Source organism: Coptis chinensis, chromosome 7 (assembly GCF_015680905.1).
Source record: "Coptis chinensis isolate HL-2020 chromosome 7, ASM1568090v1, whole genome shotgun sequence".
Taxonomy (NCBI): Eukaryota; Viridiplantae; Streptophyta; class Magnoliopsida; order Ranunculales; family Ranunculaceae; genus Coptis; species Coptis chinensis.
In genome coordinates this window covers 92,515,399-92,587,487 of record NC_141462.1, presented here as the reverse complement: position 1 = coordinate 92,587,487, position 72,089 = coordinate 92,515,399, and the positions used below count along the sequence as shown (strand labels likewise).

The 72,089-nt window shown below is 36.9% G+C and overlaps 3 protein-coding genes and 1 pseudogene across 4 annotated transcripts; 3 read left to right on the top strand and 1 right to left on the bottom strand.

Moving 5' to 3' along the window:
- Nucleotides 1-10,237: 10,237 nt before the first annotated feature.
- LOC147490023 (uncharacterized) lies at nt 10,238-19,858 on the top strand. 2 transcript variants are annotated; one of them, XM_086573381.1, is made up of 12 exons: nt 10,238-10,320; nt 10,874-11,076; nt 11,952-12,133; nt 12,238-12,890; nt 13,104-13,233; nt 13,391-13,468; nt 14,560-14,899; nt 15,048-15,184; nt 16,808-16,884; nt 18,535-18,636; nt 19,190-19,376; nt 19,494-19,858. In XM_086573381.1, the coding sequence occupies exons 2-12, from the start codon at nt 10,875-10,877 to the stop codon at nt 19,581-19,583; spliced, it is 2,178 nt and encodes a 725-aa protein (XP_086429507.1). In that variant the 5' UTR covers nt 10,238-10,320; nt 10,874; the 3' UTR covers nt 19,584-19,858. The 2 variants fall into 2 exon arrangements, with proteins under 2 accessions (XP_086429507.1, XP_086429506.1); XM_086573380.1 differs by having other exon boundaries at nt 14,985-15,184.
- Nucleotides 19,859-49,196: 29,338 nt separating this feature from the next.
- On the bottom strand, nt 49,197-50,777 carry LOC147490022 (uncharacterized). The gene is made up of 2 exons (XM_086574785.1): nt 50,584-50,777; nt 49,197-50,070 (listed from the first exon to the last, which is right to left on the bottom strand). Exons 1-2 carry the CDS (start codon nt 50,775-50,777, stop codon nt 49,197-49,199), a joined length of 1,068 nt encoding a protein of 355 aa, XP_086430911.1.
- Nucleotides 50,778-51,023: 246 nt separating this feature from the next.
- LOC147490021 (pyruvate kinase, cytosolic isozyme-like) lies at nt 51,024-53,509 on the top strand (annotated as a pseudogene).
- Nucleotides 53,510-67,853: 14,344 nt separating this feature from the next.
- Nucleotides 67,854-71,253, top strand: LOC147490020 (uncharacterized). Its single transcript, XM_086574784.1, has 9 exons — nt 67,854-67,901; nt 68,153-68,344; nt 68,402-68,646; nt 68,912-69,066; nt 69,192-69,921; nt 70,012-70,072; nt 70,223-70,347; nt 70,466-70,793; nt 71,134-71,253. The coding sequence occupies exons 1-9, from the start codon at nt 67,854-67,856 to the stop codon at nt 71,251-71,253; spliced, it is 2,004 nt and encodes a 667-aa protein (XP_086430910.1).
- The last annotated feature ends 836 nt before the right edge of the window (nt 71,254-72,089 follow it).

The following is a 72,089-nucleotide window of genomic DNA, read 5'->3' as shown; positions in this document are numbered from 1 at the left end:
TTAATTAATTAAATAGATAAAAACGTATTTTAAAAATACGGGCGTTACAATAGTCGTCTTGATAACAGTATTTATCATTGTGATACTGCTAATCATGCATAACATCCTTTAGAATATCTAAATCTATGTAACCTCTATCTCTCTTTCCCTTTGTCGTTGTGTATACTACTATGGTGTGTTAAATAATTCTCAAACCATTTGTACGGTTTACATATTAAATAGAGAAGTCCCCTATTTAATATTTTTGTGTATTAATTATATTTTTACTTTATCATAAACATAAAAAAATTATCAAATCCATAACAAAGAAGCAGAATCAATAACTCATGAAAATAATTCAATCTCAACTCATTGTGTTCATAAAATATCATGCACGCTATATGGTACACCTCAACAATTTGCGCGCACGCAGCTCGATTATTCTATCCATCTTCCATTATTGAGGTATGATCATCAATTTTGAAATTACGTGTAGGTCTAACTGCCATGTGAAACCTTCCTCCGTATTTTCTATCATTTTAATACCTCATTAATTGTTTTTGGGAATCTGACATGAAAAGACCTACTATGGATACCCATAGTTGATGTTACAACAACACATGGTTCATTTGTATTTTCACATATTAATTTTGTATCTAAGTGCAAGTGGCATTCTGAATCATACAGACTCATATATTGACTATAAATCTCTTCTTTTCAGCCATTTTCATTTCACAAATTCTCCACTATCCTTCCCTCACTTATACTTTCAAATGGATCAACCACGGAAGATAGTGCCTGAGAAAAAAAATTTGAATTTTTTTGATGAATTCTCCACTATCCATCCCTCACTTATACTTTCAAATGGATCAACCACGAAAGATAGTGCCTGAGAAAAAACAATTGAATTTTTTTGATGACGACCTGTTTTCTCCATATTTTGACACCGAAATTGTACGTCGAGGATGGATGTCTATTCTATATCATTCAGAAGCTGCTTATTCCAGTGAATTGGTTTTGATGTTCTACCAATTTAGCAGACATGAACATGGTAAATTCTATTTTCATGCCCATGGACAACGATTTGAATTGACTAGGGAAATTATCTCCGACATACTTCAAATTCCAATGAATAACCCGGAGTTCCATATTCAAGAGTCACCATTTGATACTGCCAAACAAATACTACAGGCCACTGTATCTCGTGGCGAAATCGGACACAGACATCACGTTGTTCTTCAACGCTCCTTGAAACAATCAACGCGCTGTGGCTCCACCGGTTAGGACACAATGTGGCAGGTACATCATCATCAACTGAAGTGACAAAACCTCAACTCCACCTACTTTGGATTATGCAGAATCATAGGGATGACTTTTGCATAATTCAATATCTCTGGAACTCGATTACCAGGCCTAAAAAAAGGTTAGCACCTCTGCCTATTTTAGTCACAAAAATTATGATGCGTTGGGGTTATCCACCTCTTTATCCAGAAATACCTCTTCAAAAAGTGGGCCTTACTATAATTCACACAAAATGCGCCATTGGTTTCTGGACTCCAAATACTCTGACAGATTAACAAGAGGACCAAAGCTCATACTCTGAACATTTCTCTGATGAAAGTGTCATGCAGAACATTTTTAATCCAATGGATGACATTTATTTTCTTCACCAAGGCATGCGGGCACTACACGCACGTCAGGAAATCATCATAAAAAATCTTATGAATTTCCAAGAACATCAAGCAATGCACAATGCTCACCAGGAGGCAATCTTGGAAACTCACTCTCAATCCTTGGAAAATCACACTCTCCTAATAGAGAATCAAACTATCGTGATCTATGATTTTCTTCCTTAAAAAAAAGTCGGTTTGTATTTACAAAACTCAACTTCCCCAAAACAAAACAAAATAAAATAAAATAATTATTATTAATTAAGTTTTTCGGCGTGGAATCTATCTTCTTCCATACTCTGTCATCCATCTAGTCAAACTTTATTGGACACTTTCTTCATACACATCTTTATCCATTAAGCATGGGCGACATACTTGATTTCCTTCCGATAGGACTCTCACGTTGTTATTCGCAACGTGGCTACTTCTTTTTGGACATTTTCTCAGTATACTGATTGATACTCTGTCAGGAATCTTTGCATCACACATGGCTTCTTCATCACACGTAGCATCTTCATCAAGTATGGCATCTCCGAAAACCATTCTTGAGCAATCCTTTCAGGCTATGATAGATTCCAATGCTTATGGCCTTCATTTCCATGATTACATCACTAACATCAGGTGGTTTTCCCTTGTTCTTCACCCTGACCAAACTTATTCTCCAAGTTTGGCGGCCTACTTTTATGCCAATATGGGAGAAACACCAGCATTCAACACTGCTCACGGTTTTTTCTTAGACGGATTCACAATCCAAGTTGGTGGCACACACCATATCTTTTATGAGCCAACGTTTGCCCTAATTTTGGACCTTCCATATCACGAGCCATCAGCAACATGGCCATACATTTTTTACAACTCTACTCGTTCCTTTTCATGGCCTGCTTTTCGCGCAGCATACGGTGATGGTCTTGCAATTAAAGAAGAAGGAGATGAACTTGGCAGATGGCCAGACACCACCATTCTCTTAGCCAGCATGACCATGAATGTGTGGAATGCGATGTTGTTTGTCCTTCTGAACATCATGGGAGATTGACATTTTTCGACCGCCAATGATGTTGTCTGTGTAGTCTTCAATGCGCTTGCTCAAGGTCATACATTCTTTGATATCTTCAACTGTGTTATCTCCAATCTAAAATGAGCTCACACTATTCAGGATCAGTATATACTTTTATCTGTAACCGCTTGCCGAATCATGAAGACACATTTCCCACAGTTTTCTACTACTTTTCATGACTGGGTCAAGATAGATTATATGTGCCCAGCAAACAAAATCATTCGTTCATTAAGGTTTAGGCAATGGAGATGTCCTGCACGGTACTTGAGACATGTTTGTTGTTATCCGGACGATGATAAGATGTTGAAACATTTGAACGAATCCGGTGAACAAGAATGGGCCACCATTTGGCAAAACATTATCTTTTGGCGCGATGCTAAGGAAATGCATTTCACTAAAGAAGACGCTAGAACATCACCACATCCTGGATGGTAAACTTAAGTAGGAAATTGTACATATATCTAATTGTATATAGTTGTATATAATGTGCTATTGTTTTTCCTTGTTTATTTCTGTATAATATATTATGTTACAACAACTTTCTGTTCCAGCAGTCCAGCCCTAATTTTGCTCACGGTTCTCAAGTAATTCCTTTCTTTATCTATTTTACTTCGAGGACTAAGCTTCATTCAGTTTGGGGGTACTTTAAACCTATAGCAAAAATTATGCAACTTGTAAGTTGTACATAATTTCTATTTTCTTGTTAGTAAATGCACTTAGTGACAAAGTCTTGTTTCTTTTTCAATAATGAAAATTGTCTAGAAGTTTCACATTAGCATTCAAATTAAGATTCATTTTTAAGAAACTTAAGATAATACGTATACAATAGTTTTTACATCTTTTCATTAATATTTATGCACTGAGTATCATCGATTGTACATAATAGTAAGTTTCTGGAACCCACGGTTAGTCTACTTAAACTATCAATCCTGTAAGAATCTAACCAAAAAGCCTCGATATGAGTGATTTATGAGTGATGACACAGAGGAGTAGTTTTTTCGAATAGAGAAAATCACGCGTCTTATTTGATCACCATCCGAACCCTAGGCGAGAATTTAGGCCTTCTTTGGATCGACATAGCTAAAAATTCTTACCTGTTACAAATTTTACCGCTAGTAACTCCACTGGACCTTTCATCAAACCTTTCACTTTTACCAAAAATTCATTACCCATCTATTAACCCCAAATAAAGAACCTACCTAAATGATGAGTATGAGAAATAAGATGAAATGTAGAAAAATAAAGAGAAAGATTTGTCCTAAATAAAAGTTAGTTACTTGCTTCAGGAAAGAAAAATAAAATCATGTTTCTTAAGCCTTAAAAAAATAATAATAAAATAATAATAAAAAATGAAATAAGTACAAAGGCTTAAGAGCAAAGTAGGAAAACTCAGGTAGAAGTAGGAAAAAAAAACAAGGATTTCTCAAGTGTAAATATCTTAAAGACCTTATTCTCTCATACTTATCATTTTTTATCTTCCACTTTCATTTTCTTCTTTACTACCACCTAAGCCCTATAATACCTAATAAAGACATCTAGCTCAATTAGGAGTAGGATGGTGTGATAATAAGTAAAAGATGTGATTGATCGACCTCGGCTCCTCTGACTGTCATCGAGTATGTGAGGAAATGTATGCCCACTACACACTCAAGTTAGCAAAACTTGAGTGAAAAATATGAGAGAATTTGTGTTTTGACACATACCTGTGAGAACCTACTTAAGGACGCTCTCCGAAGGATCCAGAAATGGCCTTGCTTGTGCTTTCAATGTAAAAGTTCACTGTATGCATGTTCATATGTAGATGTTTTAATTATTGTATGCATATTAACTTGAATTTCAAAGGAATTAATCCTCGTTCCCCGCTCAAGAGATGTATAGATATCTTAGATTAATTTAGGAAACAAGCCTTTGTTACCGAATCATTGTAGTATAGATGAAGTTTGTGAGTATTTTCTCTGGAAAACTCTCACGAGGCTATAACTCGTCTACTAGGGAATTCCTAGTGGTTTAAGGCCTTGTTACATACAGTCAATGCAACCGTACTCTGCAAAACGAGATTTAGATTAGGACTACATATTTTTGGCCACTTATCTATTTTAATGTCTCTTCTTTGCTTGAGGACAAGCAAAGTGCTGTTTGGGGGTAGTGTGATAAGCACCCAAAATTGTAATATTAAACCCTATTGAGACATCAATTTGGTAAATTATATGTTTAATAATCATGAAATAATTATATTTTCGTACTTTTACAGGTTTTTGTAGTAGACATGAAAATATTGGTTAAAACTGCGATAAAGCACGAGAACGGTGTATATCTGAAGTCTTCCAAATCAGCCGTGGGAAGCTCAATGAAAACGGGGAAGAAACGCATCAACTTTTGGAGCTCATATCTCTTGAACCTGGACTTCGGTTTCGGCAAGTAAGCTGTCCAGATGATCAGCACGACTAGCTTTATCTCAGGCCAGAAATTTCAAAAATTGAAATCTAGGCCCATAAATGGACATAGCAAATGGACCCACCTTCTGGGCCCATAAGAAAAGATGAGTCATCAATCATGGAGCATGTCAAGACAAAAGTGCGAAATTATTGGCACAAATGGACACCTTGTATGTGGTTAAATGATGTTTATCCAAAATAGTGAAATTTTGGCATGATTTGGTTTTTTAGATAGGTTTGTAATAAGTGAGGGGAAGTGATTTCACATGGGAGGAGAGGAGAGAAAGGTTAAGTGGGCTGATTTTGGGAAAAAGTCATTAGTCACATTTGGGAGCATTAACTCCACTTGACTCCTTTTTCATTTTCCTTGTCTTGTAATTTAGTTTTTAGTTTGAATTGGAGGTAAAAAAGCTTGTAATAGTTTTAATGGTAGCAACTCTTGTTTCTCTAAATAAAATCTCAATTTCTTAAGGCAAGTTAGTTCTTCTATTATTCTTCTTCTTTTTCCTCTTTCTCATTAGTATACATAACACATGATCATTGTAATCTTATGATCATGAGCTAAATCTTCCCTTTGTGGAGGGTTAATGATACTCATGTGAGGGACCACTTTTGTATGGATTTTCTAGTAAGTTGTTTAGGAAAAACAAACTAGACTTTACATCCTACCCCAAAATGATAGTTGGTGTAGAGTCTAGTTAGGAATCAAGGTGATGACTTAGAGATAGGTCATTGCTTTTGTTCTACATGCTAATAATATAATGTCAGAGATGAATTATATTGTTAGGGATCAAAAATATGATCTTTGTTAGGATTTGTATATAAATTCTAGGAAGATTAAGAGACAATAAACTAGAGTCAAACAATAGAAATTTGTTTTCACATGAGGAGAATTAACTTTCCACACCTTTCTATAAATCAATTTTTACTTTGTTTTAGTATGCATGATTACGTAACCTTAAGAATATAAAAAATAGCTAAGTAATTTTAGTATAACTAATCATAAAATAAAAACTTACTCACTAGTTTCCTAAAGAGCATAATAACAAGGTTGTAAGTTGTCCTAGACTTTAGGTTGGTTCGAATTTCTACTCGATCTAAACACATGAAGATACGTGAGTAAGGACTTGAGTCTACACTGAACGGAGTAGAGAATCCAAATCTTTAGACTGCAAAGTGTGAATATCAGGCTGCATTGGAAGCCCATTTTTGTATTGGTCTCTCAAATTTAAAGATAGAGTAGATGGGCTTATAAAGGCCCCATTGGTGATGCCCTTATAGACCAAAACTTCCCGTTAGAGGCGATTTGATTTCGCACTGCACACCCCTCTTCTATTAACTAAAACAAGTATGCAAACCGTGTTATGCATCGATTTTTTTTTCTAACATCTTGAAACATGTCTTTCGAGATCGATAGTTAGGATGGTTTCTTTAGATTCTAATTATAATTGGTAATTGTATAGTAATTATATAGGGGACGCTCCTCTAATCTAACTACCTTAAAGAGAATTGTTCAGTGAACAATGACCTTTCCCCATTATACCCCTCTGCAGTTTCAATTATTACAAACATAGTTAAAAGGGAGAGTATGTAATAACATATGTGAGAGAAGGGTAAATTGGCATTTGACCAATAAAATTCAAACGACTCTCTTTTGATTTAGCACATTATCCCTATATTACCAATGAATTATGAAACTGCCATCTAACTACTTTAAATTACGGAACAACTCTTATGCTTTACGTAAATTACAAAACAGTACGTCCCTAATCTTTATATTAATTACTGAACAATCCCTATACTTTACGATAAATTATATAGCAGTTCCTATATTATATCTAAATTACAAAATAGTCCTTATACTTTGTATTAAATTAAGAAATTGCCCCTATATTGTAAATTACGAAACTGTCCCTATTTTATTTTATGTTTTTTCAATACAATGAGCACCAAATAAGAGTGTAACCGAAGCGCCGTGCCGAGATGCTAGTTTTTTTTTTTTTTTTTTTTTTTAAATGGGGATAATTATATATTTTTTTTAAGTGACATTAGAGAGTTTTTTCTAAATTTTACTAATAAAAGAGAGCTTACTCTAATTTCAGTGGGGAAAATGGGGGATTATTTTATACTTTAAGTGACATTAAGAAAGAGGTTTGTCTAAATTATTAAACAAATAAATTATTAAACAAAGAGGGGGGGGGATTGAACAAATAAGGAGATCACAAATTGCCTACTCGATAGTTGAGAGGGGATTCTTGAAAACCTGACTATCATATAGTGTGGAGAAGAAAAATTATGCATGTTTTTCCCACTTCACATAAGGCCCCATTTTAGGTTTCCGCCTTGCATATGTTGGTTCGACTAGGTGCGGAGTGGCAGCCCCGAGGCAAAGCCACACAAGCAACTGCTTTGGGTCCTAGATAGCTTTTTTGTCAAACTTTGAGACCACCACTTAAGTCCACCATATGATAATTTGTCATCCATACGTAAAATGATTGATATGCTTAATAAGAGATGTATGGGTTTGAGGTTTATGTGGCTTATCTATCTAATAAAAAGGCTTGGTGTGGGCCCGCAAGGCCCCATCCAGTGGCTACAAAATCTATATAACAAAGAAGGGTGGTGCTGGACATCCAACACCACCCCCTAACCTTTGGATCTAGCTTATGAGGTGGCAAATCCTAGGACTTATGAGGTGTGGGTTGTTTAATAGTGTGGAACAAGAGTGTTGTATCATTCTTGAAGTCAACAAATGCTGCTGGACTTTTAGTGGACTTCGGTTGGACTTTTTTGTCGGGCTTCTACTGGACTTCGATTGGAGTTTTTTTAGTCGGGCTTCTAATAGGCTTCAATTGGAGTTTTTTTAGTCGGGCTTCGGTTGGAGTTTTTTTTAGTACGGGGCGATGCTTGGCGTCGGCGCCGGGATTCATCTATATATCGGGGGCGGATGTGCATTGGGGGTGCCGAAGTCCCCTTCGACGCGTATCATGTGTCATCATCACGAGGCGATCGCGCCATCGGCACCGAAAGGTGCGCAGATCTCAGTACAAGAAAGCGGATGCGCATTGAGGGCACCAAAGGTGCGCTACAGATCCGTCGTCACGGGGACAGATCTTGCCGGCGGCGCTTAAAGGCGACGATCCGTAATCGCACGAGGGCGGATGCGCGTCGGGGCGACGAAGGCACACATATCTGTGTCGTACGACGAGCAAATACTAGTATTCTCACAAATTATGACATGGCAGATCCAAAGTCTTATAGAATATATGTGGTTGAAAGTGTTAATTTGAAATAATACTTGATCATTGTTGATTTGGTCAACAATGACTTCTTTGTGGGCTGGCTTTTATCATTTGGTTGGTTGGAGTTCTTTTGGGCCTAATTTGAAACAGTAACGTGGATACGAGCTATATACTAGTGTCTAAATTATGGGCTTTTTAAAAAGCAAAAGATGATCAAACAATGTTCCTCATAACACAATAATATGATCTAATCAACAAAACAAATCTTTTCATCAGACAACCCCCCTTACTAACTATAACTACCCATTCATTTCATAGTTCCTAGTTCCCCTAATAACTGGAATTTTAAAACCCACTACTAATTGACTAATTAGTGCTGATTGTGGGGTTAATCACCCACTATCAATAATTTTTGTTCTTTTTTCAATTAATCACAAAATTACAAATTAGTTGGATTAAATTGCTGACTATTTTTTTTTTTCTTTTTATCATAGAACAAATGTTAAAATGTCTCACAAAATTAAATTACAGTACATTGTAGTATTACCTCAAAAAGTCAAAATCAAAAGAAATTTTAGTATATGAAGAGCCACAATGTAATATTTGGCTTTCGGCCACCAAAAACTCAAGGCCCGGCGCCGGGTAGGCGTGGGTGGCTAACCCTACCTTTTGTGCTAGCTCAAGACACAAGTGTCCATGTTCCAGACTTCCAGCACACCCCGTTTAGATTTCCAATAAGCAAGCTGTTGTTAGGGACTTAGGGCAGTTGTTCAATTTTGCCGACAAAGATTGAATCATGATAAATGGATTTAGTTGTAAAATTATAATTAGAAGTTGCTTACGTGGGAGATCATTTCTGTCAAATGTGTTAAACAAATTAAAATGATCCAACAATTATTAAAGTACAAAAGACAATAGAAATGCATAACCGCACATCAAATTGTAAAGTGAATAATGGAGCTTGTAAGGAACTCTGATTCTGGAGCTGCCTCTTCAAATGTTCATGCTTTAAAGTTTAAACAGTTGATCACACGCCATCTTAAGGACCAATCGACAATGATGATGAAACCCATCACAGCTCAAAATTGAGGTGTGCCGTATGCCTGATACTATTTGGTCCGGTCAACCGTTTGCAGAGTTTGTTTCTGCCTTTTGAAGTACAGAAACAGAAAGGAATCTCACGCTGATTGATTGTTTGTTGATAATACTTGATATCGGACTATCTAATACTTCCGAAAGTATCGTTTTAAGTTCTAAATATGCACAGTAGATATTTTGGTGGGAATTCTGAATAATAAATGAAGTAGAAAAATATCTACTGCAAAAGCTGATCATCAATCACGTCCATGTCCAGAAACTGCCACCAATGACGTGTCATTACACGTAGTAGTCCTTCCTTTTAAATTAAAAAAACTGTACGGTAAGGTTCAACTTTTCGCGCTCCATCACTCCATCTTTTCCACTTCTGTTAATGAGCAGCAAGTACTACTCTCTTCAACCCATCAAAACTCACCGCGTGTCTCTCTAAAATTTTCCCATTTCCCATCCATTCCCCATATAAAAAACAAAAACAAAAATCGTTTTATATAAGTAAGTAGCTCACAAGTTCAGAACAACCCACACAACTAAAAATCCATCTTCTCTCTCTTCACTCTTCACACACATTCTTTTTCCAACCTCTTGTTTTCAACAAAACATTTTACTGCTACTAGAAAACCACAGTTTTAATGAAATTTGAGCTAGAAATAACGTTTGTTATTTTGTTTTTCATCTTTTTGTTTTTCTATTTTCTTTTTCTAACACATTTTCACTCACAAAAGAAACGTAGATCCTTTCGCAAAGATCTATTTGTTTGAGTTTTTTTTTTTTCTACTACGTTACTACTACTACTACTACTACATTGTGTTTTGAAACAAGTTTGACCGGTTCATCTTCTTCAAGTAAGTTCTCTTTTACTGTTTTTATTTGTACTATTTATTTGATTTTGTTGTTATGATAAGTTTATTATTTAGGTTAACTTTAACAGATTTTAAGTTTCATACTAGTTCAATGCATGTTTAGTTATTTAGATTGATATTACTGATTTGTTTGTGTGCGTGACTGGACTGGACTTGACTTGACTTGACTTATTTGTGTGTGTGCAAAGTAGGGGTAGATATTATAATGGTTGATGTTTTAATCTATTGTGATATTAATTTGTGCTTCCTCATTTGTCGTTTATACATTGAATGTACTTTGGCTGATGTTCATGTTTGTTTGTTATACTGCAAAACGTATTAATGCTAGTTCGTGGTTTTTGTTATATCAATTATGAAGGGTTTTTTTAGGTTGTTGTTATACTGCGTATGTATGAGATTTTGGAAAAACATTTCCTCGGAATGTTAATGCTTCGATTATGTTATGCTTCACTTTGTATGGTTGTCGGGGTTTTTGTTATCTCAACTGCTAAGGTGTTTTTTTTTTTTTATTTTTGGTGAATCTGTGGCGCAACAGAATGGGACGTGGACGGAAAAAAGAATCACAAATGAAGAAAAAGAAAAATGAAAGGCATACCTTGGCTGATAATAGAATACCACATGCCCGTGGTGTTAATTCCAGTGCACCTGCATTTCATTATACCAAAGAGCAGCTTGGTGGGGTGATATTTGCTTGTAAAACGGAGACAATGGAGGAGTGCCTTACAAACCTGCTTTTTGGTTAGTATGTTAGTTTTAAAAGCTACTTACAGCATGTCATTTGGTCTCTAGACTCAAAATTGGGATTTGGTGGTTTGAACAATTCCAAGCAGACTCTGTTTATGCAATCATGAGTAGTATCAGAATTAGGTGACATATAGAACTGTATTAGGACAAATCGACATTTATACGGGATAGCATTAGAAGGGCCACAGTATCCTAGAGATGAACCATTCAATGCTTACATGTTCCATTATGCATATTCACTGAGGGTGTCAGTGATTGAGGGGATTTGCACCTTTAGAGACAACAAACCTTAACTTTTTATTGGAAAGGTTTTGCTGGTGAAAAAAAGCTTAGGGAGAATATTCAAGTCCTCTAAAGTTAGACTTACTTAATAGATGCAGGACCAAAGTCGTATATTCTCTTACTTTATTTAAATCTACGTTTTTATGGCACATTGCTTTGGAAGAATATCTTAAACCTTCTGGTTATTTTTGTATATAAACCTCATTGAGTGAAGATTAAGTATAACTGTGATGTTGTAAATGTTCAGGTTTCTTGTAATTTATTAAGTGTTTGTTGTTGGCTCTTATATTAACATCCCAAATATCGCTGTCATCAAGTCATGCACTTATTGACATTATCAGATACACTTTAGTGCTCCCTTTCCTGGCGCCCCAGTATAAGACATAGGAGCATAGCTATTGTCAGTATTATCAGATACGAGTGTGTTTGTTTATAACCCCATATTTTGCTTTTATTAGTTTAAGAAAAGAATAACTTTTTGGTAGTTTCTTAACATACCTAATTTTCTTGTTGATTTACTATTATTTCGGACTTACACTGTGTTTTTCTTCAAAAGTTTTATTATATCTGTAATAACTGTTGTGCAGGTTTACCAAAACAACATTACTCGTATGTCAAAAATATTGTGCCAGGGCTGCCAATATTCTTATTCAATTGCAACGGTAGGAATTTATATGGGATCTTCGAGGCAGCTAGTCATGGCTGGTTAGATATCAACCCACATGCATGGACAGATGATGGTTCTCAGAAGACTAAATTTCCTGCGCAGGTGCAGCAGCATACTTCTTTACCTTTCTTTAGTGATATGTCTATCTATACTGTATATGTATGAGAAAAGCAGTTTTCTGATCACATGATGTTTAATTTGCCAAGGTCCGTGTACGTATTCCGAAGCAAATCAAGTTCTTGCCAGAGATGAAGTACAAGAAGGTTATACAAAAAAACTATATTGATGAATTCTTCTTTCGGTTTGAACTTGACCGCAGACAGACTTCTCAACTGATTTCATTGTTTGAGTCATCACCTGCTACTTTTAGAAGACCTCTCCAGGTATCCAGTCCTAGAACTGAAGGAGTGAAGTTAATCACTGAGGAAGCTTCAGCTGAATATGTCACTGCAACATCGGGACTTATTGCTGGGGTAGACCTTCCCATTCCAGGTACACGGACATGGGCTTCCCTTTTCAAAGAGACTTGTGAGTCTGATGCACGAAGTGAGGCGGATGATAAAAAGTCTAGTGTTTCTGAGGCTAGTTGGGAGGAAGAAAGCTCATCTACTCCGTCTTGTTGGGATGAAGATGAAGGGACTTCAGGCCTTACTCCTTGCAATGACAAAAGGATGACGTCAACAACACAATTAGATAGAGAAGCTACTGAAGATGAAGAGGAACTCACTAGGCTTAAACAATTGCCTTTTGAAAGGGAAATGTCGAATTCAGAGGAAAGCATAGATGTTTTCAGTGTTTGTGGGACGGACCACCCACATGTGGAGGATAAACATTCTCCTACAACACCTTTGCAATCCGAGTAAGTATGAAAGTCTTTCCACTCATAAAAAAAAAATGAAGTCTTTCCACTGATAATAGATTTTGTGATTAAGATTGTAAGAATCTGTTTATTGTAAGCTGAAAAGTATGAAGACGTTTCGAATAACGTATCTGCTATTCAACCTAAAATAGATTTAGGTGTTCAATATGGGGAATGTGTTTATTTCAAGCTGAAGTGATGGGCTTTTAACAGGGAAAATCTGAATTCCGAGGAAGAAACAGAAGATGGTTATTTTCCTTGTGGGACAGGCGACAACTTAGCATCCAAGAAGTACGAAGATATGTCCTCTAACTTGTTTGGCCCTCCATCTGGAATAGATCAGGTATTTAACTGTTTAAACTCTCTTGATGCTCTTAGTTTCCTGACTTCCTGTAGCATTTTTATTTTATTTAATATTGTTATTATTGTTTCTTCTTCTACTTCAATACTCACTCTTTAGGTGGCTAACCAACTTTTTGGTTATCAAATGTTGTCTGTAGTTGAAGCAAGAACTGGAAGGGGTAAAGGCTTTTTCTTTGAACCAACATAACAGGACCTGCGCGTTGGAGAAAGACCTGGTACTTCTGCTCAAACATATTAAATATCTTTAATAACTTTGTTACTGTTAAAAGTTTTTTTTTTTTAAATCTGGTAAAAGATTTTCATTATCAAATGATAGAAGTCAATTACTGTTAAAAGTGTTGGTAATGATAAGTATAGCTGTATAGCTTTGTGCTTTTTTCAGTTCCCTAATTGGTAGTTGAGTTCGTAGCATCTGAAATTGGATACACTATTGGTCCTTATGCTGTAACTGCAATTATTGCCAACCTTTACAGTATTATCGAACTTTGAAAAACTTTATTGTCTGTGTAAAAATGAGTGGATTGCTTATAGGTTACATTCTTGACATATTTTTTTCTTACCTAACAATCATTTGCTCTAGTATCCTAGACGTGTAGTTCGTTTGCTAGTGCGTGAATTGGACATTGATGATGGATATGTTGCATCTCTTTTTGTTACTTGGGGACTTCATCATCCTTGCCTAGTGCAATTGAACGGATATTAATTTTGGATACTCTGTGTTTTATAGTCATGGATGTACCATGTGATGGGGGATAAGAGAACTCAAAGGTTAACTTAATAATGTCAATGATTTCTTTTAAAGTAGTAATTTTTTATAAGGAAATAGTTAACAATGTGAGATTTTCACTCAGTTCCTAAGCTCTGTTCCATTTGTATATTTTTCTTGGTAGTTATTAGTGCCTACTGTGGTTCGGTATGCTCTACTAGCATCTGACCACTTATACTTGGTGTTGTGTTGAAAAAATTTCAAACTTAGAATTTTATATATAAGCTGTTTATCTGTATGGCCACTATTGTTTTGAGATAAAGGTAACATCTATTATGTATGTTCTAATGATTCAAATACTCTTGTTGTTCGGAGTTGAATAAACAAACATTTTTTACTTCCCTTTGGTTATGCATGTGTTTACTTGTTTGTGCTCTCTTCTGTCATTGGGTGTTGTAGGCATTCTTCCTGTTGGTGAATGTATTTGATAAATTTGCAAGAAAACCCATATTTGTATAAATTTACATTTTAGTGTGTGTCTGCTGTGTTTTCTTTGTGATTTTAAAATGCGTTTGGAACTAATATAGTTTGGCATGTCAGGCCGATTCAAGGATTCTGCTGCAACAATTAAGAGATCATGTTATGTTGTTGGAGTCTCAGTTGCAAAATCCTTCAACAGCTGGCATCAAAGTCTGGAAGGATGCGTGTATTAGTGAACTGCCTATTGATAAATCTGATTCAGGTATGCTTTTTATAATGGGAGGATACGATGGTGTCTCATGGTTGCCAACAGTGAATTCCTATTCACCATATGAAGATATTGTGAGATCTGTCAAGCCAATGAGCTCTCTACGATCGAATGCCTCCGCAGCTGTGCTGAATGGTCTTATCTACAACTTTGGTGGTTGGAATAGCTATAGCAATCTGTGGTATGATACAGGTACTACTTTTGCTCTTTTTCCAGCTCTTACATTCGCGGTTTTCCTGCTTTGCAAGGAAGTGACTCATGTTTTATGTTTTTGAAGTTGAATGCTATGATCCGTTGAGTAACATGTGGTTCTCATGTCCTAAATTACATGAGAAAAAAGGATGTCTAGCAAGTGCTTCTTTGGGTAATAGGATATATGCAATCGGTGGTGGAAATGGCAAAGAGTGTTTTAAGGAGGTTGAAATGTTTGACCCAACTTCTGAAAAGTGGATTCCTTCCCATTCGATGCTACAACAGGTATATTTATCTACTATTTTTGTTGAATATGACTGATTATTGTATTGGAATATGATGAAGTACATTTTTTTTCCCTTTGTAGCATGGTCTAGGTAGAGTGATTGCCCCACACAACAGCCAAGATGGCTAAACATGCTGTACCCACACGTTAACATATTTTTGGTTTACTCAATACTTCAATAGTGTACCTTGGTAACATGTCTGAAGATCAAAATATGTATGTGAAATACATGTATAGTGTGCTATAAGTTAGCAAGTCTTGCTCTGAAGACCAAGCTATGTTCTTCATACATCTGTTGGCTTGTGAATGAATGGAGAGCTAATTAAAGCTGAATTTTCTCAAACCATAACCCTTGCCCTGCAATGCAAATGGTAGAAGAAGAAACACAGTTGCACACATACACACACAAACAATACATTAAAAGTGAAAGCAAATAAGTACCTAATTTGTTTGTATGTTTTAGATTTGACAGGACTCATGTTTGTCCCACTCCATTTTGCCAAATACAGTCAAGATTAGCTTTTTGTGCCAAAATAATGTGATCTTATAGGTGTTGATGAAATAACCTTTGTTATCATAAACATTATTTCCATACCCTTTCTTTGCCATTTAAAGTAACTTCTGCTATTGCCTAAAGGTTCAAAATCTAGAAAATTATCTGTTTCTTAAAGAAATAGATGCACCTTATTATATAATGCAAAGAAGAACCTTATTCACTTCTATCCCAAGGCTTTCATCCATGAGTGGGATTCTTAAGTAACAGGGGAGCTTCAGTTTCGGGTTGGTTTGTACTCTTTTCTTAGAAGCCTCCTTTTCGTTTATGTTCTATTGTGTTTACGAGTTAAATAACACGTGACTACCTCGCACAAGGGGAAACATGTTGACAAAATATCATATGAGAAAGAGATGCACTTAACAACTCTGACTTTTCTTATGTTTTATGATCATGACTGTTAATCTTTGTCTTTTCATGTTTCATACATATGTTGCATTCCAGAGATCTAAAGCGATTTATATTTTCGACCAGTCTTGAACGTTTGAAGACACAAATTTTTTCTTTTCAATGTATCAGTGTACAACTATGAGTATTTTTATTCTTCCTGTGTGTATAACACGCCTCAAGAATTTATAGAACTTGTTATTCTTGAAATTCATACGAATTTGATACGTATTATTGCTTTAACACATAGATATATATACACTCCAATCGTTTGATTAGAGGAAATTGTTTATACTACTTGCTCTTTGATTTGTCAGAATACTAATTATTTGTGGGAATACCTAGGTGAGAATGTGCTCGAACCCAATTCTTCCCAATTCCCAATTCTTGACCAGTGGGCCACTGGCACTCTCATGGAATATTTACATTTACTTGAACAAAAATGCCAAAAGATGCACCCGTTTCTTTCTTTAATAGTTTCAATCCCTTGGGAATTATCACTTAGAGTTTTCACCTCCAATTATATGCTGAATTGTTTTATTTATAACATATAAGATTTTTTTTTTCAATTTCTTATTTTCCAAGAGTTATGCATAGCTTGTGCAGACACAATCCTGTGTAGTTATGCTTCAATTCTTGTTTGACCATGAATATAAATAAGATGTTTCTTCAACTTTTGCAGCGTTTTTCTTCTGCCGCTGCAGAGCTTGATGGTGCACTTTATGTTGTGGGCGGATATGATGGAAACACATACTTGAAGTAAGCCCCTTTCTTTCCCCCAGCTTCAAGATAGTTTATGTCTTTTAAGTTCACTGAAGTTTCCAGACCTTCTCTACCAACCACGGACCAAAATATCGCTGATATATCCGATATATTGCCGATATATATCGGTATTTTGGTACACCGACATCGATATTTCCGACATATATCTACCGAATATAGAACTTTTTTTCCCCGATATGAAACTTTATATCGCCGATATAATCATATTTCGATATAATCGTATATATCGGTTGATTTTAAAATATAAATCCGATATTTCCAATATATTTCCGATATATATCCGATATTTCTGATATTATATTTCCGATATACCCGATATTTTAAATAGTTTGGACTGGTTACCAAAAAAATGGATATATCCGATATGTCCGATATATATCGGTTTTTGGGTACACCGATATATTCATCGATATCGATATTTTGGGCCTTGCTACCAACAACCTTATTAGGGACCTTGGAAGATACCCACCATGTTCATTGCTTGAAAAAAATAGCTCATCTTAAAATTGCTATCAGCACCATTTCTGGTTATTAAATGGATTGTTTATAAAACTTTTCAACTCTTTTAGTAAGCTGATTAATGTTCACTTGCGCTGATTTTTTTCTTCTTCTTGTAAAATATGTATCTTCATTTAGAACAGATAGACCTCCCAAATATCTCCCCTTGACTCATTCAACAAATGGGAGCATGAGGGTGTGTTTGTGCATGTGTGTGCACATCTCTCTCTCTCTCTCAAGTACAAATCACTTTTTATTTTCTTATCTCATTCAGTCTAGGCGAGGGATGGTGGGACGTGTCAGCATGTGTTGTCTTGCTTGGGCTTTGCACACCCCCATCTTCATTTATTTCTCCAAGTGCCTCCGTCCTTCAATGCCTTTTTTCGCACTTGTCTTTGGAAGTGCATAACTTTTATAATTACATGTTAAGAATGTGGACCGAAATCTGGTGGTCCCACATGGGATAAGTGGAGAGTTCATTATGTGTTAAAATGGTGGGATCTCACTACAACTGGTATGGAGGCCTTTTCAGGATAAAACCCCACACCTATGGATAATTAAATAAGGATAATATCGGTACTAGGGAGATCCAACACTAAACATTACAATTTACATAGAAAGACACAGCCATATAAAGTGTGTGATCCCATGGTGGTGTGCGGAAACCTAACATTACATAGAAGGACAGAACATATAATGTGAATGAGAGTAGGTCACAACCCCATGGCATCAAGTTGGTGCTTCATTTAATGCAGTTTTCAATTCCAGCATTACCATTGTTTCTGTTTATACCTCCAATTTATGGATTTTCTACCATATCATAATGAATAGGAGGGCATACAAAATTTTACCTTCTCTTTCTGGCGTTAGACATCCGAGGAATTGGATTTTATGTTAAACCCATCTTAAAATTTCTGAGGTTATTGTCAGTTTGCCACCTTTAAATAGAATGCTATATTTACAAGCAAGGCAGAAAAGCAAAGCTATCTATAGAACTAGAAAATGGTGGGAGAAAGTTCCACCTGTTTATATATCAAATTTTAAATATTAATCAAGCAGAAACATTGCCACTACTTGGGAGAATGGGAGATTCATCCTACTAATTAACTCAATCCTTTACTGTTGCAGATCGGCTGAACGATTTGATCCTAGGGAAGCTTCCTGGTCCAGACTTCAAAGTATGAACACATGCAGGGCCAGTCACACCTTGACTGTTTTTCATGGAAAATTGTAAGTTCATGTTGTTTCCTATTTTAAAAGTAACTGATGAGAATGTCTCTTTATTGCAAATCCTGACAGTGTTGTCCCCAGTCATCCATTATTGTGAACCCCTATCCCAGTTCAACGTTGTACATATTGGTCCTTGGGCACCACTCAATCCATTCAAACCACCAACTCTATAATGGTGATAATGAAAATGGTAGGTCACTAGGGTTTCATTTCGAATATTTGCAATTGATACTCCCGTCCTCAGTTTAAAGAGGTCGAAGGAAAATTTACATGGTAAGATCAGCCTAAGCGCAAGCCACCAGAATCTGTTTCGAGACCTGTACATTATAATCTTATGTATTAGCTCATGCCATCTTGAGAAATGTAGGATGGAATTTATAACTAACTCCTTTTGCCTAACGAGAGCTTTCTTGATCTCATAGAATATATAAATAAAATAAATGCATGTGCTCATTCAAAAATCACATGACCATATTATGATGTGCTAGTGTTTTGGCTATCCAATCTTGGCCCATTGTGGGGAAAACTATTTGATGGATGATTTTAAATGCAGATTCGCTTTGGGTGGTTATAATGGACATTCATATGTTCCTAGCATTGAGGTTTTTGATCCTCGGATGGGCTCATGGCTGGAAGGCGATGAAATGAAGCAACCTAGGGGATACTTTGTGGCACCGGTCATCGGAGAGACAATTTATGCTATTGGAGGGAAGAACGAGGGCAACAACATGGTTGATACTGTATTAATCTACACCAAGACTTCTATCACTATGATATACTTATATTTTATATTTTATTTATCTTCCCTCTCAAGAAAAAGGTTATTTTGATCACAAGACTTGTGACTGTGATGACAGGTTGAGGCATACAGGATAGGCCAAGGTTGGTCAGAAGCCAAGTTAAAGGGCATCGGGAAAAGGTGTTTCTTCTCTGCCGTCCTCCATTAAAGCCTGTAGAAATTCTATTCCCAGCCGCTTGACTTTCTGGACTGTTTTATTTTGAAGCCTGGTGCTTAGAATTAGATTAGTAAGATACTGTCAAGAAATGCATTTGCAGTCTGACTTAATGATACTGTCAAGAGCCTGGTGCGTATAATGACGTTTAGACCACAGTACCACACAATCCAAAAGGGATTTTTTTAAGTTGTTACTTTGAGTTTGGATGATATGTATAGTTTGATACACAACGTTTTAAGAAAATCCAAGTATACTTGTAAGATTCACCTGAATGTTCACATTGATGAATGAAGAAAATAGGACTAAGATTGAGAAGATGACGTCCCCTGTGGATCTTTCTAAAGGTTCGCAAAGACGGACGCTAAAGACTTAACCTGATCTAACTACACTCTGTTAAAGAGCTAAAAACTGCATTTTCGTCCAAATCTATTTATGGCTGCTAGTTGTGACTTGTGAGCACTCACATTCTCATAACTTGAAAATCTATGTATGGAAAGTTGTTGTGGCTCGACTCCCACATGCTTCGTAGAAGTAATTGATAGCCCTGTAGAAGAGTTTGATGATAGAGTTCTTAGGCATCCTTTGTAAAACTGAATCGTTGGTAGACTTGGTAGCTTTATATCAGTTGTTGTTTCCTGTGGGATTCAGTATCTCAAAAACATTTAGGACAAGAGCTCCAAGGTCTGGTTGTGAGTTCACTGAGTTGTGACCATAAGATGTCGCCATTTTCATCTCAAACGTGGTCTTGTTAGAGGGAATACAGCAAAAAGATGTCGCCATTTTCATTTGGAAGGTTGTCTTTGTTATTGGATTTCTGAAAAAACTAGGCATGATGTTAAAAATTAAGTGCGACTACCTTGTTTGGCGTGACATGCCACCAAATGTAACCAAGATTCCATCAAATCATTTGTCCTTAACTAAAAGGATCCACTAAAAATGCCGACATCTGATGTGTATGTGTCTATGTGACCATTTGCAAGTCTTGTGCTTGACCTGACCAAAAGAAAACAATCAAACCAAGTCATCTGGCAAGATAAATTGAAAGTCACTCAGCTAGATTGTCTGACTAACCAACCTAGAACGATGGGAAAGCATGGCTGCATCAAGGTAGTGGTAGATGATTCCAGGTATTCTTATCCTGTGCCTATAATTGGCCTGTACATTGCAGCAGCATCTTTGGTGTGTTTTCCTGGCTATGCTTTACGATGTTCTGTCTGGTCTTCGTCATAGAAAACGATGGTTACCATGTAGAATGTTCTCACTTAATTCACTCACATTGACTCTCTTGTCTATAGCTTCAAAAATCCCGGTAGATTTAACGACAACTATGCCGAGTGTTGAGGACCAGATTTCAAAGCTTACTGGGAATGTCTTCATATGCATAGCTATGGGCTTTTTCATGCCTTCTCTTGGAATCAGTACAAATTCTGAATCATTTACAAACATGGTCGCTTTGAGCATTTTGGTATTAACTGTTTATTTCAACACTGCTATGCAAACGTTCACTGGCATTATCTTCTTGTTCAAAATAGAGCATTTCATTATCATGACTTTTATGCTAGCAATGCTCGCAATTTTGTGGATCTGTTTTGTGGTGGTGGCCTGTGAAAAGGACTTATCACTTGATCATAATAAAGATCTCTTTACAAAGGGTCAAAGAAGTATGTTACAGAGACTGAAGTTGAGTTGTATTGTTTTAACTATAATCCTCAATTTGTGCTATGCAGAAACATCGAACTATATATTGTTGCGGGGTTATGCGTACTATCTTTACTTGCATTAATACTACCTGCGGTTAGATATTTTACTTTGGAAATTTGTGGCGGGAGTTCTGCCTATGGTTGGTCAATGGGAGTAGTAGTCGTAACCCAGATCCTGACCATCTTACTAGGTAGTTCAGCAACTAGCTTTAGATTGTACGCCTTGTCTAAATGCATGGAGTTGGATGTGAGTGATGACTGTGTATGCCGACGCAAAGTTTGTGATATTTAAGAATCCTTTATTGAAAATGAATCGAAAGGATTATTGTGGCCTGGTGTTCTTTTCCACAATGTTGATGTTTGTGATCTTGCTTAATTCTATCCTCTTAATTCCAATTAAGACACTGCTTAAAGTTCTAGAGTTCTTGTTTGGTCTATGCCTCAAGCAAAAGTATAAAGACGATGAAGACAGACGAATATAAACATCTGATTCATGAAGGTGAGTTGAGGTTGTAGGAATGGGTACTGATGAAAAGTGTAAAGGACATGAAGAGATGTATGGAGATGAACAAAAGCGACTTTCCAAATCATCTTTCCCAACTCCTTTCTCACAGAGGGCAACCCATAGAACTAGAAGATCAAGGTTGTAAAGGTGTGTTTTAGTTATCCCTTACAAATATGATGGGAAAAGAGAATAGATTTGGAAATGGAAAAGACCGAGTTCGTTGTTTGAGCGAACTGCCTACGTATCTATCTCTCGATTCTGAGGGGAGAGAAGAATCAAGTCTGACGTAGTTCATATGAGAGGTATTTATAGCTAGGGAAGGTGGATCTCTATCCCACACGTGTACTGACAACCACAAATGTAGGGTTGAGATTGAGAAGGAGTATTGGAATGGTGTTGGTAGGAAGTTTGTAATAATGGGGAGTAGTTACAGTGGTTCGTAATTTGCGGTATGTGATTGAGTAAGTAAGGCTTTGGTAATGATTGCTTCTAGAAAATAGGCTGAGTCATGATATAGAACGATCTGTGTAATGATGTACGAGTCGATCTGTTTTAGAGCGATCTCGTAACTCGTGGACATGAGTTAATGATGTAGGTCATTCTGAAGGTAGTTCGGAGAACTAGGTCAGAGGTTGGTGTGGTATTTCCACTATGCTGAACACGTGCTTGATATTCCTGAATGAGAATACCACTCCTTCACACAGCCCCCTCTCAGTAGGTCGTGTTGTTCATTGAAGCGATATGCTGAGAGAAAACAGTGGCGCGTGTTGAGCAAGGGTGAAGAAATGGACTAGCCTGAATGGAAATACCCGACCGTACTATGGAGGCCGACTCGTGTGGGTAGACGAATGGATGTGGAGTGATAGCTTACACGTGGTTGGCACGTGAGAGAATCTTAGCAGTTGATGAGGAAACGTGTCGCCGTTTTTTTCGGAATTTTGAAAAAATAGGTCTTTGGTAGACGTGTGCGGGCAAGGGCTTAGGCTGTAATCATGACACATTGGGAACTGGATGGGCGGTTACACAAAACCAACGCTTGCAATCTAAAGAGCCATTTCTTGCTTCTCTTTCCAGAAAAAAACTTACTACATCAAGAACTTCCAGGTTAGTTTTCTGTCATTGTTGTTCTTCAACTCTCTGCTTTGTTCTTGCTTTTTGTTGTTGAGTTGTTAGGTCGTCTGTATTGTTGCTTGTTGTGGTAGTTGTGAGTTATAAGAGAAAGATGTCTGATTCAGATGATACGCGATCTAATGAGATTCACGAAGTTTCCCTGGGTTGGGATGATGTGGAGGAGGAGAAGGATGAGTCAGTTGATTGTGAGAGCGAAAATGGTGATGAGGATGAGGTTAGGGGTGGAAAAGATGATGCACGATCTGAATCTGTGGTTGCTGTTACTAGCACTTCAGGTCACGATGAGAGATCTTCGTCTAGTGGGCTACCTCCTAGGATTGTAGACAAACGTGTGCTGAGGGCGTTCAACGATCTGAGAAAGACTTACGGGATAAACTTAAGCGATCTAGAGATCCACGAACCAGGACAGGACGTACAGGTCTTTAGTGATAAGTACGACCCACCGAACTACGGGGTTATAGTCTGTGAAGGGCAGTTGAGGGCTGGTATAAGAATACTGCGCTCTCGAAGCTGGCCTGTGCGTTTTTGAATTTTTGTGGCAAAGTGCCCTATCAGTTTGTGGGTAACACATGGCGGTTGCTCAAAGTGTTTGACATGTTGAACGCGAGCGGTGAATACCAGATAAAGGTTGCTGACATTATTGAACACTACTTAGTAAAGCGATCTCGTGCTCTTAACTTTAGCGTTCTGGACGGTGTGAGTAATGAGTCTTGGGAAAATAGGTCGTTGCTATTAGTTGGGAACTTCTGTGCTAGAGGGTTTGGTGTGGAGAATAGAATGTGTGACTTTGCTGGTGGGTACCAGTATATTGTTTGATTGTTTTGATGTTGCATCTGTTGATTTTGTATTAAACCTGCTACTTTGTTGTTTTTGCAGAGCTTGCTATAAAGAGGCGAACTGACCGGAAGGTGATTGAGAAGTTTGTGAGGTTAACTCGAGTTCAGAAACAGGCGAAACTGCCTGAAGTTGCACATTTCTTTGTGGAACGAGGAGGTCCTGCGGTGGGGGAAAAAAGGAGAGATCATAAGAGGAGGGCTCGGGGTCAAATTAGTGAAGCAGCAATGGATAAGCGTAAGAGCGATCTGGTAACTAGGGAAGACAGGAACCAAAGTCGCGCCGGTCCTAAGCGACCCATGGGAGGTGCTGGTGCCTCGGGGGTCGGGGGGTCGAGTGGGTGACCTAAAGGGGGAGTGGGGTCTAGTAGCTCTCCCCTTGAGTTGGATACTATGGTCCTCAAGCCTCGTGATCGTAGCAGCTCGTTGAAGAGGAAGGATGATACGACTGAGCAGGAAGCTTCTCAGGTTATCAAGGCAGCGAGGCATGTTGTCATACCCGAATTTGGCTGCAGATAAAAAACATTATTTGTTCCCCGACTCTTCGATCTCCGAGGTGTGGACTCTCAACTCCCAAAACCCATAAACAGTTTTAAATATGGATAATTAAAACCAATAAAAATTTCAATTAAACAAATGTCATCTTCATTACAAAAATTCATCAAATAAGATTAGGTTACAAATCTCTTTTCAATAACTCTTTAATTAAAATTACAAATGAAAATACAAATAATATTTCCTCAACCCAAAATCTATATCACCTTAAGGGAAACAAAACCTATCTTGAAATGCAACGCTAACGCAAAACCACAAACAAAGAACCAATCTTCTTCAACACTAAACCTCACAAGACTTATCAACGTGTTCATTTCAATCTTCTTCAACACTAAACTCCGGCCAAGACTTATCAACTGTGTTCATTTAATGAACACACCAATAAGCAAACATGAATCGGTCTTATAAAAATGGGTGTGAGTAGCCCAAAAATACAACATATACTTATACCAATATATACAAAACCATAATGACAGTTAGTTCCTCTACCGAGGCCCTAACTTTCAACAACTAATACAACATCCTTAAGCTCAATAACTAAGGCAGTAGTTCCTCCACCGGAGGCTTTAACTTCCCACTAACCACACAACAAACTATACGATCATAAAAGGCATTTAGTTCCTCCACGGGCTTTTAGGTTCTAACTAAACAAATAATCAAAGCATATACAATCATCTATCTAAAGATATATCATTAACCAACATATTACCATAATTATATTAATTAAGGCTTTCTTTGTGTGTCCCTAAAATTCACGTCAGATCTATGTCTTACCTAGTTTCCCTGGCTACCACAATTTACCCAACGCCGAACATGTACATCTACATGCCTCCCCTTACATAATGTACCACTCCTGGCTAACTACCCGAAATGGGATGCCGCGACACCGTAAATCCTCACACGGAAGCCATTATGTAAGTAATGCCACTATTCGGCATAAAATATCACGCGTCTCGTTCTATTTTGCGAACGGAATAATCAAGCCACTATTAAATCGCCAGAGGCCATTCAAATTTTTATGAAACGCCCGAGGGCCAATCACATTACTTTGCCCAAAGGCCATTCAGTTTAACTGAAACACCGAAAGGGCCAATCACATTACTTACGGCGAAGGCCATTCAGATTAACCAAAACGCCCGGAAGGGCCAATCACATGAGTTGTGGTAGCTAGGTTCTGGGATTTTCGTTATGTAGTTTATTCAAGTGTCATACATCTATGACTCATAATCATTCCACTATATCACGCAAGCGTGTCAATTACCTTATTGCACTAAGCCACAATATATAGAAATATCTCAATTATATCTCATAACCACTTTCATACTTTCACGTACAATATATTATTGCACTAAAGCCACAATCCCGGCAAATATCCACAAATACTATACTAGCATCTCATAAATAAAATAATGGAGCGTTTACTTTTATTTCTCCAAAAATATTGCATTTAATATATACATCCCAACATATCATATAATATCACCGTTTCTCCAAACGTATCACATAACATTTTTATTATAGCGTATTAGGAATATAATGTCTCCTAACATCTCAATATCGTCACGTGTCAAAAATACACAACATCAATGTCAAATCTTTCTTAGATAATGACAACCAAATTATACAAGCTTCCACAGCATTTTAGCATTGGATTTGTCCATACAATATACAACATAAAACGTAGCACAATTAGACAGTCCACAGTCCACAATCAAAGCCCAATATATATATGCTTTACACACTACTCAAGTCAAATCTAAATTAGATAATGACCAACCAAGTTATATAATTTCCGATAACATTTTATTACTACATTTGTCCATATAATCAAATGTGTGAAAAACTGGAAAAGTCAACATTCCACAGTCAACGGTTAAAGTCAAAGTCAACACATCATGGTCAAGGTCAAAGTCAACATGCCATGGTCAAAGGTCAAAGTCAACCGTCAATGGTCAATGGTCAAAGTCAACCGTCAGTGGTCAAAGTCAACACGTCATTGTCAAAGTCAAACCGGTTTTGTTCGACAGGTTCAGGGTCATAGCCATGGTTCATGGCTAAAGTCAAAGTGCATGGCTCGTGGGCTCATGACTAAGGTAATGGTTCGGACCCAACTGGCCGAGCCCAAACCTTAGAACCCGAAAGTCTAAAAGTTGAAATACCCATATAGATCTATTTTAAGTCCTATGGAAAATCGGCCCAAAACTTATACTGACCTGGCCCAAAACATAATTGGATTCGGCCCAAAAACTTTAAATTAAACTGGTCCACAAAACAAACTAATTGGAACAGGCCCAACCCAACAGTCGAAGGTCCTAAGCGACTGGCTAAACTGACCCGGTTTAACCCGGCCCATAACTGATGGGGCTCAACTTGAATTTATCCAACCGAAACAGACCTTAGACTTTATTTAGATCGATCTATGTGATCCACTTAAATTCTATGGACCCGCCCACTTAAACATATACAAACTGGTCCCAAAACAAAGGCTAAAAGAATTGGCCCAAAAACAAAACTAAAAAGAGTTGGCCCAACCAAAATTGATGTGGTCCGGCCCAACTAAAATAGAGTCCAAACAAAACATGAACAGTGTCAATCCCTTCATCTTCTCTAGACTCTCTCCTCCACCAGCCACCAAAACGCGCCGGCCACAATCTCACCTCTTCATCAAGTCGGTTCGACTCCTCCTACCAAACCAAACAACATTAATAAAATCAAAAACTCTAATCCTTTAATCCCTATCTCTTTCAAAACTAGATCTAAAAGCTTCTGACCGCCATTAATGGCTTCCCCAACCTTCACTCGACAAATTTCAATCGCTTTGAATCAATCCTCCTAATCCCATCAAACACTCCATTACAAAACACAACAACCAAAACCGTTCAACTAAACATTTATTGGGCGGTTTTCTCCGGCCGCCATTAACGAAGTTCTCTAAGCTTCATCACTTTGGTAATCACCCAATCGACAGTCCTCATCCCCTCAATCAAACCTCATAACCCACCAAGCAAACAACAACAATAAAAAGGGCAGTACCAATTCGAGGTCGCGCCTCCATCAACGCCTGTTAAATGCTTCGACAGAGGTTCAACATCCCACCCAATTTCAACCAATCAACCAGTATAACAACCCCTTAATTCACCGACATCAACCAACAACAACAGTATACCTATTATACCGGTTCAAGTCATATGCCCGACAATTCTCTGTTCTCTGGGCTTGCGCAGACATTAATTCACATAACAGAGTTTCAGCAGTCCAACAAATTTCAATATTTAAGAAAACCATATATAACATATAACTAGTTTAACAATAGGCACCGACAAGAAAAACTAGCGCAAGAAGAATAAACAGAACAAAAACGGAGCAGAACAAACTCCGAGAGTAAAGTCTTTTTCTTTGTTTAGGTGAATTAGATTAAAAATATATATATATAACTACTCACATGACGTAACAATGTCTTGAATCCTCCTCCCAGATAAATTCGCTAGCTCAACGCCGAGCAAACAAACTTCAAGCTCTGCCTCCATTTTTAATATTTTATTATCTTCAAAACCCTATTCTCTAGAGCAATGTGTTTATATGCTTGGGTTCGAAACCCAAGCCCAACACGAACTTCGAGCCCAAAACCGGAGATGAATTGAATCCAATCCAAATTTATTTTTAAATAAATAATTAAATTAATTAATAAATAAATAAATAAATACGTATTTTAAATACGGGCGTTACACATGTGGTTGGAGATAGCTCTAGTCTTTGAAGCGTGCCGGTTTTGTGAACGAGTTGGTGGTAAGGCCTCTCGTAGCTCAAGGTCGAGGCCTGCACCGCTCATGGATCTGGAGACCTTTAGGGTCAATCAGAGTTCGCCCCCAGCGCCTCGAGAGCCCAGCTCATCAACGAAGTTGAAGGCTCCAAGTAAGGTGAGTAGGAAGTCTGTTATGGCTAATGATGATTTGGAGGGCCAAGTGGTGGATGTTGACAACTAGGGGGTGCAACGTGCTGTGAAGCGAACTGATGTCGGCTTCAGGTCGAGTAAGATTGCATCTTGCCTGCTTGACCACATATGCCTGGATGGCAACCGTAAGGAACTGGACACCAAGGGACTCGCTGATAATCTGAAGTGAATGGACATGGCTCACTGTCTGGTAAGTGACGTTCTTCAGATCTTGTTCCTTAGGTCTGTACCTGCATGTTAATTATCGACTATTGTTATACTCTTGTGTGTGTAGCTTGTGAGTGGATATCAGAAGTTGAAGGAGATTGCTCAAATCGCTTAGTCAGAGAAGGAGTCTGTCAGCAAGCTGAGGAAGAGGTGCAAAATGTCCGGGAGGCATATGCTTCAGATCGCGAGGATTTCAATGCGCTGAAGAAAGAACACCAAGACGTTAGTTTGGCCAAGCTTGTGATGGCCACCGAATTGGAGGATGCCAAGCAGAAACTGCATGCCGCTGAGGAGAAACTGGCGGATCAAGAGATTGTCAGGGTCACTGGCTATGCCAAGCATTGTAAAGACATCGCTCAGGAGGCTACCAAAGCTTACAACGTCCTGGACGCTGATTTCCTTGAGCTTGAAGTAGAGTATAAAGCTTTCAGAGAGGAGCATGAACGCGGGGCTCCCAGTACAATAGTGCTAAACGTACCGGGAGATGCATGTGATGCTCCTATCTTGCCTAAAACTGCTCTGGAGGTCGCTGAGTCCCGAACTGAAGAGGTTGCGCCGGACGTGTTTGTGAATGTAGGTGCTGATGGTCTCTCGCTTGTGGTAGGTGATGAGGACGCTGCGGGGGTTGAATTGGATCCCTTGTCTACCGAAAATATGTCAGTCCTGTCTTGAAGCTGGAAATTGTAACTTGTTTTTGTTGGTGTTGATTTCGTATGTGGTGATACATTAGAGCTGGTTTCCCGGGATAACCTGGGCAATTCGCCTTAAGTAGTAATTTTTGTGTTGTATCTGGACGACCTAATCTCCTGGATTGTTCTGGGGAGTTCAAGAAGTGATGATTGGTGGCTAGTCGAGCTGGATTTCCTGAGTAGACTCAGCAACTCAGTTAGTATATGAACTGGGGCTTAATTTTGGCCGTCAGTTCACTCTTTTGCTTGTATTGAATGCATGTTTCTTCTTTTTGCTCAATTACGTGATGCTTTGAATATGATATTCCTAATTTTGTTTGTAAATGTGTGGCTGTGCATATGACCTTTGGTAAGAGTGGGTGAGGCTAAGTAATCTGTGAGTCTAATTAAGCGTCCCGCTCTTTATTCGTCCTTAACGTTGTAGGTTGCGAATAGCGAGGAGTAGTACGTCTATACGAACTGAGGAAACCTTAGTACATATGACTCGCTCTGCAATTTAGAGCTGAGAGTACCTCCGCACGTGCGTGACACGTGTAGGAATATGAACGGTTGGAGATATGAAATTATGGCTACCAGGTGGCCTAATGTTTGGTGGCTCAATGTAATTATGACGTGCCTTGGGAAGATACGTTATTTGAACATAAAAAAGAACTGTTGTTGGAAGATGAAAGGTATTTGCTCTACTATCTCTTGATGTTGCTGCTCCATGGATCTTGTACACGTTTCTTGATCATTTCCAGGTAGGTATCTTTCATTGTGTTGCTCTGCTTTTTGAACGAGAAAGCTTTGTTGTTATGTTAGTTCGCTGAACATTGGGATGTTTGCAGAATCTACTATGGCCAGGCAACGTGGGGATACTAGTGATAATAGGGGGACGAGGGAAGTATCTCCCCTTGTAATGGAGGAGATTGAGTTCATAAATCGTCGCCGGTGTGACCATGGCAAACGCAAAGTTGTTGCCTCTGGTTCAAGGGATGCCAAACGTGCCAAAGTGGAGGGGTGTTGTACCTCTGGTTCATGCGAGTGACCTAGAGGTATAGTGTTCAGGTTCCCCAGTCGCGGGGAAGGTAACGACCTGGGTGAAGGTCACGATGCTGCTGGCGGCAAGTTGTCTCCACGGGCTGGTGACGTGAGGAGCGACTTCTTCTACGTTGGGAAGACGGGGAAGAAGTGAATGGTCAAACGCTCTGACTATAGCTTCCATTCAACCTCCATATTCCAGCCTCCAAGGGATAGTGTTGGACGCTGGAGACGACTTTGAAGACCACGGATTTGGCATGTTGTTTGGTGAGCTCCTTGTTTGTACTGGTTTCTTGTTATTTGATTTCTTTTTAACATTGGTGTTTTCTTTAGTTCCCGGCTTAATTGAACTGCTTCAACGTCTTGATAATGTTGAAAGTGACGCAATTGAGTTGCTAAGGATAATGCATTACCCAGGAAGTTGATAAGAAGAAGCTGAAAGTATTGAGGAAAAAGCATCAGGATGTGTTGGATGAGAAAGCCAGTTTTAGATTCGATTATCAATCATGAAAAAATTGACCTCTGTGGTCATTCCAAGCATTGCCAAACCTTATAAAAACACAGAGAGGATTTGATCGAGTTCGTGAAGAACATGCTTTGCTAGAGGAGATGTATTTTGATCTCAAGCCCGGAGCAAAATCAATTTGAGGGTACCGTTGCACTTGTTGTTAAAAATATTCGAGATTAATAATGCTCCTTCCACCAAACCTTATCCTACCGATAATAACACATTACTAGCTATGATTCTTTGGACTTGTGCGTAAGCTGAAAATTCTTTGAATGTTTTGCCTGTTTCTTTCTCTATAAGAGATTAATACTAAAGAACTGGTTTCCTAGGCTTGCCTGGGCAGTTCGCCTTTTGGGTACATATACAAAACAAATTGGTTTCCACGCGCGCGAGTGGAAGTTCAATAATCCCCAAAGTTGTAATGATACCGATTTGGATTTCTGGGTAGTCCCAACAGATCGATGGATTTGTGAACTAGTTTCCTGAATTTGTTCAGGCAGTTCTCATTATGGATGTTTATGGAACGCATGCCCTTTGCTTATGCTTATCTGCTTGTATCTATTGTTTTAATTTGTTCATAATAAATAAGGTATGTAGTGGCTGAGAAGCCTGAGACTTAGCTTAGGAAGAGTCTTTGCTCGTAGAGAGCATTTGCATCTAGTTGATCCTTAGAGTTATAGGTCCTCAACTAGTGAGAAATGGAGAGGCTATGGAGCCTATGAGCTCAAGAGAGCGTGTTGCTCGCGGAGAGCGTGTTAGCTTAAGAAAGCGTGTTGCTCACGGAGAGCGTTCTCACTAAGTTGATCCTAGAGTTATAGGTCCTCAACTAGTGAGAACTTGAGAGGCTATGGAGCCTATGAGCTCAAGAGAGCGTGTTGCTCACGGAGAGAGTGTTAGCTTAAGAAAGCATGTGGCTCACTGAGAGCGTTCTTACTGAGTTGATCCTAGAGTTATAGGTCCTCAACTAGTGAGAATTGGAGAAGCTATGGAGCCTATGAGCTCAAGAGAGTGTGTTGCTTGCAGAGAGTGTGTTAGCTTAAGAAAGCATGTTGCTCACGGAGAGCGTTCTCACTGAGTTGATCCTAGAGTTATAGGTCCTCAACTAGTGAGAATTGGAGAGGCTAAGGAGTCTATAGCTCAAGAGAGTGAGCTGCTCGCGGAGAGAGTGTTAGCTTAAGAAAGTGTATTGCTCGCTGAGAGTGTTGAAACTCATGAGAGTGCTGAAAGTTTGCGTGTACTGGTGGTGCTTTCAATGCGAGTTCCATGTCTTGTTGATGACATTGAACGGAGAAGGTTGTAATAATGAACATAAGTAAATTATACCAAACTCTGTACTAAATAGAAATATGGATTGTAAAAACATCACACTTTTATTGATAAAATTTCTTTAACAAATAAGTGTTCCAAGGTCGTGGTAATAGTTTCCCTTCTTGAGTTTTAATCCAGTACGCTCCATTATCGACGACGCGTTCCACTATGTACGGACCCTCCCATGTTGGTGCTAGCTTAGAGTCATCTTGAGTCTTTTTCAGAACTAGATCACCAGGTTGAAAGGATCAAGGATTAACTCGCTTGTTGTAGGATTTCTTTAGAGTCTGATGGTAAGATGCCACTCGGCCGCCAAGTCAAGTCCGCAGTTCTTCCATGAAATTCGACCTCCCCGAAGCTAGGGCGGAGTCATCGTGGTCCGGACTTCGATGAGTTCTGACCAAGTCGTAGTGACTGTCAGTTCGGTATGAATAACGGCCTCTATGCCATAGCATAAGGAGAATGGCGACTTGCCTGTTCTAGAGCGAGATATAGTGTGGTGAGCCCACATAATGTTCTCTAACTGATTTGGCCATTGGCTCTTGTTCTTTTCAATCTTTTTCTTCAAATTCTCCAAGATTGCTTTGTTGCTAGCTTCTGCGTGGCCATTGCTTTGAGCATACTGGGGAGTGAAAAATGCATGAACGATCTTCCACTTGGCCAGAAACTCCTTGACTATTTTTCCCTTGAACTGGGAACCGTTATCCATCACCAATGTGTGTGGCAAGCCAAATCTGGTGATGATGTGTATCCAGATGAAGTTTCTAACGTGTGATTTTTTGACATGAGCTAGGGGGATTGCTTTGACCCACTTAGTAAAGTAATCAGTTGCGGCCAAGACGAACCGAAAGCTAGTGTTTTTTTTGTGGGATGAATGGTCCTATGATATCCAAACCCCACATATGAAATGGCCAAGGGATTGCAATGTTGATTAACTCGCGAGCTGGTTGGATAATATTATGGCCAAAGGTTTGGTATTTGATGCACCTGAGCACATACTTTTTGGCATCGACCTGTATCCGTGGCCAAAAGTATCCCCGGGAGATCGCTTTGTGAGCCAAAGAGCGATCTCCCGCATGGTTCCGCCCTCATGAATTTCTACAAAAATCAACTGGCCTTGTTCTGGGCTTATGCACCTCAAATGAGGTCTGCCAAAAGACTTTCGAATAATTTGTTTTTGATTAGGCAGTAATGACGTGCCTGATATTGAATTTATTTAGCTTTGGTATGCTCTTCTGGGAGTGTACCGTGCTGGATGCACTCTATAATGGGTTGCATCCATGTTAGACTTATTTGATCGTCAGAGATTGGGCACAGAATTTCTAGGGCATGTTCAGCTTGGTGAGCAGGTTGGTCAATTGCTTCAATGAGTAACTGTCTAGGGGCGCAGTTCGGTGTTTGAGTAACCAGGTAAGCTAAATTGTCCGTGTGACGGTTCTCGTCACGCAAAAAGTGGTGTATGGTGGCTTTCTTGAAAGAATGAAGTAATTGATAAACAACTTGAAGGTATTTAGAAAGGTTACCTTCATAGGTAGTGTACTTTTAGCAATCTGGCGAACAACCAGTTGCGAGTCACTAAAGACTTGAAGTTCTTGTACACCGAGCTGTAGCGCCATTCTAAGCCCCATGATTAGTGCTTTGTACTCAGCCTCGTTGTTGGAGGTCGCGAAATCGATGCGAACTGATTTCTCCATCTAGGGACACTAAGACGACTCTGATTCCACTCCCTCCGGGGTTGCTAGAGCCATCCACGAAGAGAGACCAGATGGACTTGTCCTGCTTCTTCATGGATGGGATATCTATTTCTGATTCCCAATTCAGGTAGTCGATAGGAAAATCTGCCAAAAAATCTACAACGACCTGTCCCTTCTGAGAAGTACGTGGGACGAACTCAATGTGATGTTCTCTGAGCTCTTCGGCCCATACTGCCATGTGGGTCATCTTGTTTTCCTTAAGGAGGATCTTATTTAATGGGAGGTCGGTGAGTACTTTGATTGGATGTGTTTGAAAATAAAGGCTTGAACTTCCTTGTAGAATATAACAATGCGAGTACTGCTCTTTCAATGTAAGAGTAGTTCTTTTCAACTAGTGTTATTGTCTTACTTGTGAAGTAGATCGGCTTCTCTCAATTGTTGTCCTCTTTGAAGAGAACCGAACTGATAGCAAAATCCGATACTGCTAGATAAAGCCCCAGCGTTTCCCCATCTGTTGGTTTTGCTAGGACGGGTGGTGTCGTCAGGTATTCTTTGAGGGTGGAGAATGCTTAGTGGCACGTACTGGTTGTTCCATGAGAACTGTTCGCCTTTTTTAAGAAGTTGTAGAAATGGTCGGCATTTGTCTGACGCCCTTGATATGAATCGGTTGAATGCTACAACCATCCCTGATAGCTTCTGTATTTGCTTCTTTGTCTTTGGATCAGGTATGTCCAAGAACGCTCGGATCTGGTCTGGGTTGGCTTTGATCCCTCGTTGGGATACCTGATACCCCATAAACTTCCCAAAGGACGCTCTAAAAAGGCATTTTTCTGGGTTCAGCTTCATCTGAGTTTGACGTAATCTGGAGAACGCCTGCTCAAGGTGAGTGAGGTGGTCACCTGCTTTCTTGCTCTTGACTACCATGTCATCGTTATAGACTTCCATGGTGTCCCCTAACATGTCCTGGAACATGTCAGTGACAAGCCGTTGATAAGTTGCTCCAGTGTTCTTGAGGCCGAACGGGAGGACGTTGTAGCAGTAGATTTCCTGTTAAGTGATGAACGATGTTTTCTCTTGATCTTCTTCAGTGAGTGGGATCTAGGTTATACCCACTGTATGCATCCATAAATGATAGGAGCTCGTGGCGACAGGTCTGGTCCATAAGTCGGTCAATTCTAGGTAAAGGGAAGCTATTTTTAGGTGTTTCTTGATTGACATTGGTGAAGTCAATACAGAGGCGAGATGTGTCATTCTTCTTTGGAACTGCTACTATGTTAGCGATCCAGTCTGGGTAATCGACCTTCCGGATGAAACCGACTTGCTTGAGCTTGTCGACCTCTTCATTGATTGCTTTTTGGAATCTCAGGGATAACCTCCGAGGTCGCTGTCGAACTGGCCTAGCATTAGGATTGACATTTAACCTATGACATGGAACACTAGGATCTATACCAGGAACATCGATATATGACCAAGCGAAAACATCTTTATTCATGGATAAAAAGTGTACAAGCTGGGCCTTGAGTATAAGGTCAAGATTAGCCCCTACATAGACAAATTTAGGATCGTCCTCAGTTCCCAGGTTCACTCGCTCTTTTTCTGCAGTCTGAATTGCTGCTTTTGATGGTTAGGCATCCTCTGGGGGACTGGTTTCTGGTGGTGATTGATCGATCTGAGGACTGGAGGTTTTGACATGAGTAGCTGAAGCGACCTCTGTGGTTACAACAATAGGGGTTAATACGACCTCTGTTGTCATGACAACAGGGGCTGGTGCAACCTCTGAAATTTGTACTGATGAACTGACAAGTGCTTGGACGACCTCTGGGGTCCTGATTGGCAGAGCAACTGGTGTTGGGGCGACCTCTGGGGTCTTGACTGGTGGATGCACATGAACTTGGGCGACCTCTGGGGTCCTGATAGACGACTGGATTTTTTTTATAGAGCCCCCAGCATTCTACTTTGGTGCTTTGGATCTAACCTCAGCGATTAAGTCCTTGGCTATCGTGTAACTGGTGGGCTCGTTCTTCGTACTGATAGGTGGGTCGACAGACTTGTTTGATGACAGAATCTGATTACAATGGTAAGCCTCGAGCTTATTACTTCAAAGCTCCATCATACCGCTAGGACCGGGAAAGCGGAGCACTTGATGAAGTGTTGACGGTATAGCTTGCATTTGGTGAATCCAACGCCGTCCTAGTATGGCATTATAGGATGACTGGATGTCTAGAACGTTGAAATGCATATTGAAGCTAACTTTGTCTTCTCTGGATCCAACAAAAACTGGAAGTATGATATCACCAATTGGGTCGACTCTAGAAGCCATTGAACCCATAAAGAGGAGCTATTGGGTCTATGAAGAGCCGACTTGGGCAGGTTCATTTCTTGAATGGTTTAGTAGAACAAGATGTCACATGAACTACCAGGATCTATCAGGACGCGTTTGACTGTCCAGTCGCTGATTTTGACATGGACAACTAGTGCATCATTGTGAGGGAGACAAACTTTGTTGAGGTCAGCTTCGGTGAAAGTTATATCCCCTGAACTACGACCTGAACTGTGCGGAGTAAGTGCGGCCTGTGAAGAGAACTGGCACACTTCTTGGAGGGCACCTACACGCTTCCTCTTTTCTCTAGGGGATGGAACATAATCATCTTGGAAAGTGATCATATGTATGGTTCTGTCATTATCTCTATCTGACGAATGTTGCCGACATTCATGACAAGAACGGTCTCTGGGGGCCCTCTGCTACGAGAGCGAGCTTAGACACTGTGGCGATTATGGCGGGGTGGAAATCTATTTCGCACCCTGCGAGCCATGAGCTTATGGCGCAGATCGCCATCAGCGATGTTGGTGTATTGCTTGATATGCCCTGATTCGATGAGGTCTTGGAGGTAATGCTTGAGCCCCCAGCACACATCGGTCTCATGACATTTGGCTTAGTGAAAGGCATAATAAGGCTTGCCAGGTCGATCTTCTGGCTGTCGTACATTAGGTCGGTAATATGCGGCTTTCTTAATCTTGTCTAGTATGTAACTGGGAGATCGTGTGAGAACAGCGAACTCGCGGTTATTATTCGTTCTATTCCCCGACTTCCGTTCTTGCTGTAGGGGTCGCTTTTTGGAGGGTGGGGCATCATCGGATATTGCTGCTACCTCTTGTTCTTCTGATAGGCCTTGACGCTTCAGGCCTTCCTGTAACTTAAGTACTTGTCTACTCGAGCGTATAGCTCGGATAACGTTTCTAGACATTCTTTCATCACCAATCTGGAGAGCGTCATGTTACGCACACGGCAGGCATTAAGAATGCCAATATGGTGAATGACTCTTTGAGACTGTTTTCCATGCATAATAGTTCATTTTTTAACCAACCTAGAAATTCACGAATGGTTTCATTTTCGCCAAGTGAGAGCTGGAATAGTGAATCAAGATCAGTTTTTTTACACCTGTTATGGACGTACTGACTAGCAAACAGATTGGTGAGTTGCTCGAAGGTCTTTATCGAGTCTGACTCGAAAGTGAAAAGAACCAATCGAGCATGCCATTTTTGAGACTGGCAAGAAACAAATGACAATGAAGATAGTCGAGCTCCGGCGCACTATAAAGTGCAAGGCTTTGAATGTAGTGTGCCACGTGTTGACCAGGACCCATGCTGCCATCGTACATTGGAAAATGTGGTTGGATGAAATCTGGCGGAGAAGCTCTACTAAGTACCTCAGCAGCGAACGGGGACGCGCGGTATGTCTTTAGCATCTTTTGAACGATCTGGGTGGCATCTTTCTTAACTGCACTTTGATCGATCCTTTGTGACAGTTGGTTAATCTGTTGATTAACCTCGTTGATACCGTCCTCTGCTATGGCACCTAATGGATTTGGCTTATCCACTTGCGCACGCAACGTAACATTCTCCTGCCTGAGCAGGGTAATTTGCTCGTTCATTGTACCTAACTGACCTGCTTAACTCTGGATTTGAGCTTCGAGGCTTGCCATGCTTCGTGGGCTTGAGGATTTTTCTTTTTGGTTTTAGGATTTGTAAAGTGGTTTCTCAAGAAATAGAGACCACAGACGGCGCCAATATAAAGGTGTGTTTTAGTTATCCCTTACAAATATGATGGGAAAAGAGAATGGATTTGGAAATGGGAAAGACCGAGTTCGTTGTTTGAGCGAACTGCCTACATATCTATCTCTCGATTCTGAAGGGAGAAAAGAATCAAGTCTAGCGTAGTTCATATGGGAGGTATTTATAGCTAGGGAAGGTGGATCTCTATCCCACACGTGTACTGACAACCACAAATGTAGGGTTGAGATTGAGGAGGAGTGTTGGAATGGTGTTGGTAGGAAGTTTCTAATGATGGGGAGTAGTTACAGTGGTTCGTAATTTGCGGTAAGTGATTGAGTAAGTAAGGCTTTGGTAATGATTACTTCTAGAAGATAGGTTGAGTCATGATATAGAACGATATGTGTGATGATGTGTGAGTCGATCTGTTCTAGAGCGATCTCGTAACTCTTGGACATGAGTTAATGATGTAGGTCATTCTGAAGGTAGTTCGGAGAACTAGGTCAAAGGTCGGTGTGGTATTTCCACTATGCTGAACACGTGCTTGATATTCCTGAATGAGAATACCACTCCCTCACAAAGGTCTAGAAGTGTCTTCTCTTACTATGGTACTGCTTGTAAGAATTGCCCAAGTTTCTATACCATCCGAACTTAGCGGATCTTTAGTACAAGCATACAATGAAGCGAATGAAATCATTCATTTTATTGAAGATAGAATAAAACCAATGAGTTTCAAGAACAGGAAAAAGTCTAAACTAGCAAGAGCTGTATGGATGGGCAAGGACTTCAGCAGCACTCTTCCCCATCAAGAGACACCGCAATCTCAGTTTGACTTGAATCGCTCACTTGCTATCATCAAAGAACTGAAAACTGCATTGCCTTCAAATTTTGTATGGGATGAAGTAGGCATCATTGTGGACTTCATCAGCAATGACCATGACTACTCATATATCGAAGATCTATATAACTATATTGAACTGTTGTTTGTGAATATGTTGTACACATTTCTGCCTCAACTTCCACATGCATTATATAAAGAAGTAAGTGAGAGCCCTGCTGAAGATTTCAACGACAGGGTAAGACGTTCCTTGGGAATCCTTTACAAAATTGAATCATTGGATGATCAAATTCATTGGTCTTTCCCGACGGGGTGTGATATCTCGAGTTTGATTACTACTCGTCAAATTGATAGAGAAGCAAGTTTATATTATGATGTCGATAGCGACCTTCCCCCCACTGGTGATGATGTTGTGATTTTTATTTTTATTTTTTTATCGGGTTAAAAGAGGTGATATGTAATATATAATAGGGCCAAAGATTACATAAAACCTGACATCTTCTCCTTAAAGGGAGACGTATGAGGGAGGTCCTCAAACAACAGACGAACACTACTTATCTAGTCAATACAAAAGAAACATACAAAGAAGGCTTGAACCATACACTGCACCCCGACGCCTCGCCCTCAGAGTGGAGCTATGAGAATCCCAGTTCACCATCATATCAGCAAAGAAAAAGTTTCTCCTGTCCTTATGTGCTCCCATCCAAAACCATAGGATTCCTTTGATATCCTTAATGATTCTATCAACCCTCACACCACCATTACGAAAAATTACATTGTTCCTCGAGTTCCATGATCTTTCTGTAAAACAGCGGTCGAGTTTGTCATTTCGTTCGCATTTCAATAAAATTGCAAAATGTTATTTATAACAAAACTAATATGATCAAGTGAATTTGTGAGAGTGAATTTAGGTGAGAAAATGATGGAAATAAAATAAAATAGACTTTGATTTTGGAGATAGAAAATCCGTTTGAGCGAATCATATCTCTGTTAAAAGAGTTAGTCTCGATTTTTTATCCCTAATAACGACTCTTCATCTCTAAACGAACGTTATTAGCGCGTGGAATCGATTTAGACCCCATCTCTGGGTGAACTTACTCGGTTCCTAATTATTATAATTATTGAAACACCCTCCCTAACGGAGATAATCCTCACTCGGGTAAAGTTTCTGCTCCGAGATCATAGAACTAAAGTGTTATTCTAATTAATAGAAAATAAAACTGAATTAAAAACTGAAAATTAAATTCTTCATTACACTAGGAAAGCAGTAAACTACTTTACTCCGGCCTACTTATAGAATGTTAACCATTCCATCCAAAAAATTGAAACTAGACCCTTCTATTTATAGTTTTTTAGACGGTCTAGATTCAATCCATCTAATCTAAATCTAACGGTTACAAATAAAAAATATCCTAGGGAATATTCTAGGGAATATTCTCTAGAATAGTAATGGGCTTAGACTAAATAGTAGCAGGCTTTGGCTTTATCTTCATATTCCAAACCGTACGACCATTTTTTGGAAGCTAGATACCATTGCGTAGAGTTTTCTATGTTGATCATTTTAGCTGGTCGAATGCATGAATCAAAGTTAGGAGACGGAAGATATCGCCATTTGAAGTTTTCTCCTGACTTCCGGGCTGATTTAGGTCAGTTTGACCAAAATCTCTTCTTTAGCTGGCTTAGGGACTCATGTTTGGATTCTTCAACTTGTTTCATGGTTCTCTGAGTCTATGAGCTTTGCTGGCAGTTTGGAGTTTTAAATGAGCTGATACTGAAGATTTCAAGTCCAAGCTTTATTCGGCTGTATTTCATGTTAAAACGCAGGTTCTGTGTGTATTTTATCGTTGTCTGTTGAAACATATGGAAACATGAAAATACAATTAATTTACATTTATTAAACACATAATTGACCCAAATGTAATGTCTCTACGAGATTTAAAACACAGTTTTGGATACTTATCAACCACCCCCAAACTACACTTTGCTTGTCCTCAAGCAAAGAAGAGACACTAAAATAGATAAGTTGCCAAAAATGTGTAGTCCTAAGCTAATTTTTGTTTCGTAGAGTGCGATTGCATTGACCGTATGCAACAAGGCCTTAAACCAATAGGAATTTCCTAGTGGACAAGTTATAGTATCGTGAAAGTTTTCTAGAGAAGATACCCACAAACTTCATCTATACTACAACGACTTAGTAACAAAGGCTTGTTCCCTAAATTAGATATCAGATATCTATACATCTCACTAGCGGGAAACGAAGATTAATTCCTTTGAAACCTACGTTAATAAATGTACAATAATCAAAACATCTACATATCAATATGCATGCAGTGAACTTTACAATGAAATGTACAAGCAGGGCCGTTTCTAGATCCTTCGGGGAGTGTCTTTAAGTAGGTTCTCACATGTATGTGTCAAAACACAAATTCTCTCATATTTTTCACTCAAGTTTTGCTTACTCCAGTGTGCAGTGGGCACACGTTTCCTCACATTCTCAATGATGTCTAGAAAGTCAAGGTCGATCAATCACATCTACCACTTACTATCACACTAACCTATCCTAATTGAGCTAGATGACTTTTATTAGGTATTACGGGGATTAGGAAATGGTTTAGGAGGAATGGAAGGGATAACAAATTAAAATAATGAGTTAGAGAAAATAGGGTCTTCAAATAATTATTGGAGAAAACCTAGTGTTCTTTTGTTTCAAAATTGTTCCATACTTCGCCCTTTTTGGCTTTTCTACTCCATTTGATTTTATTTTTGGAGTTTATAACTTTAATTTTTTTTTTTCATAGAATTTACTTTTTCTTGGTTTTGACACAACTAACTTGATTCATCAATCGGCGCCAACTAATAGAACGAATTTTCATATTTGTATAGGTCTTTCTCTTCTCTTTTCTGCTTTTCATCCTATTTCTCAAACTCATAAGATATGGATATAGGTAAGGAAATAATGGTTGAAAAATGAAATGGCTAATATAAAGGCTCAACTGGGAAAACTAAGGGAAATACATTTTTTTAGGTTTGTTTATTTTTTTATCTAACTATATCGGTCCAAAGAATGCCTAAATTCTCGCCTAGGATATGGTATAGTGATCAAGCAGTAGACGTGTGATTTCTTTCTACTTGGAATTGCTTCATCCTTGGGTTATTACTCAGATACACTTATGTTGAGGCTTTTTGGCTAGATTCTCACTGGATTTGGAAATTAAGTATTCTACCCATGGGTCCTAGAAAATTACTGTTATGTACAGTCATTAACACTCATTGCATGAATATTCATGAAAATATGTAAAAACTATTGCGTACGTATTAACATAAGTTTATAATAACTAATCCTAATTCTAATGCTAATGTGAGATTTCTAGACAATTTTCATCATAAAAAGGAAACAAGACCTTTATTATTAAATACGACTAACTAATTTTTTTTTTTATTTTTTATTTTTATTTTATAAAGAAAAATAAATAACCTAACAGTGCCTAATTTTTGCAAAATGTTTCTCTCCCCAAACAGATGGATGCTTTGTCCTCAAAAGTATCAAGATAGATAGGGAAAGAAATTACCTGAGAAACGTGAGCAAAAATTCGGCTGAACTCTATAACAAAAATTACAACATGCAACAAGAAAGTTGAAAATAGAAAACCAATCAAAGAAAACAACCAAAATACACACATATTATACAAACAAAATAATTTAGGTCGTTTATAGTCAAATTCCTAAGACTTTTATCAAGCATAAGGATTTGTAGGAACCCTTGTCATTCTCACCCAGATGGTGGAATGATTTAGTGAATATAAATTATTCGCTAATATGTTGAACAAATAAACTCACGTTGTTGATAAACATTACCCTACCACCCATTAGGTACTAAATTGGAATACACGAGTTATTTGGACGAAGGAATCGACGGTTACAACTATCTCTCCAAATAGAAAAGCGCAGTTACCTTATTGCGGCATTACTTGAATGCAACAAAAAAATGAGTCGTTTAAAGTCAGATACTAAAGACTTTATGTTGGGTCATTTTAAGTCAAATTCCCAAGACTAGGTTCGCGAGGTCTTTTTACTTCAGATTCCCCTAGACTATGCACACCCCCAAACAGGATGAAACCAGGGTGGCATGTTTCTCGATCAACTATAAGGTAATAGTTGAAATATATGGGGGGTTTAGCGAATACCCCCCAAAAAATGGTATTTTTACACACTCGTGTCGAAATGAAAATGCATCAGAAGTTGTCCTTCATGAGGCTTAAATATGTAAAATAGGACAAATTAGCATTTTTTTAGGTACTCATTCGAAAGATTAGGTCTCAACAATGGAAATGATTGAATTATCTCTTGTATGAAGGGTAAAAGTTCGTTATTCTTAGGTGGGTCTACATTTTGATTTACCGTGATGGTAGATTTTTTTTTTTTTTTTTTTTTTTTTTTTTTTAATTTGCATGTAGTAGATTCCCTAAAAGTATGTTTCAGGTACCCGATATAAAAGCATGTGTTTAAAGTTGATCATGTTTGCAAAATTATTAAGTATTCATAAAATTTGAAGTCTAATTATGCTTGCTAATCCTACGTTCTAAACATGCATTAACGTTAAATCATGATTCTAAACATGCTATCATATCATTTCCAAAAGGCTAAAATTGATTTTCGTTTAAGTAGCCTAATCATATGTGGAAATTGCATATAACCCTTTGACAGGAGATTCAAGGGAGAGATAAAAGAAAACGTACCTTCCCAAGTTGTGCTTACACGCACTTGGGTCGAAGATGACTTGAGTGCTCATTGACCTGTTGACAGGTCGGGGTCAATGCCACTCACTTGACTTAGAAAATTATTTACAAACATGTAGAAGCCCACAAACCAGGCCGAAATGGTGGCACAAGGCCAATAAGTTACAATTTTGTGCCTTTGAGGGCTTAATTACACGAATATATTTAAAATTAAAAACAACAAAATTACAAGTAAAAAATAAAATAAAAATCTAATAATTCTACATCCTAATTTATTATTATTATTATTATTATTATTATTTATTTATTTATTTATATTTTATCTTATTTTATTATAGTTATTTACAATAATCCATAGGGTGTGCGCGTATCATTTGGTCATGAAACACCGGTGCATGCTCTTTACATTTTTACATCATTGCTATTAGGCCTCACCCATGGCAGTTGCAGGCAGGTGCTTGCACTAGTACACTCTGTCCAGCAGTCAACACTCATCAAAGCATCAAGATAACAGTGGCAAGCCAGAACAATGCACTTGGACGTAGCAGTGGCAGAGAGGTAGCAACAAAGAACATAAGGACAGGGAATCTATTAGTTGCCCCAACTAATAGCACACATGGACGTCAGTAGTACCTCATGAGTCATAATACCTCCAACAATTGCAGCTAGTCATAAATATCCACAAAAGGTCAAAAACCAAACACTGTTGTGCACAAAGTCTTGTCTTGTAGACTAAAAAGACAACAGACAAAATAATGAAAAGTAGGTGAGAGCTCAACAGCTTTGGCCGCCCACTATCTTCCCAATTAAGAAACTCTCCTGTCACTGTCATGTAAAAACTTCACAACCCTGGTTGCTTACATTATCACAATTAACAAAACTCTCTGCACCGTGCATCAGCCTTCACTCACTCACCTCCCTCGACAGCGGCGCCATTTGATCTCTACACTTCTGCGGTCTAAAGATACGAAATCTCGTTTCCGTTCGGTGTAGACTCAAGTCCTTACTCACGTGTTCATGCGTTTTGCTTGAGTAAGGATTCGAACCAACCTAAATTCTAGGACATCGTACAACTTTCTTGTGCTCTAAGTAAGAAAACTAGTGAGTAAGATTCATATTTGGATTACTAGTTAAGTTTAGGTTTGTTATTTAAATCTTAACGGATGCTTAAACATGCAAAATACAACAAAAGATGATAAAAAGCTAAGATTTTTCCTAAGATATTCAAAGAGAAAGAAAAGGTGGAAGATCATTCTACTCATGCAAGGTTTTATTAACTTCTCTTAAAATCGGATTACTACCTTCTCAAAGTTGTTTAGGGTTCATTATCAAACCCGAACCGGCTTGAGCGTTGATCCCTAGCGATATGGACTCATCTTTAAGTCCAATTCCCTAGCATAATAACGTATTATACATAAACTAAAATACGACTATTGTATTGCCAAATAATTTGATTTCATCAATACTCATTGAGATTGCAAATGTCATATAGAGAGCAGCTTAGAAACAACTTATCCAACTCAAATTTTAACCATCGTTGGAATGTTCTCCTCTTTCATGACAAAATCGATTTATTAAACAAAACAGTTTACTCCTACGTAGATAGACATTAAACATGCATCAACAGTCACTTATACATATAGATAGATATACCCATGCAAAATAGTACCACATGTATGTATATATACATTAATATGCAATTCATAATCACTTAACCGCATATATATATTTACCGGGGTATTGACATGATTCATACATATTATTAACCTAATATGCAAAAGATAGTCTATTAACTACGACATAATAACTATGTACATGTGAATCATGCAAAAATACTATAAAATTTGGAACCTACAGGGTCCCGCAAATCCGCCAAGAAATGAAACAGTCGTTTCAACCCGTAGACATCCCGAACACCAAAAGGAATTTTCAGTAGCTGTTTCAAGATCAAAAACTTAGGCCCTTCACTGGAATGAACTAGATCAGTAGTTTCTACTGATGAAATTCGAGCAGGCTAAAATTACAACCACTTCAAGAAAATTGTAAAGAAATTTACCTTGAGGTTATGATGGCGGACGCGAGTCCTGTATCATGCACGCGCAGTATTTCGGCATAGATGGCTCAAATTTTGACAGTAATCTTATAGTAGTGTATAGATGATTTTCCAGGTCCTAACTTTTGGTTCCTGCAAGTGCCACGAAAAATCCGATATGGGGTCCAAAACGCGGGAAAAGTTCAAAATAAGAAAAACGCAGAAAAACAGAAAAATGAAATGAATGAAAGGATGAGAATGGGGGGTTCCCCTTGGAGCAATTCCAGTTTACAAGCACAGGTCCTTGGTTCTTTAGAATAGCAGCGGCGCCATTTATCTTTCTGTAAAACAGCGGTCGGGTTTGTCATTTCGTTCGCATTTCAATAAAATTGCAAAATGTTATTTATAACAAAACTAATATGATCACGTGAATTTGTGAGAGTGAATTTAGGTGAGAAAATGATGGAAATAAAATAAAATAGACTTTGATTTCGGAGATAGAAAATCCGTTTGAGCGAATCATATCTCTGTTAAAAGAGTTAGTCTCAATTTTTTATCCCTAATAACGACTCTTCATCTCTAAACGAACGTTATTAGCACATGGAATCTATTCAGAACCCCATCTCTAGGTGAACTTACTTGGTTCCTAATTGTTATAATTATCGAAACACCCTCCCTAACGGAGATAATCTTCACTCGGATAAAGTTTCTGCTCCGAGATCACAGAACTAAAGTATTATTCTAATTAACAGAAAATAAAACTGAATTAAAAACATTTTAATTAAAAATTGAAAATTAAATTATTCATTATACTATGAAAGTAGTAAACTACTCTACTCCTACTGATAGAATGCTAACCATTCCATCCGAAAAACTGAAACTAGACCCTTCTATTTATAGTTTTTTAGACGGTCTATATTCAATCCATCTAATCTAAATCTAATGGTTACAAATAAAATATAATATCCCAGGAAATATTCTAGGAATATTCTAGAGAATATTCTAGAAATATTCTCTAGAATAGTAATGGGCTTGGACTAAATAGTAACAGGCTTTGGCTTTATTTTCATATTCCAAACCGTACGACCATTTTTTGGAAGATAGATATCGTTGCATAGAGTTTTCTGCGTGATCATTTTACTGGTCGAATGCATGAATCAGAGTTAGACGGAAGATATCGCCATTTGAAGTTTTCTCCTGACTTTCGGGCTGATTTAGGTCAGTTTGACCAAAATCTCTTCTTTAGCTGGCTTAGGGACTCAAGTTTGGATTCTTCAACTTGTTTCATGGTTCTCTGAGTCCATGATCTTTGCTGGCAGTTTGGAGTTTTAAATGAGCTGATACTAAAGATTTCAAGTCCAAGCTTTATTCGGTTGTATTTCATCCTAAAACGCAGGTTCTGTGTGTATTTTATCGTTGTCTGTTGAAACCTATGAAAACATGAAAATACAATTAATTTACATTTATTAAACACATAATTGACCCAAATGTAATGTCTCTATAGGGTTTAAAACACAGTTTTAGGTACTTATCATTCCATAACCCCCATATGATGGCATATGGCAGCAGACACCACAACTGATCTGCAAAACCATTTGACATAGGAAGCTTGGGCCACTTCTTGAGCAGTTCACACACTGATGTAACATGGGAGATAGAGAGATGAGAGGGATAACCATACTTGAACTGACACCGGGCATAAGAGAAAAATACTCTCTTCACACAAGCGGCACAACGCACATCTACTAGGGATGATCATACCTATTTTCCTCAGGTTATCGACCGTAAGAATCTGTCCCCAAAGCATACACCAAATGAAGAATTTAATCTTTGAGGGAGCTTTAATTCTCCATAGAATCTTTTATGGGAAAGAAGGGATAGGAACCACCCCCTCCCTGTTAAGATTAAGCAAATGAGTGTAAAAAGATTTAACTGTGAAACTTTTCTCCTTAAACCACCTCCACTCCCATTTATCATCACCACCGTAGACTTTTGCGTTTGCCAAAGAATTATATAGAGCAGCCAAGGAAATAGCCTCACTCTCTCAGAGGTTCCGTCTTCTTAAGTGAGGATTCCACATCACCTCATCACCTTCAATGTTCATATGACTCTCCACTGTACCTTCTTTACTGGAGCCATATTTATAAATGTTAGGGAACTTTGCCACAAAAGGAATATCCCCACACCACTTATCAAGCCAAAAACGAGTGTTATTACCCCGCCCCACACAATGAAGAATACCGTCGAAAAAAAGTGTTTTCGATGCAAGTATACCCCTCCATAAACTGCACCCATAAGTAGACGTCACATTCGGCGGTTGCCCTCCCTTCTCTTGATGGCCATATTTATTGATAATGACCTTTCTCCATAAGGCTTCACTTTCAGTACCATATCTCCACACCCACTTGGCTAATAAAGCTTGATTCATAAGTTTGAGTTTTCATAACCCTAAGCCTCCTTCCTTTTTAGATGTACAGACCTTATCCCAAGCTAACAGATGGAACTTTCTTTTCTCTTCACATGATCCCCACAAGAAGTCTCTCATAATTTTCTCTAGCCGTTTAGCCACACAAGGGGGAATCGTCAGCAAAGACAAATAGTATAAAGGGAGATTTGACAACACACTCATAACAAGGGTCAACCGAGCACCCTTAGAAAGAAGCTTTCTTTTCCAGCCACCTAATTTGGTTTGGAAGGACTCCACCACCGGGTTCCACACTTCACTATTTTTATACTTTGCTCCTATAGGAATACCTAGATACTTACAAGGGAGAACATCTACCTTGCACCCCAATGTCTCAGCCAAGTTGCTTATGTTGTCGACATATCCCACACTAATGATTGATGACTTAGAGAGATTAATTTTCAGTCTAGAGACCGTTTCAAACAACAGGAGAATAGATTTTATAGTGAGGATGCATTCTGGTGACGCCTCAGTTAGGAAAAGAGTGTCATCTGCGAACTGAAGAATACCGACCTTTAAAGTGCCGATAGAAAATCCCTTTAGCAACTCCAAGTCCATTGCCTTATTAGTTAGCTGAGCCAAAGCTTCTATTACCAAAATAAAGAGAAACGGTGACATTGGATCACCTTGCCTAAGGCGGCAAGGCCTCGCTGTACTTTAAAGTTTAAAGTTGCTTTCTGGAACTCCATCTACCAAAATCGACAAGTACGCAGTGGACACACATGTATTTATCCATTTCCTCCACTTCACACCGAAACCCATTCACTTTAGAATATAATCCAAAAACTGTCAATCAACATGATCGTATGCCTTGGTTATATCCACTTTACATAGAACACCTGGAGTACCTTGGCGCACTCTTGAGTCGATACATTCATTTGCAATGAGTGCGCTATCAAGGATTTGATGCCCTCCAACAAAGGCTCCTTGATGGTTGGAAATAAGCTTAGGTAGTATGCCTTTTAACCTTGTAACTAGCACCTTAGATAGAACTTTATAAATACCCCCTATTAGGCTAATAGGCTTGTAGTCACCCAAGGCTAGCAGACCTTGTTTTTGGAATTAAGGATACCAAAGTAGTGTTATTTCGCCAGCCCATGAACCTGGTATCTTGAAATTTTGTGATAGCCGCCAACATATGTTCCTTGAAAATATTCCAAAACTTTTTATACACTATCATGGGCAACGCATCAGGGCCCGGGGCTTTGTCATCACCTAGTTATTTAAGTGCTCCAAACACTTCTTCTTCAAAGAAATCAGATTCCAAATCTTCTTTTTGGATTTCATCTAACTTCATCAAAGACCAGCCCATCAATGTCCGGACGTTAGAGGTGTGGGTTTTTGTAGAGATCAGTATAAAAATCCACAATGTGCTTCCTAATCTATGCACCGTCTCGACTAAAATGCCCCTCGATTACCAAAGAAGCAAGACTATTACTCCGATTTCTCATATTCACCATTCTGTGGAAGAACTTAGTATTGTTCTCTCCTTCAGTTGCTAATTGAGATCTTGATTTTTGATGCCAGCTAATCTCCTCAAGCCTTAGTAATTCTTGGAGATCGTTTCTAAGGTTGGTCCTCTCAACTACCTCATCGTCAGTAAGAGGAAAGTTCTCTTCCTTCTTGTCGAGATTCTCTATACCCAAGATCTTGGATTCAATTTTCCTGTCCACCCTCCCGAAAACTTCCTTGTTCCACACTTTAAGCTTAGATTTAAGATTTTCAATCTTAATAAGCCACCACACATAGCTAGGTTTCCCATTAGGAGAAAAAGATGTCCACCACTCTTCTATTTTTTGACCCAGAGAAGGATCCTCCAACCACATTAGTTCGAACCTAAAAGGTCTCGGTTTTCTATTCACCTTGTTACAATCGAGCATAATAGCTCTATGATCCGAAGTGAATTTTGGCAAAGCAATCAGCCTCGCATCTCCAAAATGTGTGTCCCAATCTACCAAGGAGATAAATCTGTCAAGCTTCGACATAACTGGGTTTTCTTTGTTATCCGACCATGTATAAGACGCACCTTCCATAGGGTATTCCACAATTTCATGCCTATTTTCGAACTTTGCAAAATCCCTCATACCCTTTGTCAATCTTGTTCTCCCTCTCTTCTCAAATTCAAACCGAATCACATTAAAGTCACCGCCTATACACCAAGGCAAATTAGACCAGGCTCTAATATTATCCAGCTCTTCCCATAAATGTTCTCTGAATCTCTTATCACTCCGCCCGTAATGAGACACTTGAAATCCTCTGCTATCAAGGAACAAGAGATGGACAGAGAGTATGCCCCTTTAAGCTGATCTTCAACAACAATTTTTCCTGTATTCCATGCCACAATAATTCCACCAGAATGTCCAAAAATACCGATTGCTGGTACAAAATCCCACTCCCATAAAGGTTGCCACATTCCACTTTCTTCAATCACTCTAGCATCTGAAATCTTCGATTCTTGGATTAACATTACGTCACATCGAGAAAATCTAGCAAGTTGCTTCACACTCCCTTGGGCCGCTAAATTACATAACCCCCTCGCATTCCATGACACCATTTTAATCGTCATTAACACAGTCCAAGTCCCTGAGCACATCGTTTGACTGCTCCTAGTTAAGACGTTCCAAATCGTCTTCGGTATCATGTACAACTTCCTTCCTTACGCCTCAGTTTTGCTTTACCCAATTCATTTAGGATATTGGACGCACTGTCTCTACCCATCCTGAAAGTGCATCCCAATCTGTCTGCAATAGGTATTACCGACACATTTACCCATTTTTCCACATCTTCAACATTTCACATTTGCATAAACCCTCTAAGAAATTGCCACCCTCATCCTTATTCAAGACCATAGTATGTTCAGCCTCAAATCCCGGAGGAAACTTTATGGAGTGACTTGAAGATTGAGATTGTATGCATTTGGTAGTGGCCCCAAGAACGTTTGAGACTGATGATTCTGTATTCATATCAAAACACAACGTCGGAGTTTCGTTATTGGAGTGATCATGGGGAGTCTGGCCTCTTACAGTACTTCCGCGTGACCCAGCGAAGATAGTGGCATGAAGAAGACTGGGAGCAGGAAGTGAATGCCCCGTCTAAGTCAGAGTGGGTTCGATGTTTTGTAGATTTAGTTCCTTGAGAGCATCCTCTACTCTCTTCTTTCTGTTATCGTTTCTTCTACCTTTCCCTTTCGTGAAAAGCCACCAGTGAAGATGACGTTGAGGTCCCATACAATCCCAAGCTATGGGTTTATGTCTATGCTACTCACAACTACTTTTACTCGACACTTTTCTGTGAAAATCTTTCCTTCTGTGTGACCCGATAAGCTCAGATGTTGTTTCCCCAATAACTACGTTTGATTCTGTAGGCCCATTAAAATTAAGCTTAAATACAGAAATATGCAACGTACTTAGGTCCTATTAACACTTGTATCAACATAGATTTTTTTTTCACAAACGTATCAATGTACTATGCCCATTTTAACAAAAATAGCAATCCGTTAAGTTCCGTCAGTTAAGTGATGATGTGTCATTATTTTTTCAATTTTGTTTTATTTGTATTTTCCACTTGGCATGCCACATCAGCATTTTCTACCAACTCAGCATTTCCATCTCAGCATTGCCAACTCAGCACTGCAAACTCAGCATTTTTGTTTTTTTTTTTAAAGTGACTGAAAAATAAATTAATAAATTTTTTTTGAATTAATAAATATATAAAAAAAGAATAAATTAATAATTATATAATAATAATAAAATAATTATATCAAAAATAAAGAAATATATAAATAATATATTATAAAAAAAACTATAAATTATAAAAAAAAAATTATAATATAAAAAAAAGTAAAATATATATATATATATACGGCCCCGCTCTTAGACGGACGTCCGTTTACGGATTTTACTTAAAAACCGAAATTTCGATATATAATCTCGCGAAGGGTTTTGAAGCCGGATTCTCAAAACTCTCTCACTCACTCCCTCTCTCCTATTCTCTCTCCAAACATAGTCATCCTAAATTCCACCTTTTACCTATTTTGTGTCATTTACCTGATGATTATGAACTCTTATCACAAAATTTTGATAGTGCTTAAACTATTGTTTTTTTATTTTTCCAGGTTGAAAACCAAGAAGGGGTAGCTAATTGTGATGATATAATTGCAAATTCTGACGCTTTTATGGTAGCACGAGGTGACCTGGGTATGGAAATCCCAATTGAAAAGATATTTTTAGCACAAAAACAATGATCTATAAGTGCAACATCCAAGGGAAACCCGTTGTTACTTGCGAACTCAAATGTTAGAGTCAATGATCAAGTCCCCTCCAACAACGACGGCGCGTAAGCAACCGATGTGGCGAATGCAGTTCTTGATGGCACGGACCGCGTGTAATGCTTAGTGGGGAAACGGCTGCTAGAGCATATCCAAAGCTCACCGTTTGAACATGGCCAGAATTTGCAAAGAAGCAGAGTCCACGCGAAATTATGGAGCAACCTTTAAACGGATTATGCAAACCGCACCCGGTTTATGAGCCCACTCGAGAGCCTAGCTTCTTCCGTTGTGCGAAACAGCCAACTCTGTCGGAGTTGCTCTAATTTTGGTATTGACAAGAGGTGGAAGTACTACCAAGATGGTTGCCAAGTATAGGCCATCTATGCCAATCCTGTCTGGTTGTTCCCGAAGTTAAAACTGAGAACTTTGATTGGTTATGTAGTGACGAAGCACCGGCTAGGCATAGTCTTATTGTTCGGGTCTAGTACCTATATTGAGCCGCGAGGTTCTGTAAAAAGCTTCCATGCGAAACAACAAAAGAAGCACTAGTATTTTCCCTTCGATATGCCAAGGAGAAAGGTTTTTGCAAGGTAGGAGATTCAGTTGTGGCATTGCACCGAGTTGGGGCAGCTTCCGTGATTAAGATGTTGACAGTTAAGTGATCAACCAGGAGGTGTGTGTTTTGGTAGGTACACCATAGACTATAGCTACTGATGTTTATTCTTGATGGCATGACTTGTGATCTTGTTTTCCCTTTATTTTCCTTTGGTTGTCTCGTGTTAGTTGATGTGAGAAATCTTGATTAAACTTACAGCAACACAATTTTGATTAAATAAAATTGTTCTCTATTTGCCATCGTTGTTAAAGAATTATGTAACGTTTGACTTGGTTCCTGTTGTATTGTATGGCCATCACTTGTTTCTTCTTTGAATTTTATACTGGACTGGTGCAGCTTGCGAGGCTCATACTTTAGAAAAGGAAAAATGAATAGGAATGAATGAGGCCACAGGGTTTGGTCTTTCATACACTTCTTATCCTGATATCGCAATTTTACTTAGCTTTTGATCTCCATGAAAAATCGTGTGTACAGTACGCTGTGTATATTGATGTCTAAAAAATTGATATTGTATATCAATACAAGGGCAACTTAATATTGTATATTCGATATGAGCAACTTAATACTCATATTGCTTTGTGCCTTTGTTGCTTCTATGAACTATCTTGTCCAGTAGATATTCAATATCTTTCTGTTGTAATGGTAGTCCTCCACGTCAGAAATCAAGGGCAATTAGTACATGTACAGCCATGCTGAATTCCATTTAGAACTTTGTAAAGCTTCTCCCCGGGTCATATTTATGTAATCTCATCATATCCATTGTTAGCCTCAAAATTACCTTCCAAAATGTCCACTAAGATGTGTCCCATATAGGTGAGTTGCAACAATTTTAAGGCTCTGAAAGGAGTCTCAGTGGGAGTTCTTTTATAAACCTTAAGATAAGTAGTTGTGCTATATTTGGAGTAGCCCTCGTTACAATTAGAGACTTGGAAAATAAGTACAATTGTGGGTACTTTTTTTTTTGGTTCTGTTTGGACTTTGGAATTGCATGAACATGTCAGCGTCAGCGTTCTATTTCAGTTCAACTAGTATAATGCATGTCAGCATGTGTTAACTGAAAATATTCATATTCATATAAGTTTTTGCATTTGGAACTCTGTTGTTTGAAGTTCTATTGCCCATATTCACCTTATTCAATATTGTTTACTATGTTTTTAGCTTATAAATTGAACTGATATAAGGTTTCTACAATCTAGCCTGCCAAGTGTTAAAGCTAGAAAAGAAGATTGTAGATCATATTACTCGATGATTGCCTCTTTATTATTGTGCAAAACAACTATGAAGGCAAGGGTTCTTGAGAAATGCCCCAAAATGTTTCGAACAAACATAAAGTTGGGAATTAAAAGGATGGGAACAAAGAGGATGTCTCTCAGATTAGTCTTTCTGCTGGGCCAAAGCACTACACCGCTAGGTCGCTTGGCCATGGAACAAGGAGAGAGGTTCGAGAGAGCAGAAAACACCAGCCAGAGGGAAGTGGGTGCACGACGATCGAATGCCTAAAGAGGCCATTGGTGAAAAGGGTGACGATGTGGTAGCAGAGAATTTGCAGAACACAAGTCATGTTCAACCTCGAAATGGTTGAAAGGTTTTCAACGTCGTGAATAAGTCGAGTAGAGTATTTCCAGAGTGTTTTCATAATCAATTCTGGTTTCAAAGAAGTCCGAGTCTCTGAACTGTTGACCTGTTGTTGACGAGTGAATTGCAAATTTGTTCAGCACTTCATCTAGGAAGAAGGCTTCTTATATCTATTATCAACCAGTTACTTAAGCCAATGCATGGTTTTGCTTGGTTCACATACTAAATTCCATCAACGTGCAGAAGCTAGTATGCAATAATATATGTACCTTGCAACAGTGTACCAAGTTAATTTGTTGATACAGAGGTGCCAATATCTAGAGTACCAATTTTTATTTTTATTTTTTTAGAGCCACAATTATCCTTGTTTCACTCATGATTCAATAAAAAAAGAATAGAGCAATGTATATACATGGGATGAGCATATTGTTTCTGTCACAAGAAAAATGTAAATAACATAGAGTCTGGCTTTTGCCGCTCCACATCCACAGCTCTCCAATCTTCTCTACAATAAAATTAATCCGCTTGAAATACTACAGTGTGCCCGCAAGATCAGGACTTCCATCATCGCCACAAATTCTTTCGCAAACACAGACGACAAAAATCACTCAGTAACGTGAAGTACCAACTTTGGCAATCATCCCATTTTAGATGACATCATGAATTTCATTTTCTCCTCAGCTGGCTTTAGAATTTGAAAAGAGCACATTAAGCTTTCATCGACACTCATTATCGCCCTAGCATTATCAAATTCCCCACAGTAGTTGGGGGCTGAGTAACAATTTGGTATATTCAAAAAAACAAATAATATAAAGAACCATATGGTAGCAAAAAAAAAACGCTCTCCCACTCTCCCAGTCACAAATACGCTTTGCCTATCTGGGTATCAATGAAAAAGTGAATTACTTCCTTTAAGAAAAAGTATACACTTTGAACATGTTTCAACCAACAATAACCCCAAAGATCGATTGCAAAACCGTTTGCTTTCACTTAATCCATTTCGAAATGCATGGATCTCACGAGCATCACCCGGAAGCAAATACCGAATTGATTGACTCTTCTTTCTTCACGTGAATTTGCAGCCTTGTTTCATAAATATTGGGCAAATCATACAAGTGAAAGAATTGAAGAATCATATTCCAAATTCTATCTACAAAATATTGAGTAGCAAGAATTTTAATTAGAAAAAATAGCTCAAAAAGAGAAATCCCATGACACGAGAGAGAGAGGAGTGTTCTTCTGAAAGATATGGGAGAGAGAGAGATCGAGTGAGAGATTTATTTTGGGATTGAAGGATTGAGTGCTGGGAGGGAGAGTGGAGCGTTCTGAAGAAAGAAATGGAGAGAGAATAGAAGAGAGGAATAGAGAGAGACAGATCGAGAGGGAGAGATTTTGGGTTTTTAGGACCGCGAACTAAAGTTTGTTGAGAGTATATATCGCGAGATTTCAATATTTATTTTAAGTCCGTAAACGGATGTCCGTCTAAGAGCGGGGCTATATATATATATATATATATATATATATATATATAAATAATATATTACTTTATTTATTATATATATTTGAAAATTATAAAAAAACTATAAATAATAATAAAATAATTATAATATAAAATATATATTATTTTATAATAAAATAATATATAAATAATATATTATTTTATTTATTATATATATTTGAAAATTATAAAAAAAAATATAAATTATAAAAAAAATTATAATATAAAAAAAAGTAATTATATATATATATATATATATATATATATATATATATATATATATATTTTTTATTTATAATTTTTTTATTATTTGTAGTTTTTTTATAATTTTCAGCACTGCAAACTCAGCATTTTTGTTTTTTTTTTAAAATGACTGAAAAATAAATTAATAAATTTTTTTTGAATTAATAAATATATAAAAAAAGAATAAATTAATAATTATATAATAATAATAAAATAATTATATCAAAAATAAAGAAATATATAAATAATATATTATTTTATTTATTATATATATTTGAAAATTATAAAAAAAAAAACTATAAAAAATAAAAAATAAAATTATAATATAAAATATATATTATTTTATAATAAAATAATATATTATTTTAATTATTATATATATTTGAAAATTATAAAAAAAAACTATAAATTATAAAAAAAAAAATTATAATATAAAAAAAAAGTAAAAATTATATATATATATATATATATATATATATATATATATATATATATATATAAATAATATATTACTTTATTTATTATATATATTTGAAAATTATAAAAAAAAAAAAAATAATAAAAAAAAAATATAATATAAAATATATAAAGTATATATATATATATATATATATATATATATATATATATATATATATATATATATTATATTTTTTTTTATATTTTTTTTTATATTAAAATCTTTTTTTTTATAATTTATAGTTTTTTTATAATTTTCAAATATATATAATAAATAAAATAATATATTATTTATATATTTCTTTATTATAAAATAATATATATTTTTATATTATAATCTTTTTTTTTATTATTATTTATAGTTTTTTTTTATCATTTTCAAATATATATAAATAAATAAAATAATATTATATATATATATATATAAAAAAGAATAAATTAATAATAAAATAATAATAATAAAATAATTATATCAAAAAATAAAAGAAATATATAAATAATATATTATTTTATTTATTATATATATTTGAAAATTATAAAAAAAAAAAACTATATAAAAAAAAAAAAAAAAATTATAATATAAAATATATATTATTTTATAATAAAATAATATATAAATAATATATTATTTTAATTATTATATATATTTGAAAAAATATAAAAAAAAAAACTATAAATTATAAAAAAAAAAATTATAATAAAAAAAAAAGTAAAAATTATATATATATATATATATAAATAAATATATAAATAATATATTACTTTATTTATTATATATATTTTGAAAATTATAAAAAAAATACAAATAATAAAAAAAAAAATTATAATAAAAAATATATATATATATATATATATATATATATATATATATATATATTTTTATTTATATTTCTTTTTATTTTTTTTTTTATTATAATCTTTTTTTAAATTTATAGTTTTTTTTATAATTTTCAAATATATATAATAAATAAATAAAATATATTATTTATATATTTCTTTATTATAAAATAATATATATTTTTTATATTATAATCTTTTTTTATTATTATTTATAGTTTTTTTTTTTTATAATTTTCAAATATATATAATAAATAAAATAATATATTATATATATAATCATATATATATTATTATAAAATAATATATATTTATTTATATTTATATTTATATTTATATTATAATATTTTTGTATAATTTATAGTTTTTTTTTTATAATTTTCAAATATATCTAATAAATAAAATAATATATTATTTATATATTATTTTTATTATAAAATAATATATATTTTATATTATAATCTTTTTTTTTTTTATTTATAGTTTTTTATAATTTTCAAATATATATAACAAATAAAAGTAATATATTATTTATATATTTCTTTTATTTATATATATATATTTTTTTCTTTTTTTTTATATTATAATCTTTTTTTTTACAATTTATAGTTTTTTTATAATTTTCAAATATATATATAATAAATAAAATAATATATTATTTATATATTATTTTATTATAAAAAAATATATCCTTATTTTATTATAAAATAATAAATAAAATAATATATTATTTATATATTTCTTTATTTTTTATATAATTATTTTATTATTATTATTATTATATATATATATATATATATATATTATTTATATTTTTTTCTTTATTTATATTTTTTTTTTATATTATAATCTTTTTTTTTTATAATTTATAGTTTTTTTTATAATTTTCAAATATATATAATAAATAAAATAATATATTATTTATATATTTCTTTATTATAAAATAATATATATTTTTATATTATATATTTTTTTTATTATTATTTATAGTTTTTGATAATTTTCAAATATATATAAGAAAATAAAATAATATATATATATATATATATATATATATATATATTTATATATTTCTTTTTTTTTTTTTTTTTTTTAGATTATAATCTTTTTTTTATAATTTATAGTTTTTTTTTAATTTTCAAATATATATAATAAATAAAATAATATATTATTTATATATTTCTTTATTATAAAATAATATACATTTTTTATATTATAATCTTTTTTTATTATTATTTATAGTTTTTTATAATTTTCAAATATATATAATAAATAAAATAATATATATATATATAATAATATATATATATTATTATAAAATAATATATATTTATTTATATTTATATTTATATTTATATTTATATTATAATATTTTTTTATACTTTATAGTTTTTTTATAATTTTCAAATATATCTAATAAATAAAATAATATATTATTTATATATTATTTTATTATAAAATAATATATATTTTATATTATAATCTTTTTTTTTTTTATTTTATAGTTTTTTTTTAATTTTCAAATATATATAATAAATAAAAATAATATATTATTTATATATTTCTTTATTTATATATATTTTTTTTTTCTTTTTTTTTATATTATAATCTTTTTTTTTTTTTTAATTTATAGTTTTTTATAATTTTCAAATATATATATAATAAATAAAATAATATATTATTTATATATTATTTTATTATAAAATAATATACCCTTATTTTATTATAAAATAATATATATTTTATATTATAATCTTTTTTTTATTATTTATAGTTTTTTTTATAATTTCCAAATATATATAATAAATAAAATAATATATTATTTATATATTTCTTTGTTTTTTATATAATTATTTTATTATTATTATATAATTATTAATTTATTCTTTTTTATATATTTATTAATTCAAAAAAAAATTATTAATTTATTTTTCACCACTTAAAAAAACGAAAAATCTTGAGTTGGTAGTCTTTGAGGTGGAAATCTTTGAGTTGGTAGAAAATGCTGATGTGGCATGCCAAGTAGAAAATACAAATAAAACGAAATTGAAAAAATAATGACACATCATCACTTAACTGACGGAACTTAACGGATTGTTATTTTTGTTAAATTGGGCATAGTACATTGATACGTTTGTGAAAATAAATTATATGTTGATACAAGTGTTAATAGGACCTAAGTACGTTGCATATTTATGTATTTAAGCCTTAAAATTATCCATATGCTCGCTATTACGGGCCCAAGGACGTAAGTTTTCTCTAGTACTGCCCACTTCTACTTTAGGACACATGAAGTGAAATGCGTCAAGGAGTTTGACGTGGGAATGTTGGGGGCCTCAACAAGTGCCCATGGAGACAACCCATGTGGCTAAGCAAGGCTAGCTACCCTTGTGTCAGTATCACCAGTCCCTGACCTATCTTGTTGTACCAGATTTAAGGTATGGTTGATACCCTGCTGAGTGATCCTGGCATTATTCAAATTTCCTACATAACACATTAGCCCATCAGTAGGAAATGTATTCAAATTGGTTCCAGATTGAGCGGCCCTGATATTGACCAAAGGTCCATCACCATTCGTAGACCCACCGCTATAGTTTAAAACAAGGATCAAAATATCACCGATATATATCGGTATTTTGGTACACCGATATCGATATTTCCAATATATATCCACCGAATATAGAACCATTTATTCCCAATATATATCGGAATTTCTAATATAAAACTTTATATCGCCGATATAATCGATATATTCAATATTTACGATATATATCGGTTGACATTTTGACCATTTTTTAATATGAATCCGATATTTCCATTTCCGATATTTATTTCCGATATTTTTGATATTTTAAATAGTTTGGACTGGTAACCAAAAAAATGGATATATCCGATATATCCGATATATCAGTTTTTGGATACACCGATTTATTCATTGATATCGATATTTTGGGCCTTGGTTTGAAATAAAGTTGGTACCATTCTGAAATCCCCTCACGTTAGCTCCGTGTTCTTGACCATATGGGGACCCACCATTTGAATAAGATGTGACCTCCAGTTCGTCCTCTTGTCGACTTGTAGAGTTAACCACCTCAACGTAGCAGCCGTAGCTTCTTCTTTCTCCACTATGAGAAAAGTTTTGATCTACTGTTACCAGTGGACCCCTGGGAAACCAAAGACGCACTTCCGGTTCAACAAGAATGGGATAATGGTAACCTTTCTCTAGCAAGGAAATCAGCCTTGGTAAAGTGTTGATAGGCACAAACTCCACAAGGACCCTAACAGAGGTTCTATCGATATTCATAGACTTGTCATCAATGCACTTCAAATTCCCACATACCTCTGCTAAGGCAATTAATTACCACCTCGTGAATTTTCAAATGGATAGGAATACCAACAAATTTGATCCATTTTATATTCGACTTCAAATCAACCACATCAATAGAGTTAAGCTCACTCCTCCACCTTTGAAAAGTGATACAACCCGTATTCATTCTCAACGGGGGGCATCCGAGCCAGACGAATAGCTTCCTCAATAGAGTTCATAGTGAACAACGTTGCACCTGAGTCCAATACCCTCATGACGGATTTACCAACATGGTTATCAATTTTATCCTTCACCCACCTTCTGTCAAATGGCTTGCTCTCAGGTATGCAAATCACAGTTGTATCCCACCATTTGGCGTTCACCATACTGTTGGCATTATCCCTCTCACATGAGGAGAAAAGGTGTTATGCTTGCTTGCATAAGCCAGAACGCGACCCGTGCTCAGAATAGGTTTGCCCAAGGCGCGACCCGTGCTTATGTTTTGGTCGACCTCCAAGACCTTCAGTAGCGACCAGCTTCGACTTAGTCTTGCTCTCGAAGTAGCCACTAGCATGCCTATTTTTTAGAGAATTCTATTTTTGTGGACCGCAAGTTTGCAATAAGGGTTAGGGTTTTTGGCAAAACCTAACACTCGAAGAGACACGAAAATACACAAGAACAAATAGAGAAACCCAATCTTGGAAGCTATTATAACACCCCGTCTTTTTATTTTGTTTTCCTTTAATAATAATAATAATAATAATAATAATAATAATAATAATGAAAATGAAAATAGATAAAACAGATATATGATAACTATCAACTTAGGGATAAAAGTCCCGTAAGTAACTAGATAAGTGTTATCTTTGTTTTTCGGGGAGGTTTCTAAAAACATAAAAAAATGAGTGTTCTCACATAGAGTTTTGGGGAAAAAAACACAGCGAGAGTTTTAAAAAAAAAAAGAGTTTTAAAAAAAAAAAAAAAAAAGTTTTGAACAAGGAAGATCGTCTTTTTTGCGCAATAGTCGACTTCGGTCTTTTGGGGTTTTTCCGCTTTCGGAAAGTTGTTCAGTTTATAACTGTGAGTAGATATTTTACGTTTTTTTTATTTCTTGTTTACTGTAGATTTCATGATACGAGGTACTGTTCACATGATGTTTTGTTTAGTCAGTACGATATACTATTTAGTGTTAACTAAGTATATAACTTTGAATAACCTATATACAGAAGTGGATAAAAAATGAGGGTAGTAAATTGATTGCTGGCTATAAACAAACTGAATGATTTATGTATTCGTGCTTTGGTTGGATGGAGAGTTGTGGGTTCGGGAGGTTGTCGACGCCTTGAAACCGGTTGTTACTGGCGTCAACCTCAGAACCAAAGCGTCCTATTCTTTGTTGTGTTTGACTGATTGTTTTGTTAGAAATTTTGTTGTGATGTTATAATGTTAGTTGGTTTTTATTAATGATGTTTGATTGGGCGCTGGAGAGAGAGCTGATGGCGGCTCAAGACTATATCGTTGAACTGTTATTGTAACGCCTGTATTTAAAATACGTAATTATTTATTAATTAATTAATTTAATTATTTATATAAAATTTTATTGGATTAGATTTGGGATACGTGGGCTTGGTTTCTGGGCCCGAGTTTGTGTTGGGCTTGGGTTTCAAACCCAAGTATATAATCACATTATTCTAGAGAATAGGGTTTGGGGGAGAATAAAAAAATAATAAAAATGGAAGCAGATTGAGAAGCTGGTTTGCTAGAGAGTGGAAACCAACGGTTCAGACTACGAGGGATTTGTGGTGCTTTATAATACAGGTGAGCAGAGTTAACTCTCACCACTACTAGAACTATGATTTTCGTCTGTTTAGAATTTAGGAATCTACTGTCCATATAAACTATTATTGTGAGTGGTTATGTTTTTGTAGAGTTTGAAAATAAAACATTTACTGTCAGAGTTTTGTTCTCGCTCGGTTTCTGTTTTTCCTATGTCGGGTCCTTGTTCTCATTCTGTTCTGGGGACTGGTTAGATGTTAGAATAGTATTCACTTATCATTGAAATACTTAATAGAACTGTTGGAGCTCTGTAGAGGTCGTTAATGGCGGCCAAGGCTATGACCGAGATATCGACAGTACCATTTTTGAACTGTTAATTGTTGTTTTTGTTTGGTTGTGGACTGATGATGGGTTGTAGATTTGTGGGGAGGGGTTTGAGTGAGTGTTGGAGGTTTGGTTGTCGGTGATTGGACGAGCTGTTCAAGCTCTGAAGAAGTCGTCAATGGTCGACGCCCAAGTATGGAGAAAGGGTTTCGCCCCAGAAGTGGTTTGGATGGATTTGAAATGGGTTGAAGGGGGTGTGTTTGAGTGCGTGAGGACTGTCGAGTGGTGTAGGTGAAGCTTTGACAGATGTTAATGGTGGTCGAGATCTAGATTTGGGGAGAGATCTCGACAGTTGATAAAAAGGTGTGGTGTATTAATTAAAGGTGTTTGATTTTTGATAAGGAGTAAAATCGGTTTGATGAAGTGGTGGTGGCCGATTTTGGTGGTGGTGGAGGAGGTCTTTGGGAGGAAGAAGGAAGAGGACGACCTGTTCCTCTTACTTGGGCCTGGGTCAATTTCTCTTGGGCTTGGTTGGTTTCTTTGGGCTGGTCTATTTTGTTTGGTTGGGCCAAAAATCTATTTTAGTGGTTGGGCCGAGTTCTATTAGTTTTCTTTGGGTCCGATTTTAAACATTTTTGGTTGGGCCAGTTTTATTTAACTTCCTTTGGGCCCGATCACTTAATTGTTTGGGCCAGTTTCTAATATTGTTTTGGGGCCATCCATATAGACTTAGTAGAGATCCAAATGGTTCTTTCAACATTTAGACTTTTTGGGTTCTAAGGTTTGGGTTTGGCCAGTTGGGTCCGAACCATTACCTTAGTCATGAGCCCATGAGCCATGTACATTGACCTTAGCCATGAACCATGGCTATGACCCTGAACATGTCGAACATGGAAACGACAGTTTGACTTTGACAATGATGTGTTGATTTTGATCTTGACTTTGACCGTTGACCATTGACCGTTGACTTTGACATTTGACCGTTGACTGTTGACTTTGACCTTTGACCTTTGACCATTGACTGTGGAATGTTGACTTTTTCTAGTTTTTCACATATTTAAGAATATGGACAAATGTAGTAATAAAATATTATCAAAATTGTATAATCTTGTTTGTCATTATCTAATTAAGTTTTGACGTGAGTAGTGCAATATAATATTGGCACGTAACTAGAGGGGAATTCTGATAATAAGAATTTGATATATATGTTTTTATGAGTATTAAATTATATACGGACTTAGATTTATGGACTTTAGTATTGGGATTTGATTGTGGACTGTGGACTGTTTAATTGTGCTACGTTTTATGTTGTAAATTGTATGGACAAATCAAATGCTAAAATGCTTGGAAGCTTGTATAAATTTGGTTGTCGTTATCTAAAAATGATTTGACGTTGATATTGTGTATATTTTGACACGTGACAAGATAGAAACTTTAGGAGATATAATATTCCTAAAACGCTATAAAAATGTATGCGATACGTTTGAAGCAATTGTGACGTTATATAATATGTTGGGATATATATATATATTAAATGCAATAGTTTTGGAGAAATAAATGTATAAACACTCTATTATTATATATGTGAGATGCTACTATGAGGTAGTATAGTATTGGTGAATATTTGCCCACGGATTGTGGCTTAGTGCAATAATATATTGGCACGTGAAAAAGAATGAAAATGGTTATGAGATATATTGAGATATTTCTAAATATTGTGGCTTAGTGCAATAAGATATTTGACCCGCACGCGATATATAGTGGAATTTTTATGAGTCATAAATGTATGACATTTGAATAAATTTTACGTAATCGAAAAATCCTAGAACCTAGCTACCACAACTCATGTGATTTGCCCCTGTCATGTGATTGGCCCTTCCGGGCGCTTTGAATCTGAATGGCCTTCGGCTAAGTAATGTGATTGGCCCTTCGGCATTTTCAATTTGATTGGCCCTTCCGGGCGCCGATTATTGGCTTGATTATTCCGTTCGCAAAAAATAGAATGAGACGCGTATTTTATGTCGAATAGTGGCAAAGATTTACATAATGGCTTTCGTGTGTGAGGGTTACGGTGTCGGCATCCCACTTTCGGGTAGTTACGCACGGAGTGGTTCATTATGTAAAGGGAGGCATGTGGATGTACATGTTCGGCGTTGGGAAGCGATTGTGGTAGCCATGAAAACTATGTAAGACATAGATACGACGTGATTTTAGGGACACGCAAAGAAAGCCTTAATTAATATAATTATGGTAATATGTTGGTTAATGATATATCTTTAGATATATGATTGTATATGGCTTTGTTGAAGGGTGGGTCAAACTAATTACTTGGGCAGAGACGACCCACTCTATAATTGAGCATGAAATGCGGTACGTATATAATATGCTTGGTTGGTTATTTGTTTAGTTATAACCTAAGGCGCCTTGATGGAGGAACTACATGCCTTATTTATTATGTGTATAGTTTGTTGTGTGGTTAGTAGGAAGTTCAGGCGCCTCAGTGGAGGAACTACCTGCCTTAATTATTGTACTTAAGGATGTTGTATTAGTCGTTGAAAGTTAAAAATTCTCGGTAGAGGAACTAACTCCCATTATGGATTGTGTATATATATGTATAATTATATGTTATATTTTAGAGCTACTCACACCAACAATTTTATAATCTTCAACCGATTTTGCATGTTTGTTTATCAGGTGTATTCATTAAATGAACATAGTTGATAAGTCTTGACAGGTTTAGTGTTGAAGAAGATTGATTGTTGCTTGTGGTTTGCGTTAGCGTTGCATCTCAGGATATGTTTTGTTTTCCCTTGAGGTGATATAGATTTTCAGTCTAGAAAATGTTTTGCATTTTTATTTGTAAATTTAATTAAAGAGTTATTGAAAAGAGATTTGTAACCTAATTTTATTTGTGAATTTTTGTAATGAAGAGGACTTTTGTTTAAGTTAAAATTTTTATTGGTTTTAATTATCCATTACTTTAAACTGGTTATGGGTTTTTGGAAGTGGAGAGTGCGTCACACCTCGGAGATCGAAGAGTCGGGAACAAATAATGTTTTTTCCGAATTTTGTCGAAATTCGGGGTGTGACAGTTATACTGTTGTGTGTGGATTGTTTTTTATTTGGTTGATGTCGGGGTTTTAGAGATGGAGGACGGGTTTAATATTGGTGATTGGGGTTGGGTTGAAATTTGGTGTCTGTTGAAGCTCCGGAGGAGCGTTAATGGTAGAGAGAAATTTCAGATCTAGTTTTGGTTGAAGGATTTTGAAATTTAGAATTGAGGTTATTGCTTTTGTAAATGTTATAGGGGTTTTGAAGGGGAGTATTTTCGGTTAGGTGGGGAGGGCTGAGGAGTGGCTGGCCGGTGGTGGCTAGAAGTGGAGGGGAGGTGTTGTGAGAAAGAAGATGAACAGTGAATTTCGATTTGGGCTTGGGCCAAATCGTGGGTGGGCCTATATGTTTTAAATTTTAGATTTTTCATTTTGGACTTAAGTTTAGACTTTGGGCCTTACGCTTTGGGCTTTTGGGTTAGAGGAGTTTAGGTCTGGTTGACTGTTGTTGACCAGTGGCTGGTTGACTACTGTTGACCATGGGCAGGTTGACTTTGATTGTTGAATAGGGTTGACTTTGACCAATTGACCCAATTTAACTTTTAACTCGGATTATGATTCGGTCTATTAGGATAGGTCTAGGACTAGTAGCATGTTTGGCTTTAGGCTAAGACCTTTCTATATATACTTATGTACGTGTATTGATTACTATGTGATATTTCAGTCTTTTACGATATACAACGTTATGACACTTATACATCCATGTAATTAATAACGCGTAAACCAAAAATATAAGAAACAAGATACTCCTTCGTTCTCTAAAATAATATATGCAATAAAGTTCAATAATGCGTAAACAAATTTACTGCACCCTTTTAGAACTCTTCACGCCTCAAGTTTTGGAAATGAGTTTTATGACTAATGATGTCATATGTTAGGTGGGCATTTGTTGAATGTGCCATAAATGGCCCGTTAGCGTTATAAATGGGTATTCATTGAATGTGTCATGAATGACCAGATTGTTTGGACTGCCTAGAGAGGAATTAAGGTATTCGCCTTGCGGGTTAGTTGTATTCCTTGAGTGTACGGGAATGTAGGGTTGGGTATTCCTTAAATGTGGCGGGAATGACCCAGGGCATTCATTTAATGTGTCATGAACGGCCCGTTAGTGATTTGATAGGTATTCCTTGAATGTGGCGGGAATGACCTAAGGTATTCATTGAATGTGTCATGAATGACCTGAGTTTTGTGCCCAAAGAGGCTATGAAATATGTGTATGAAAGCCCAGAGGTGGCTATGATATTGTGGTATTCGGTGGGAGAGAGGCACACAGGACTGTGTGATTTGGCAAATGTGTGGAGTGTAAATCGTGGAGTAGGTACTAAAAGGTGGGTGTATAAGAAAAGCAATTGATTAATTGATAAGAGAAATTGATTTGATTATGCGAGTGTGTTTGGGCTTACTTTGGAATACCTATAGGATATCTACATATGTTATATACAAGTTTTAACTTTCTTTTTCAGGAGGGTAGGACTTAATAATATTTTGTGCAGGGACGCGGTCCTACCCTTATACAGCAGTGGATATCGGTAAGTTTTAATTCAATTAATTAGATATTAAAACGAGTTATTAGAATGAGTTAATATAATGGAAGTTTTTCTTGGGAAGAAACTATGCCGGTTAAGATGACGGAACTACTTGTCTTTCAAGCTGAGAATGATTAGGTTATGATAGATTTAAAGTGTTAGTTGGATAAGTAAAGATTTGAAATGTTTATATGTGGTTAGTCTACTCATACCAGCAAATTCTATTTTTGCTGACCCATGTTTGCTTTGTTTTGGCAACGTGGGTGTGTTCTTGGGAACATAGGTGGAAAGCAGTGGAACCGTGGCGTGTGATTTGGATTCTTGCCTGGAGCAGTCAGTTGGTTATTTTATTAGGTCCGATTCTTATTGAAAGGATGTAATAATGTAGTTTATATTTTTAGCATGACATGAGAACATGGTAGTAAGGACTATTATTCAGAGAGTCTGTTAGATGTTTTGTTTGGACGGGAGATAGCTTAATAAAGTGATGGTGGAAAAATTATGGGGATTGTGCAGTTTAAGTTGTTCTTTTATGATATGGCTTTTAGGGTATGTGTTGTATCCACCCCGTCATAGCCTGGGTTTTTAGACAATTGAACCGAGTGATGTTTGAGATATTTATATTTTAAATATTCACTTTGTAATTGTTTAGAAATTTGGGCTGTGACATTTTGGTATCAGAGCCTAGGTTAGCTTAGATTTAGAAAGTCTAAGTGATCCTCGGATGTGGAATATGGGTTATAATGTTGAGAGTTTTGGAAATATGTGAATATTAATGGGAGTTTTGTTTGAAATTATAGATCATGGTTGAGACACGTAATGGTAATACTACTGGACCTGCAGTGAACACTCCAGTACAGATGTCAGGAGGACAGTTGAATCAGTTGTTGCAGGCTATGCAAAATAACCATCCAGTTCAGGGAGATCCTTTTGCTAAGCGCAATAAGGAGTTTGGTACTCTTGGTGGGCAGCGATTTATTGGTGTTGGGAATGCAATTGCAGCGGAGTCTTGGATTCAAAGTTGTTAAAATGTATTTGAGCGTATGCAGCTTACTGAGGTTCAGAAGCAGGAGTTGGCAGCTCACCAACTTGATGACGCTGGTAGGTTTTGGTGGCGAGCTCTCACCCCTAGTCTGGACACTAGAACTTTGACTTGGGAGGACTTCAAGGTTAGATTTGAGAGTAAGTTCATTATTGAGGCAGTAAAAGAGCAATTGGCTCAACAATTCTCTGAGTTGACTCAAGACCGGAAGTCTGTGACTGGGTATGTGACCAAGTTTAATGAGTTATCGAGGTTTGCTCCCTATCTTGTGGATACTGACAAGAAGAAAAACCAAAAGTTCATACGTGGGTTAGAGAGTCACTTGTCCAGCAAGTTGATTCCTTTTGACGGGGACACTTTTGATCGTGTGTTGGACTTGGCATTGAGATATGAGGAGCAGAATGCAGCCCTAAGATAGTCGAGGGGGAAGAGGAAGTTTGGTGAGATACCAGTTGTTGGTCCTAGACCTTTTGAGAGCAGGCAACCAAATAGGTTTAGGCCTTATGATATACCTCAGAGATCCATTTCAGAGACCACCATCCCAGGGGTTTCAGGGAGGATTTCATCAGCAGGGTGTATTCCGGCCCGGGGAGGATTTGCAAATAGGTGGTTATAGGCCACCGGGGCAGCCTGGAGGCTATAAACCTCAGGGGAATCAGTGGCAGAGGCAGGGTCCCCAATTTTAGGGTCGAGCTCCCGCTCTTCCATATCGACCATCAGCATTACTTTTACTTGCACCAGCACTAGCGCTCGGAGCCATAGTTCCTGTTGAAAGGGCTTGTTGGGAGTGTAAGCAGGTGGGTCATTTATCTCGTTATTGCCCTACCAAGCGGGGGTAATCAATGAAACGAGCACCAGCACTACCACTCGTCTTAGAGCCTATGCAGCTATGCCAGGACCTGGGAATGATGAAGGTACCTTTAGTTCATCTCAGTTTACATTCACAGTTTTGTTTGATTCGGGTGCTTCATATTCCTTTATATCTCGTCAGTATGTTGAGAAAGAAAGTTTTAAAACTACCCTTTTATCTAAGCCCTTGTGTGTTGAGACACCGTTAGGAGGTTCTATTACCTTGTATGACGAGTGCAAAGGTTTTAAATTGTGTTTCTTAGACCGTGTCTTTATGGTAGACTTGATCGTTTTGGGGTTTGAGGGTTTCCATTTCATACTTGGTATGGACTGGTTGACGCGTTATCATGTTACCTTGGATTGTGCGAGGAAGGAGGTTATAGTAAATACACCTGGCATGCCGAGGTTGATTCACACCTGTGTTAGTAAGGAGGACTCAGTGATGTCTAGCTTCATGTGCTCTATAGAGATACCCACGAGGGATATCAGCGATGTGGAAGTAGTGAGAGACTTCGAAGATGTTTTTCAGGAGATTCCAGGGTTGCCACCCAAGAGGGAGGTGGAGTTTCGTATAGACTTGTTACCGGGGACTGCACCAGTTTCAAAGTCGGCTTACCGGTTGGCACCTAAGCTTTTGAACGAAATGAAAGTGCAAGTCGAGGAATTACTCAAGAAGGGGTAAGAGTTTAAGTTTTAATGATTTTGTGTTTGGCTTAACCATATCTTTTGAGTATATGGGTTTGAATCTTTTAAGGTGTGTATGACCAGGTTCATACGACCGAGCAACTCACCATGGGGTGCGCCTGCTATTTTTTTTCCAAGAAGGATGGTACTTTGAGGATGTGTATTGACTTTAGGGATTTGAACCAGGTGACTATAAAAAATAAGTATCCGCTTCTTAGGATTGATGAACTGTTGGACCAGCTTGAAAGGGGCTAAGATATTTTCAAAGTTTGATTTAAGGACTGGTTATTATCAGATAGGAGTTGAAGAGAAGAGTATTCCTTTGACTGCATTTAGAACTCGGTATGGGTTGTATGAGTTTTCTGTGATGCCTTTTGGGTTTGACGAATGCACCTACATTCTTTATGGACCTGATGAATCGTATTTTCAGGCCCTATTTGGATAAATTTGTGATTATTTTCATTGATGACATTTTAGTGTATTCACAAAACACAGAAGAACATAAGATGCATTTAAAGATAGTGATGTAGACGTTCAGAGAAGAGAAGTTGTATGCTAAGTTTAGCAAGTGCCATTTTTGGGAAGAAGAAATTCGTTTCTTGGGACATGTGGTATCTAGTGAAGGGATTGATGTAGACCCTGAGAAGGTTGCTGCAGTGAAAGAATGGAAACAACCAACCACTGTTACAGAGATTAGGAGTTTCTTGGGGTTAGCTAGATATTATCGGAGATTTATTAAGAAGTTCTCGCTTATTACAGCTCCGCTCACGAAGTTAACTAGGAAGGATGTGAAGTTTGTGTGGACTAATGATTGTGAGAAGGCTTTCTTAGAATTGAAACAGAGGTTGACTACAGCTCCAATTCTAGTAATCCCGACTAGAGGCGGAAAACTAGTGGTTTTTACAGATGCTAGTGGAACTGGTTTGGGTTGTGTGTTAATGCAAGACCAGAAGGTGGTGTCGTATGCTTCATGACAGTTGAAGATACACAAGAGACGTTATCCTACTCATGACCTAGAGTTAGCGGCAGTGGTTTTTGCCTTGAAGGTGTGGAGACATTATTTATATGGTGAGAAGTTTGAGCTTTACACAGATCACAAGAGTTTAAAGTATCTTTATTCACAGAAAGAGTTGAATATGAGACAACAGAAAGATGGATGGAGTTCATAAGTAGTTATGACTTGAGATTCGATATCACCCGTGCAAGGGCAATGTAGTTATGGATGCACTTAGTAGATTGCCTGGTGTTTTGACCACTCTTATGGTGCAAGAGTGGAAGAGTTTAGAGACTATAGCAGCTTATGATGTCCAGACTACACCAATATAGATGAGGGATATATAGGCAGTTTGGAGGTTAAGCCGATGATTTTCAGTAGAGTGATTGCCATATATGCAGCACAGAGACCAATTTCTTTTGAGTCGGTTAGATGATCTAGTCATTGATATTTTAGATGATTGTCCGTCTGATTGGGCAGTTGATTCTAAGGGAGGATTGAGATTTCATGAGAGATTGTGTGTACCAGATGATGCAAAGTTAAAGAAGGAGATATTATATGAAGCTCATCGTTCTCGGTTTACAATTCATCTTGGAGGAATGAAGATGTACCAAGACTTGAAGAGGACCTTTTGGTGGGAAGGAATGGAAAGAGATGTCAGAGAATATATTTCTCAATGTTTAACTTGTCGCCGAGGTTAAGCGCGAACATCGAGGCCCTTACGGATTATTGCAGCCATTAGAGGTACCGATGTGGAAATGGGAGCACATTTCTATGGATTTCATTGATGGCTTGCCTAAGTCTCGGAGAGGTAATGAATCTATTTGGGTTATTGTTGATTGTTTAACGAAGTCTGCTCATTTCATTCCTATTGACGTGCGTAGAAATACAGATAAGTTGGTTTCCTTGTACATTCGGGAAGTGGTCAGGTTACATGGGATTCCAGTGAGTATTGTTTCAGATCGAGATCCTTTGTTCACTTTTGAGTTCTGGAAGAGTTTTCAGCGTGCTATGGGTACTAGTTTGGCGATGAGTACTGCTTATCATCCTCAGACAGATGGACAGACGGAGAGGGTGAACCAGATATTAGAAGATATGCTACGCTCTTGTGTAATGGATTTTGGTGGAGGATGGGAGGAGCATTTACCTTTGGTGGAGTTTGCATATA

Excerpts from the sequence above, each read along its gene's own strand:
- LOC147490022 (XM_086574785.1), bottom strand. The coding sequence starts at position 50,777 with ATGAATACAGAATCATCAGTCTCAAACGTTCTTGGGGCCACTACCAAA. Across the intron at positions 50,071-50,583 it reads TTGAAGATGTGGAAAAATGG|AGGATTTCAAGTGTCTCATT; the intron begins GTAAATGTGTCG and ends CCTTGATAGCAG.
- LOC147490023 (XM_086573380.1), top strand. The coding sequence starts at position 10,875 with ATGGGACGTGGACGGAAAAAAGAATCACAAATGAAGAAAAAGAAAAAT. Across the intron at positions 16,885-18,534 it reads GATGGAAACACATACTTGAA|ATCGGCTGAACGATTTGATC; the intron begins GTAAGCCCCTTT and ends TTACTGTTGCAG. Across the intron at positions 19,377-19,493 it reads GCAACAACATGGTTGATACT|GTTGAGGCATACAGGATAGG; the intron begins GTATTAATCTAC and ends CTGTGATGACAG.
- LOC147490020 (XM_086574784.1), top strand. The coding sequence starts at position 67,854 with ATGGGGATTGTGCAGTTTAAGTTGTTCTTTTATGATATGGCTTTTAGG. Across the intron at positions 70,073-70,222 it reads TTTTTTTTCCAAGAAGGATG|ATAGGAGTTGAAGAGAAGAG; the intron begins GTACTTTGAGGA and ends GGTTATTATCAG. Across the intron at positions 70,794-71,133 it reads TGACTACAGCTCCAATTCTA|GGCAATGTAGTTATGGATGC; the intron begins GTAATCCCGACT and ends CACCCGTGCAAG.